The sequence below is a fragment of the Salvia splendens genome, chromosome 6, assembly GCF_004379255.2.
Source record: "Salvia splendens isolate huo1 chromosome 6, SspV2, whole genome shotgun sequence".
NCBI classification, from domain to species: Eukaryota; Viridiplantae; Streptophyta; class Magnoliopsida; order Lamiales; family Lamiaceae; genus Salvia; species Salvia splendens.
In genome coordinates, this window is record NC_056037.1 from 30,128,261 (window position 1) to 30,200,349 (window position 72,089).

Below are 72,089 nucleotides of genomic sequence, written 5' to 3' on the forward strand. Positions count from 1 at the left end.
CTTAAGCGGCTGATTATTAATAATAGTTTGAAGCTATAACATTGCATATTTGTTGCTAACTTCGTCATCTCCACAGTTTGATGCAGAGAAAACACCATGCAGAGAAAACACCTAAAGTCAACGAATTGGCGAGAGGAAGCAAAAAAGACGAAGATCATAAACTATCACATTTGTTTTCGCGCATATGCACAAATCATTAATTTGGAGATAAATGAAGAAAATAAGACATGAGGAGACAACAGGGGGATTGGAGTTTGTGTTTCATTAGTATTTATTTTTTCTTTATTTTGCTATTCTTATTATTGTAAAATTAAGATTTGTTTACAAATAAATTTTTTCATGGCTTTTGAACTACTATTATTGTATTTTTCTAATGTTTATATGTGTGTTTTTTTTTAAGTTCCATCATTTTATACATGTATGGCTATGTCATTGTCCTCATTATATTTTTTAGTTGTATATTAAGTATTTTATATCAGTCTAATATTAATAGTATTTTAATATTAAGTATGTAGTATGTTGTAAAAGATGATTTTTTTTCTTTGCTATAGAGATCTATAAGTATAGTAATTAATAAATATTTTCATGTTGATTTAATTTATATTTAATTTAATTTATATTTAATTTAATTTAATTTTATATTTATAATTATTTAACATATTGTTTGAAATCTTATGTAATGAGTTTTGAGAATAATTACATGAATGTCATTGATAATATAAAAAGATTTTTCTAATATACTTACTATATTATTAAATTTAAGTATCGAGTTATGTAACCTAAATGAAATATTAATGACTCTTCATCTTTTTCATGATTAACTACCCACTAATGACATTCATTGCCACTTACCCACTAACCTATTAACTTTGGGATTTATATAGTCGTCAATGTTGGGTTACAGTGGAAGTACCGAGGTATTCTTTCAGACTTCTGACCTATGAAATTATAATTATTATAATAAATGTACAATCATGAGCACTATTGAAAAAAAAAAGTACTATAGTAATTTTTGAATAAAATTCCAACGTGATTAGATTATAAATGACATTAATTTACAATTGCCAACTCATTAATTAGGTTGTGTATTATATTTGACTTGTAATATAACTGCCGTTACTTTATAGTATTTTCCATTAATTTATAACCGTGATTAGATTATGAATGACATTAATTTACAATTGCCAACTCATTAATTAGGTTGTGTATTATATTTGACTCGTAATATAACTGCTGTTACTTTATAGTATTTTCCATTAATTTATAACTGTCAATAGAGTGGATAATTATGATAATTAATTCATAATCATTTTTTATATTTGTATAGAAACTGCCGCATGTATTTAAATTGTGCTTACGAAATTTTATGAGTTCAAAGTGAAAGATAATTTAATAGTTTCACTTAATTGCGTTTACCTCCTTTACACAACATTATTATTCAAAATGTCCCAAAACTCGTCTTTTACATATCTATAGATAGATTGTATTCGTGGATTCTGTTAACCATGATTGAGTTACAAAATTGTATCAGTGGATTCTATTAAGATTTGAAAATTAATTCTACAATAATTACTTGAACTAATTTATTTTTGAATATAATATTGATGTTAATTGACTATGTATTATTTTAATTTCTTTATTTTGCTATTCTTATTATTGTACTTTTGGGGTTGTTTACCATACTTTTTTTCATAATTTACGAATTAGTATTATTTTATTTACTAATGTTAAGTTTTATTAATATTTATTTTAAAGTTTTTTTTTTCTTCTCCGGACATACATATTTAGGAGTTCGAGATACATTCGGCAAGCTAACCCAGCCCTTCCCCAGCCCCTTGTGGTTCGTAGACAGGCCGCCAACCAGCCGGGCACCTACGGCGGGTCTACGCCCGTGAACAGCCGCCATCTGAGACGGGTTCCAGGCCCATCAACTTGCCAAGCCCCAAGTCAACCAGCCTTGTAAAGGCCCACAGGGGAAATTAATCCCAAGTTGCGCCATCCAGGATTCGAACTCAAGACCTCCTGGATGGTGCGGTATCCTTGCCACCCTCCTCAACCACTTGAGTTAGGGGGCTTGGATTTATTTTAAAGTTTTTTTTTCTTTTTTTCAAAATTAACTCCTATATAAGGGAGGAAATTACAAATAAACTCCTATACTATAGATAGGAGGAAATTACAACTGATGTCAAGAGGGCTCGAACTCAGCACCTCATGCAATAATGTCTAAGCTCCTTGCCGCTAGGACAAAGGCTCTGGACTTTATTTTAAAGTTAAGGGTTTAGGATTTAAGTTTCATGGTTTGGGTTTTTACTGTATAAGGTCACTATATTGCAATGAAATGAAGCTCGACTAGGAAGTGTCTCACCAGTGCAATCTTAAATTATAGCTTTTGATAAGCAATATCTTAGAACTCATTCGGAGAAGTGGTAATTATACAGTCTTTAGTTTTTTTTGTTTTGTGTGATGTAAATTTGCTTTATTTTTTAGTCTCACGGTCAGAGTCATTTTTTTATTTTATAAAAATAATGTACAGTATTATTTTCCACGTGTTTATATTTTAGCTGAATCTTAACTTCATTCGTTTGTTTTTACTAAGCAGGCCATATTAAAACTTAAGCTAAAAACAAACGTTTTTACAAAAAAATGGAGTAATACATAGAGAGTTTAAATGATTCATTTTTCAATTTTAAATGCAAAACGGTTAATTCATAATTTCATAGAACTAAATGTATCATTTTCAAATTCGTTATTGGGTTCAGTTTCAAATTGGTTATTGTTTGTGCTGTCTCTATGCTGAATTAATTGCTTAGTTTTGCTTGTTTTGTGTGCATTCATCTTGATGATAATTAAAATTGTGATTTATTAATGAATTTGTATCTTTAACAACGGCAATTTCATATATATGTATAAATGTAATTTACAAGAAAATAATAAATGTACACATCCATTTAGAATTCTTTTACTACAGTTGATTGCATATTAATTAGAGAAAATAAGTTTCCATCATTATGGTGCAATTGTACACAAACCGGCCGCATCAATACAAATCAATTGATTTAAATTCTTTTTTATTACTAATAGATTATAATGTGAAAGGTCAAACAATTTGTAACTCATTTATTAATAATTTAATTTATAACAAATAATTTTAAAATTATTTACATTCTAAAATTAATATTTTAGTTAATTAATTACTTTCTAAAATAAATATTTTAAAATTATTTTAGTTCGTGCAGCACGGGTGTAATACTAGTTGTGAGTAAATAATTGAGATTATTTGTGACTATGTATATGAAAATGATGCATAATTAAATTATTAGATGCAAAATCAAGGTAATTTAATGCCACATCCTAATAGGCGGTTACATCATTTGGTGCATTTGTTAAATGTGCCATTTGTTTTGAATATTAAGTAACTGCCGGATCATATTAGTAATTGAGAATGGCAATTCCAAAAGAACATTGTTTTACTGCCAAATGAAATGAATTAAAAGTAATCAATGGGAATAATGATCGTAACTGCTACATTAAAATTTTCCACAGCTAAAGTTATTTAATTAAAATCTATTTTTATTTTCAAATTAGTAGTTTTTGTTTATTGCATTTACATCCCTTGCACAAAATAGTTATTCAAAACCTCCAAAAACTCAACTTTTATATATATAGAGACATTTATACTAAAATAAGTTTGAGTTTAGTATAAACTAGTATCACGCCCGTGCGATGCACGGGTCATTTTAATTTCTTCATATCTATTTCATTATGCGAAATAAAATTTGTAAAATGATAAACAAAAGAATATTCGACATCCTCTTACTTTGGATTATACTTTTTCAATCACATTAACGCCACATGGCCACAAGAGTGCGTTTAAATGCTAACTTTTCTTAAAAATATCAATACGATCACATTAAAATTTCAACACATATTTGTGTTGACATTTTAATAAACTGTCTTGACATTTAAATACCAGACTTAAAATTAAAAAGTATTTTAATTTTGTGAAAATATGAATTAACTGTTGGTTATAACTGCAGGAGAAAGTTTACGTTGCAATAATTTAAGATTGCGCTGGTGAGACACTTCCTAGTCGAACTTTATTTCATTGCAATATAGTGACCATATACACTAAAAATCCAAACCTTGAACCCTAAACCCTTAACTTTAAAATATATTCATCATGACCAATAAATGAGCCAAATATCAATAAAATTCTCCCTCCGCCCCAGTTCAATTTTACTTTGTTGATCACTTATTCAAAATATACTCATCATAACCGACAAATGAGTCAAATATCAATAAAAGTCTCCCTTCGTCCTAGTTCAATTTTACTTTGTTGATCATTTATTCTATTTTGGGGGTTTTAGATCTGTATTCAATATTTTACATTGGGTCGGCCTACTTGATAATCCTTACTGATAGTGGAGGTTTTTTACCCGAATCATGTCTATGAATCTGTTTATCTGCTAATATCAAGAAAGTGCTTTACAATAGGGCTATGTGAACGGTAAACAAAAAAAATCTTGCTTGCATTCAACCAAGCATTAAAATGAAAAGGTTTTTGAATCAAATAACATAAATGGCTATTGAAATAACAAACGTTAAATATTAGAAGTGATAGTAAATTTATTTAAAATGAAAGGCATAAGTTTTTAATATAGTCCCCTTTGAGAGAGAGAGGTGAAGAGCCGAAGACATGAGTTAAAAGCTATGGAGTCTTATAAAAAAGTTGAAATGAAAATAGCACTTTTATCTCCTAGTCAATATTCTTTGTTTGGGTGATGTTAGTTCATATTTAAGCTTTTTCTTAATGTTATTTTTTGTCATTTTTCTTTTAATTTTTTCTGGTTTTAGATATAATAATTCTTTTTTTTTTTACAAATTAAGGAATCACATAAGTTGTCTACCTAAAATATACTGAAATAATGCTTTGCATATTCGTCACCCAAAGTCAACGAAAAGACAAAGAGCAAAAAATACACATTGTTTTTGTGCACATTATATATTGCGACTATTTTTTATTGTTCTTATTGTTTTAATGTTACGGTTGTTTACAAATAAGTTTTTTCATGACTTGCAAACTATTATTTTATTGTTCTAATTTTAAGTTTTATTAGTAATATTTATATGCGTGTTTTTTCAACATACAGTTAGTATATAAATTTTTTAATTTTTTAATCTTACGAGATGTTGTTATTTATTTTATTAAATTTAATTTTATACTTTGTTCAAATTTTAAAAAGTAAGTATCATCTACATTATCTTTTTCTAATGTCCATTTATTAATACATCTTTAATTTAATCGATGCGCATGCAATTATGGACAAAAGTTATAAAACTGCACTATTTTGACTTAGCTTTTTTTTTTGTTCTTTTATTTTTTCATATCTTGATTATAGTGTATATTTATTAAAAAAACAGTAGAAGTATTATAGTACTTAGAAAAAAGCAAAATAGAAAAGGAAAATATAAAAATTGGAGTATGAAATAATAATATGGTTGAAGAAAACATTTAGCTATCACAGGCCAATACTAACAAAATTGATTTAGTTTTAATTAATTCATGAATAAAAAAAAATATAAAAACTATATAGTGTTGTTAAAAACTCAACCAGGACTTTTAAAAAGTGTTCCAAAAATTATTGCTCTTTACAACAAAAATTTATCAGCACCCGTTAGTTTATTTTTATTTGATTGAAATATTATTTCAAAGATTGCTTATTTAATAAACTTTGTATTACAGTTTATCATTTTTAATTTTTTTCAATTTATCGTATAAATATTCCACCCAATACAACATACGGTAAATAAATTAATACTCTATATATACATTCAAGTATTCAACCATAGTTGCTCATTTTATTTTATAATGTGCACCATTCAGGAGTCTTCGTCTTCTTGTTTTTTCTCAAGCAGGTAAAATATTATTTTCAAATTATTTATCCTAGAGGTTTGCTCCCCTCTTCCATCATCTCGTAAAATGACATGCATAATTAAGCGAAATGATGATTTGTTGATCATTGTGATATTTGACAGCGATTTTTAGTCAAGAATATGTCAAAGTAGGAAACAAATCACAGAAAAAAGGAAATCAAATAATTCGAAATTAGATTTACATTGCAACCGAAAATAGTTCTCCTCCTTCGCCAGATTACAAGATCCATCTCCAGGCTGACATGCTCTCGAAGCTTGAAACCGTCCATGTCTAGTATGTTAACGTCACTGATCACAATACCGAATCCATTATTGTGCTCGGATAGCAATTCGACACTCGAGAGCCTTTCTCGGCAGATTATAAGAGATTTTGCAAATTGCAAGCGGTCATCCATATCCATTATCATCAACTATACCAGAATTTATAGGAGAAAAGAAGTTGAAAGAAGTATAGAAAATTAATGGCATAAACGTGTGGGAAGAAGAAGAGGCTGGTAATTCATGGAGTTTTTGAAACGGAAAAACTCTCTCTATCTCAATAAACGTGATGTAATACTACAGTATTTATTTGTATCCATTAACTCCATTAAATTCATTAACAAAGAATAATTTTAATTAGATTATAATTTTTAAATTAAAATGGCAGTTTTGTAAATATTTCCAAAACTCTCCGTGCGATGCACGATCTAATTGATTGTCTATTCATAATAATTAATTTTAAATTGTGAATGCACTAATTAATCTCAATTTTTTTACACAAATTATACTGAACTCATAATTTTTTTAAAGGTTAATACATCACAATAAAAACCATCCAGATCAAATTAAAGAAAAGTTAGAAACCAAATGTTGTTGAGTTGTTAAAATATTTTTCCTAGACTCAAAAGGTTGTCATAAAAAAATTATAGTGTTCATTAACGATCCGCTTTACAATTTGAGTTTCTATTAATTAATGCAATAAATTGAAGAGTTTTTAGATGTTGATTTTAAGTTATCATATAGATAATAGTAAGCGTTGCTCTACCTCTTTTAAAATGTCGATGTTACACATATACGTTGCTTTGTCAAATGCAATTCCAATTTTAGTGTTATTTCACATTTTCACATTTTTAAATAAGGAATATTCATTGTATTAGTACACACATTTTGTTAGCCTTAACTATTAAATGCGCAAAAATATAGCAATTTACAAACATAAATAAATCAACAGCTCAAAAAATCAATAGCTTTTTTTATAGAAATAAAATATATGACAAATATAATTGATAAAAAAAATGTCAAAATACTAATTATTGGAATAAAACATATTACAAATCAAGAAATTGATTTTTTTTTTGTTATTACAACCAATTATAATTATCTATTTTTAAAGCAAATATAAATACTAAAAAACACTTAATAATTATAGCTTGGAAATTTACACTGAGAGAAAATAAAATACAACAATACAAGTGTAACAACTAACACATAGCTAGCATGCAATCTCACGGATTATTCTGCAAAATCAAATCTATACTAATCAAATCCTTAAATCTATATTAATTAAATCAATAAGGGTAAGTCATTAGTGTGAAAACTAATCAATCACAATTTCCTATGTAGTGGGGTTATCAATTACCCACGCTAATTAATCAATCACAATACTTTTTTTAGTGTCACTTACCACATTTAATACCTTATAGTATATATAAAAGTGGAAAATTTTTGAATGCCCTATTTGCCACGGCACCACCTCTCAGCCCTTCTACATGTGACGTTCTATAACGGCACGCCGCTTGTTCTATGCAAGATATTTTTCCAAACATTTCATCGCCATTTTGAGTCGTACTTCCAGGTTCGATCTAATCTCGACTCTAGTTTTCTTGCCAAAATCATGGCGGATGATGCTAGCACAACGATCATTAATTCGAGAAAGCTCTTGTGTTTTTCTCTAGATATTTTTAGTCACGAAAGTAGAAATGTTTGATGAGGTATGATGATTCAACAAATGAGAATATTTATAGGGAGAAAAAAGGTAAGAGCAGTATATAAAATTAATAGGGTAAATAAATGTTTAAGAAGAAATGGTTGAGAATTTAGAGAGTTTTGTAACTGCTATATTTTAATGCCTAATTTAATTCCAATTACATTTAATTCTTAGTATCAAATTGTCATTATGGATTTCAAATACAATAACAAATTGTCAATATGTGTATCAATTACACTTTTTTTGGACAAAGTATATTATTATTATTAAGAAATTTAGGTTAAATTTATAATTGAATGTTAAAAGGAAATAAATTATATGGAGCCCATTTTCCATTGTCAAAGGAATTGAAACCATTCCTTCCACATCAACATAAATTTTATGATTTCCATATTAATATGGTAATGAATTTAAACATGTGAGGAAGCTAAAGCGTGCAAAAGTAAAAAATTTAAATTGAGTTATCATTACATTTATGAGCAATATGGCAGTTACAATTTCATGATTGAATTCAACATTTATCTGTAAACAAATTAAATAAAAAATTACATTCAAAGTTCAGAACTTATAACTATTTAACATTTTGCCCAAAATTCATGAATATTTAAAATATGGCCAAAACTCACCTTTTATATATGTATAGATAATTGGAAATGCTTTAATTACACATTATATTTTTTTAGTTTTAAACGTACGTCGTGCACATTTTAATTCGAACTATAAAATTAATTTTCATGGAAATAGTTTAATAAGTCAAATCATAGGCCTCCTAAGGGCATCCACAGTGGTGAAGATGTCCCAGCGGACATCTCCACGAACATCCTAAAATCACCTCCTGCCACGTCATAAGGACTTCCCACTGCACTTCCATCTCCAAGGACATCCCACTGCACAGTGGCGGACATCCCCAAGGACATCCCGACAGACTTCCCACAATAATAAAAATTCACAAATTCACCAAATTAAACAATTTACGGAATTAAAATTTCGACACAAATACGGAGAAATTGCAACCACTTTATTTATAAAAAAACATACATAGTACAAAAAAAAATTAAAATTAAAAAAAGGAAGTCCGCGCGTCGCCGCAATGGCGGACGTCGGCACAGACGTCCCGCGATGACCACGCCCCTCCCGTGTCCGCAAGCCACGGGCGTGTCCGCCCCTCTCCGCCCCAATGTTGGACGACCCGCGCGCCCTTCCCTGAAGCCTCTCCGACGTCCACCGGGAAGGGCGGCATTGCGGATGCTCTAAACTATCACATTAATTTACGATTCCAATCTCACATTCGTTAACGCTTTTTTTCGCCTATGACTAACCTGGCAATGTAGTATTCCATCCATTCCTTGTTAATTGAGGTGTATTTTTTTAGCACAGACTTTAAGAACATCGTATTAAGTGGATGTTAAATAAAGTAATAGAGATGACGAGAAAATAAAATAAGAGATACTTTGTATTATTTTTTGCAAAAATAAAAATGACTCAATTAATATGGAAAAGATGAAGTAATTTTTTACTATTAAAATTAATTGTTCACAATTAAATTGTATTTTATAAATAAAATCAAAATAATTATTCTTAATAAAATTTGATGTTTAATGTATACAATTTTGTAATGTTTCACTTTGTCAGTGGAGTGTTATATTGCTAATTCAATACTTAATTGTTAATGACAATTAAATAATAGCTCTTAGATATTCAAATTAAGGGTCTAGAAGCTCCGAAATGTCAATACGATCAAAGAAAACATCAATAAGATTAGTAAGGTCAATTTACAATTGTAATTAACTTTTGAAAAATATCACATAACTTTAAAATGATATAACTTTGTCGATTTAAATTATTTTTTCGCACAACATATATCAAATTAAAGATAATTTCATAAGGATTCTAACGAGATCTCAGTTGCATATGTTCCGATGTCAAAATTTGAAAAAAAATTAAAAAATTTTTAATTTTTTCGTACAGCAACAAACGTCAACATATTATATAAAATATGTCAATATAATACATGTATAATATCATTCTTAAAGCAATGTGTTGACATTCTCAAAGCATTGTACTGGTATTTTCAAAACACTATATTGACATTTTCATCCAAAACTCTAATTTGGTAGTTTTTTTTATCTTTTTCGATTTAATTAATAAAAATAAAAATTACACGTGGCAAATTTTAGACCACTAGATTTCTAAAATCCTATGATGTTAAATTAGTTATAGTTAGCAACTAGAAAGTGAGTTAGCTATTGATCACCCCCACTTTGTCATGTTACGAAGAAAATACTCCCTCCGTTCCAAGGAAGATGACCCCTTCCTTGGGCGGCACAGAGTTTTATGCGGTTTTACTTTATGTGTTAAATGGAGAGAGTAAAGTAAGAGAGAGAGAATAAAGTAGAGATAAATGTGTTTCCATTTATAGTAATGAGTCATCTTGGATGAGACAAACCAATAAGGAAATTGTGTCATCTTTAATGAGACAGAGGGAGTATATGAATATGAATATATAAGTTATTTTATATCTTTAAAATTACTAAGTGATCAAATTCTGGTTCATTTCACATCTTTTCAATTTAATGACAAATCATAAAGTTTCAAAAAATTTAGGAAAATTGGTCCCTAAAACCATAAACTTTGCCTAAAATTTAGTATTTTCCACGAATTTTAAAATTGGTATATAATATCACAAACTTTGCACTTTGTTTGGTATTTCCCATTGCATATCTATTACTATATTTGACTAATTTACGAGGTTTTTTTTATCATACTTGACACAATTAAATCAAAATGATTTTTTAAAGTGACTTTTTATCATACATGTTATGAACTTAAAAAGTGGTTTAAAATATTATAAAACGTATCACGGTTGCCTACGTAGAATAAGATTTTGATGAAAATATGTTATTTGAGTGAGTTTGGGAAATACCAAACAAAATGCAAAGTTTATGATATTATAGACCAATTTCAAAGTTCATGGGAAATACCAAATTTTAAGCAAAGTACATAGTTTTAGAGACAAATATCCCAAAATTTTACTGTCATTAGATCAAATTTGTGCTATTATTCTAGATTCACTCAAAATTATACCGTTTAGTCATCTATGTTGTCACATTAATATACACGTACACTTGACAACACAAAAAAATTAAATATGTACACTAATGTAACATCGAATTTGATTTGAAGAAAGGTATTATGGGCTGATTGAAAAAATTTGAAATGCATGGGATAAATCAAAATTCAATCATGAAAAGATTATTTGGTAAGCATTAGGGCACCCGCAACGCGGGCCGTGGCCGTCGCGGGTTCCGTTCCGGCGGAACGGTTCGCCGGCGCGACGCGTTGCGGCTCGCCAATCCGTTCCCAGGCTGTCCCCATTCCGTGCCGTGAGCCGTGCCGGCGAGACGCGGCACGGCTTGTTCCTCCACGCGCGCCGCCGCTGCCTGCGAGACGTGGCCGCCCCTGCGTCGTGCGTGACGCCCACTCGCCGACCCGCGAGTGGGCGTCGTTAATTATGACGCAATAAATCATTTTTTTTTTAAAAATTCGAATTTTGTAAAAAAAAAAAATTAAAAAATGTGTAAACGGTCATATGACCGTTTTTTATATCCGTTTAACATTTTTTTTTTATTTTTTTTTTATTTTCTTATTCTATAAATACACCTAATTTCATCTTCATTTCACACAACTACACATCTATTCTTCCTACATCAACATCAATTCCTCTCCAATTTTCATATTCAATCTCTTCACAAAATGTCCGGCGACGGCAATTACGGTGGTGGCGGCGCCGGTGGGTGGGATCTCAACGCGTTCGGCGATTGGGAGACCATGTACAACACACTTGGTGGTTCTGGGTCGTCGACGCCGGGCACCCAGGGGTCGGCGACGCCGGGTGGGTACCAACCACCCACTTTCGATGTGGATGCCTACGCTCGACCCTCCGGCTCGCGGCTTTCCCAGAGTTTGTCCCAGATTCGGGAGGATATCCCCGTTGAACCCACCCAGGGAGGAGGCCGAGGCGGTGGAAGCTCCAGGGCTGCGTCTGAGGCACCCGAGGAGGAGGAGGAGGAGGAACCGGAGGATCTGGGCCGGCATCCCTACACCAACGAAGAAACAAAGGCGGTGTACACCGCCTGGCTCACCGTCTCGTACGATCCCATCGTCGGGAATCAACAAGCCGCCAAGTGCTTCTGGGAAAAGGTCCGTGATGTCTACCACCAGACTAAGCCGAAAGGGGCCCGGAAGCGCAAATATACAATGCTCCGTGCTCACTTTGGCCGAGTCGACCTACAGGTCAAAAAATTTTGCGGCATCTACACGGCCGAAGCGGCGAACTACCAAAGCGGAGCTTCGGGCGCCGACATTCTGAGGGCGGCTTTGCGCGTCTTCTACCAGGACACCGGTGTACAGTTCAAATATGTTGATATTTGGCAGCTCGTCAAGGACGAGGAAAGGTGGGCCGGAGGTGTCCGCTCGAGCTCGGGCTCAACCTCAAAGCGCACGAAGCACACGGCGACCGGCAACTACTCGTCTGGTGACACCGGTGAGGCCGGCGAGGGTGAACCGCAGGTGTTTGGGGGTACGGGGGATCCAACGCCCGGCGAATACGGGGGATCCAGCGTTGGGCGCCGTCGGCCGCAAGGGACGAAGGCGGCGAAGGCGGCTAGAGCGAGGAAGGGCCGAGGCGAATCAAGCCAGTCGGCCTCGGGATCGGGCTCGCGGGGACGCTCGGACACACTTATGGTGGCGTACATGACCGCCACAATGGCGGACACTTCCCGCTTCTCGTACGCCCAATTCACGGCCTGGTGGAACGGAATTGTTGCTATGGCAGCACAACTTGACCTTCCGACTCCCCCTAAACCTCGACCGCCTCCGGAGGATGATTCGCCGGCGGAGTAGTTTTTTAATTTTCCCACGTTTAATTGTGTGTTTTTTATTGTGTGTTTTTTATTTTTTTAGGATTTTAATTGTGTGGTTTTTATTTTTTTAAGTTTTAGTTGTAATTTTTTTTAATGTTGTGTGTTTTTTAATAAAGTGTGTTTGTTATTTAATAAATCGTGTTTGTTTTAATTGAATTGAGTTGGAAATAAAAATAAAAAATGAAATTGAATGAATAGTAATTTAAGGAACGGTTAAGGAACGGTTAAGGAACGGAGGGTTGCAGGTTCCGTTCCTTAGTTAAGGAATGGAGTAAAATAGTACAGTGGGGCCCTCAAATAGTAATTTAAGGAACGGTTTAGGAACGGTATAGGAACAGCGTTGTGGATGGCCTTAGCCCCTTTTTTATACTGCTATGGAGTAGTATAGGATAAGATATTAGAAGGCAATTTTCCCGCCCCTATACTGTAACCAACAACTACTCCCTTCGCCTACTCATTACCCGCCATTAATACCCACTCCTACACCACACCTTACCTCCACAACATGGAGAAAACCCGCGGCGGCGCTGTGCTGGTGCGGCCGGAGCCTAAAACCGGCCTTATTTCCTCGGCAATTGACTGGTTGGAATGGGCATTTGTCAAGCTCATGCACGATTCCAACCACCACTCTCCCTGTCTCTCCGGTAACTTCGCCCCCGTCGATGAGACTCATCCTCTCTCCGACCTTGCCGTCAAAGGAGATCTTCCGGTGAGCGCCTTCGATTTTTCCTTTATCCGACCGGAATTTCGAATTATTGAGGAAATCAATTGGTTGCTGCAGGAATGCCTAAACGGTGAGATCGTCAGGGTAGGTCCAAACCCGAGGTTTGCTCCGGTTGCTGGATATCATTGGTAATCGTTTTGCTGTATTTATTGTCACTGATACATCTCGAATTTGGCAACCTAATTTGATTGAGTTTGTAATTGTTCGTTTAATTTTCTGCAGGTTTGATGGAGACGGGTGTGTAGTTTCGAGCAGTCACATCTTGAGCATTCTTAATGTCATGATCGATTCTTATGTTTTGATTTTTGTTTAACTGGCTGCAGAATGGTTCATGGTGTGCGCATTAAAAATGGGAAAGCATCCTATGTCTCCCGCTTTGTGAAGACGTCACGACTCAAACAAGAAGAGATTTATGGTCGAGCAAAATTTGTGAAAGTATTATGTGCTTCTCTATCTTAAACTTATTTTTATCTTTTCTATCCAAATGTCACTCATAAAATGGTGAAGCAAAGTGATTTTATCCAATTCCTGCCATTAGAGCAAATAAAAATTGCAGTTGCTTTACATAAATGCAAAAATACATGGAACCGTACATTGAACTGGGGATCCCTAAATTACTTAAATGGTTTTCTTTATCTACAAGGTTACACTGATGTACCATTAAAATAGTAGGTTTAGGTGCTTCACTTGATGTCGATAGTTTGAGCCATAATTCATTTGACTTCAAAAGACTACTTAGGAAAAAGGACGAACTTGTGTTTTCATCAACGAAATGTGTTCATGTGTAGTCACGTTACTTTTCATGAGCAAATAAGTGTTTGCTTCAAAATATGCTATGTATTTCATGTCTTATTCTTTGGCCCCTTACCATTCCAACTTGACAAGCAGCTTGGTGACTTGAGAGGGATTTTTGGACTTATCATGGGTACTATGCATATGCTAAGGACAAAACTCAAAGTACTGGATGCTTCCTATGGAAATGGCACAGGTGGGAATTATGGTTCTTTATTGCCATATAATTCTATATCTATCGCTAACAGCAGCTAGCTGAACACAATAATTTCAGTTTTAGTTATACTTGCATTAAATTTTTAGATTATGTAAGAGGTCAGTCAGATAATTATATGAATGCGATGGCATAGCACAGTCCTAATCTTTTGTTGGTTGCATTTCGAATGTTAGCATTTCTTGGTAGTTGGTAATAAGTTTATTAATCCATGACAAAAAACTTCAGCTGGTTGTTCATCTATTACATGGGCCATGATTGACTTGACTATAATGGGGTTGTGTATTCAGCTAATACAGCTCTAGTATATCATCATGGGAAGCTTTTGGTGCTTGGTGAGGCAGATAAACCATGTAAGTTAGCTCTTTCTTTCTCTCTCATGTTAATTCTAGAACTAGAACTATGTTTCTTGTTGTGGATTATATATTGTTCAATGAAACCCATGTTTGCACCTTGTCTCCTTACCTATCTCCATTGACTTCCTTTGGTGGGTATTTAGCTTACAAAATTGTCCAATTTTTACCAAAGCAATTATAATACTCATGTAATATCTTTATCTTTTATCTGACAAGTAAGGTCCACCTGCTTTGCATGAGGATGTACTATGGCTTCACTATTTCCACGAAACAGGGCCCTCTAAATACAGTTCTAGTTGTTTGTGTGTATGCGATTGCGTGCGCGTGTGTAGAATTCAGATGGATCTAATGCAGCACATGTTTTCTATTTGTCGAATAGATGTTATGAGAGTTTTGGAAGATGGAGACCTGCAGACCATTGGCATGATGGATTACGACAAAAGACTGTCACATTCTTTTACTGCCCATCCTAAGGTGGATCCCCTCACCGGTATGATTAATGAATGTCAATATAAACACGGCAGTAAAATTAATACTTTACAAGATATATTTCTTTCTTCAGTGATTTGTGATTTGTTTTGTGGTTGATTTATCACCTTTTCACTTGTCCTTGTTCTGTTGACACTACTACCTTGTTATTTTCTATCTAGCTGCAAAACATACTTCTGCTGTAACTATGAAGTAGCTAAAGTTGTCACCGGTATGAAATACATGCACATAACAGAATAGCTGGAACTATGAAAAAGCATATGCTGATGAGCAATTAATACTTGATGTTAATGATGTCAATTTACATACTCTAGTATGCCTGCACCTAGACTTCCTCACCCAATAGCAAGTAAACTTTGAGGTTATGATAATAAGGCAAGTGTTAGTCATACAGCAGTATAAATTGAATTATTTTTTATGACTATCTTTGCAACCTTACAACAAATATGCCTTTTTTCCATTAGTAGTAGTTTATTTTTTTTATTATTATATCAACTTGGCGTTGCATGTTATCAATGACAACTTGATAATTTCATTCATATAGGATAAGCTTCTATTAGCTAGCAATAAGTTTTATTCTGGAACCTGGACAATCCTGAATCCTTATTGATTCCTTTTGTCATGACTATCTTAATAAGCTAAAAAGGACTAGGATATGCCAACTAATCGAACTATAACAATTAGCAAAGATATTATGAACCAAGGAAGTAGCATACACAACTCTCGGCAGCAGCCTCGTTTGAGTTGACACTAATGTTTCTGTTCATTTCTTTCATCTTGAGAACAAAGTTAAAAATTTCTTTCTTGTTGGCGAAAGTAAGTTTTCTTAGAAAAACTTTTTGTACAGGGGAAATGTTTACCTTTGGATATTCTCAGACACCACCATATATCACATACCGAGTCATATCAAAGGAAGGTGTGATGCAGGAACCAGTGCCGATAACTATACCAAAATCAATCATGATGCATGATTTTGCCATCACCGAAAATTATGCAATTTTTATGGATTTACCATTATACTTCATACCAAAGGTGCGGCTCTTAAACAATGTTATCCCTGTTCGTACTTTGACAAGAAACATGGTGTAGTAATTGCTTCCAGAGTCTGTTATCAGAAAGAGTGCATATTTGGGTCCAGTACCTCTCTTTATTTTATTTAAAAGCAATCCTGTAAGGCGGATATAGTTTAAATTTTTGTAACATGTTAGTATTGAATGTGGACTAGTAATATGTTAATGAATATTTGTTAGAACGATATTTGTTTCCTAATTACTGAAGCAGTCATGGTTATCAATTTTTTTCCAGGAGATGGTAAAGGAAAACAAATTTATTTACACTTATGATCATACTAAGGAAGCTCGTTTTGGGATTCTTCCACGATATGCTGAAAATGAGATGCTAATAAAGTGGTTTGAGCTTCCAAATTGCTTCATATTCCACACCTGTGAGCTATTTCATTATTTTTTTGTTAGAAGAAGGCTTTTCTGCATGTTATTACAAGAGTCTGAGCTCGTAGGTAGTCAAACATACTTTTTACCTCATAAGGTGATGCATGATCCAAAAATGTTGATTTAATTGATGTTCCTGTTATTTAAAATGGTGGAGAGTTTCGTATAGATCAAACTGAATCTTTTCATATGTAAATTTCATTGTTTTCCGAAAAGCCAATGACTATTCGGAGCTCTTACAAAAATAACTAACTTTTTACCTTTTGTGTGAAGAAGAGGTAAAGATGCCTTTTTAAAATTGAAGAAGGTATATTACAAATGCCTCTTCCCTTGGAGAATGAATTTTTGTAAAGAACATGTAAATATGGTAGTTAATTCACTTTACCTCTCCATTTACACCTTCCCTTGGAGATGCTCTATGCACAACCTGAAACCAAACTAGGTTAGACTGGCTCTTGAATCTCAATCATAATAATCTTGAGTAAGAAAATAACAAGCAGTTCAATGTTTTAACACGAACTGTTATTACTCATAATCATCATAGGATATTTCTAGATATTTCCTGTATTGAACATTAATGTACTCAATTGATTGTCAGCAAATGCTTGGGAGGAAGGAGACGAAGTAGTTCTTATCAGCTGTCGGATTGAGAATGCTGATCTTGACGTTTTCAACGGCTCTGTAAAAGAAAAGTTTGAGAATTTTAAAAGTGAACTGTAAGAGACCAACATGCTAATCCATTTGTACTTATATATCCTATCTAAAAGGTGATACTCTGTTTGTGTAAGGTATGAGATGAGATTCAACCTTAAAAGTGGTCAGGCTTCACAGAAAAGATTATCTGCATCAGCAGTAGATTTTCCCATAGTGAATGAACGCTACACAGGCAGGTAAGCTCTATCAAGTTCATCAATCATGTGGCTCAACTTAAGGCTGGATAAATTCAAAAAAACTAGTTTCAAATAACTCATAGACAATCAGGAATCTCAGGGTCATGCGTGTTTTTGTGCATTCAGGAAACAGCGATACTTATATGGCACAATATTGGACCATTATCCTAAGGTAACTGGAATTATAAAATTTGATTTACAAGCAGAACCAGACACAAAAAAGGAAAAGCTTGAAGTGGGAGGAAATGTTAGTGGCATCTTTGATCTCGGACCTGGGAGATTCGGATCAGAGGCAATCTTTGTTCCCCAGAATCCTGATAATACATGTGAAGAAGATGATGGCTACTTAATTTTCTTTGTCCATGATGAGAGCAGTGGGTATGTTCTCCATCTACTATACTCCCTTGTTAATTATTTCTTGTCTTTCTCTGTGAATTAGGCCACTCGATTTTCCAGATGAAGGATGCGTTGCAATGTGAGAGGAGAGACAACTAGAGTATCTTAGTTTTGATTGAGTAAATAGTGTATTGTTTGAGATATGCAGGAAGTCGGAAGTGAATATAATCGATGCAAAAACGATGTCGGCTGATCCTGTTGCTATAGTGGAACTCCCCAGAAGAGTCCCATATGGTTTCCATGCCTTCTTTGTAACTGAGGTTGGTATTTCTTCGTCTTTCGCTGCAGTGTTCGGTTATTTTAAGCCAATGCATAACCAACGTTGTTTGGTAGTACTACATACAAAATGTTATTTTGTCTAAAAATTAAATGGGATATAAATTATTAATAGTAGTCATTTAACTTGATTATCCTTTGCCACAGGAGCAACTTCAGAAACAGGCTTAGCACTGACAAGGTTTCGAGGATATTATTATGGAATAATAGCAATGCCTTTCCCACTAAAAAGAGGCATGGTGGTGTATAATAATTCATAAATTATAGATATGTGTGCATCATGCATGTGTTAGTGTTAAACTAATAATTCATAAATTAGCTAGTGTTAAACTAATAATTCATAAATTAGTTAGCACACTAGCGCTACCCTGTATATTAGTATATTTCACCATAAGTTGTATTTGTACGATCATAACGTTAATTTTTATGAGTTTCTAAAATCAAATTTGGTCCTTAAAAATAGGATTTGCATTGAGTTCTTGAAGTAGTAAAAATCATGTTTCAACTTTCTCATTATGGAAAAAAATCACGTTTAAAGTGTCTCGATCTAAATGACTATTTTGCCTTCGAAGGCATGAAAAATATATAAGCCATGTATCTATCTCATTATTACTTTTTTATCCAAGTATAACCTTTTTTACCCATTTATCTATGAAGTTAAGAAATGACAACTTTTTTTATTACTCTATTACATTTTAACTTAAAACAAGATAACTTACTTTCATAGTATTTGATGGAGTACTTCGCTCGTTCCTTGTTTTAATTATATTAGAAAAATGATATTCTCTTGTCCGGAGAAGATAATTCTCTTGTCCGGAGAAGATATAGTTTTAATGTGAAATTCATAAAATAGTAGAAAAACTGTTACTTTGTTAGTAGAGGATGGAGATTATCTTTAAAAGTTAAAAAAAAACTTACTAAATAGAAATGGATTAATTTTATGAGATGCAAAAAATGACTATTTTCATATGGGATGTAGTGAGTATTCTAATGTATTTGGGGATATGATTATTTTTTATTCTACATATAAATTTGCTAAATACCAAGACCAATCAATTTCTAAAGATTTCACCAAATCTAGTTCGGTTTTGGCCAAATTACCTAAACAGCATAGTTAACGAGAATAGAGAATTTTTTATTATGCTACTTTCATACTCGTATCCAATTACCTAAAATTGTATTGATAAAATAGATAATTAACTTATAAAGACCATAAATAAATTAACCGGGCGTCATGTCACTAAACATAATTGGGCACCGGCAAACCCAACACGAAAATTCATATGCCCACCTCTTAAATTAATTTCAATCAAATCATTGTGTCATCCTCTAGTTTTAAATGAGAAATTAGATTACAATCTTGAATAAATTCGTTCGCGAAAAAGGGGCTAATTTATCGTTATTATTAAAAATGTAAAGACAGACGATTAGGGTGTCGACTATAGGGGCGGCGCGCCGGCCGCCCGCATTCCGATACCGCCCCGCCGGCCTATAGTGGAGGGAGCGTCCGCCCCGGGGCAGACGGCACTCCGGCGAATTATGTGCGAGGACGCGCCGGTCCCCGATCGCCGCGCCTATAGGCGCGCCGGCAGCCCCCATTAATATATTTTTTTTCAAAAATTCTACTATAAATACCACTCCACCACCACCCATTTTACACCATTTTCAAACAATCTCAATTCATTCACTCTCTACACTTTCACTCTCTAAAAATGCACGGTGGAGACAACGAATCACCCGGCAATGACGAATCGGGATATGACGGCTATCCTTCCCAGCCGTCGGGATATGTCGGCTATCCTTCCCAGCCTTCGGGTTGGAGTCAAACTCCCCCTCCTTGGGGATCGAGTCCAACTCCTCCTCCATCTCAGCCGTGGAGGTTGGTCCTACGCCCCAACCTTTTCAGAGGAATTTGAGTCGGTCGGCATTTGGAGATTATAGACCCAACCTCGACGCGGTTAACCATCCGCGGTCGGAGACCCCTTTCCAATCCAGCCAATCTCCTTTCACCGATGCAGATCGAGACGCAATGGAGAGACGATGATGGGTCTGCTCAGTCCGGGCGTACCGGAAACGCCGGCAGCACACGTGGATACGCCCGTTCTGATGAGAGTCGGCGGGTTCGATGGGGCGGGTGGAAGCAGTGGCGGCGGGGCGGCGGAAGAGGCGGCAGCGGCAGCGGCGGTGGTGGTGAGGGCAGCGGCGGCAGCAGCCGGCGGTGGACGAGCCACGCACTACACCAAAGCGGAGTCCATTGTTGTGGCGCGGGCGTGGGATGCCGTTACATCGGACCCCATAGTGGGCACCGATCAGATCGAGGAGAGCTTTTGGAAGCGCGTCCTGTTGGCATACAACGAGTTCAAACCTCGAGGCGGGGAACAGCTCCGCAAAAAGTGGTCTAGGATTCTGCATGCCACCAAGCGGTTCAGCTCCATATACGAGAACAACCTGCTCAGTGCTGAGAGTGGCCGAAGCGAAGCCGACGTGAAGGCGTTGTCTATGGCCCAATTCAACACGGAAGGCTGGCCGAAGTTCACCATGTGGGAGGAGTATCTTGTTCTCGAGCACTGTCCGAAATTCCGGGCCATCTGTGCGCAAGAGCGGGCAGGAGCTCCTGAGGTGAAGCGTACTAGACATAACATAACCGGGGACTACAACAGCGGCAACGGCTTGCAATCATTCGACCTCAACGACGAGTAAACCGAAGAGCCCTCGCTACACACTCTAGGCGCCCACGCCCTCCGGGACAACAGACCTCTATCCGAAGCGCTAGAGTGGCTGGAAGTTCCTCCCGCCTATCGTCGGCCGCGTCGGGATCGCGCATCCCGCAGCTCGCCCCTATACCGCAACCCATGGCCCCTGGTCCCCACGAGGTCTTGAGGGAGAACCTAGATGTGCAGTTGTTGAAACAACTGCAGGACAACTGCCGTTTCGGCGAGACCGCAACCGACCCGATCATCACGGGTATATACTGGAAACTCATAGGGGAGATCCAGCGCCGGCTAGGCTTGTTTGATGAGGATTGTACTGGGGCGGCCGGCGGTAGCGGGGGAGGCGGCGGAGAAGAGGAGGATGAATCCGATTCCGCCACCGAGTATACGGTGGCGGTTTTTTTATTTGTATTGTTTTAAAATGTTCGTTGTATAATTTTACCGTTTCCAATACAATGAATATTCGGTCCCAATTACCTCGTTTTCTAATTATTTATATTCCGATAATTTTAATTGATTTAATATAGACGAAATAAAATAAAATAATAAGTGACTAAAAATTTTAGGACTATTGAAAGTGTCCATCTTATAGTTGCGGATAATTTTTTTTTTGTAGACACGGATAAATAAACTGAGACTGTAGATAAAAATGAGGCAATGCTATTGGGGCTGTCCACAAATAGTGGACACTCTCTCGAGCATGTCGCCACCACTAATCACTATCTTTCTCAAATTGCTCATCTTTTCTTTACTTCCACTTGAACTAATTAAGTCTTTACATTTAATCATAAAAAACTCATCCAAACTGTAAAGCTGCCCCATTAATTGGATGCAGATAATCCAACTAATTATATTATCCTATCAATACGTTATTTTTAAGCAAAATCCCATAAAAAGGTGAATGAAATCTGTAAGAATCATATTTTACTTCAAATCCGAAATAATACTATTATCTTTGTTACTTTTCAATATTTTCTCATAAAAGTACATTTTCTCTATTTTCAAAGAGTGTAATCACAGTCGACAATGATGCATTTGATTTTAAATAACTCCAATTTTTATTTTAAATAATAATGTATAAATTGAAAAAGAAGGGGATTAAAAGTCAAAGACATCCCTTTCCATTGAATATGAAAACTTAAAATATTTTAATAAAATGAAAAGAAGACAGGTGAAGTCTCGTCTAATCATAGTAATTATTTATTAAATTTATTTGATGAGTATTCTTAGGGCACCCGCAACGCTGTGCCGTTGCGGTTCCATCGTAACCGGGAGGAAGCCGCCGCAAGGTTAGTACGCGACTACTTCTGCGATAACCCGGTTTGGGGAGATACGTACTTCCGTCGCCGTTTCCGCATGGGGAAACCGTTATTTCTCCACATCGCGAATACTTTGGCAGCCCGGGAAGAGTTCTTCCAGGAAGGGTTCGACGCGGTCGGCCGTCCGAGCCACACGACGCTGCAGAAATGTACTGCAGCAATCCGCCAGCTTGCGACTGAACAAACGGCCGACATGTTCGACGAATACCTCCACATCGGAGACAGCACTGGGCGAATGTGCTTGCTCAAATTCTGCCAAGGCGTCCGGGCAGCCTTCACCGACGAATTTCTCCGAAGGCCAAGCACGACCGATTGTCAGTTCCTGCTCAACCTTCACGAAACAGTGCACGGATTCCCCGGGATGCTCGGCAGCGTCGATTGCATGCACTGGCAATGGAAGAATTGCCCGGTGGCGTGGAAGGGGTCCTACACGAGCGGCCACAATGGCACCCACCCAACCGTTATACTTGAGGCCGTTGCCGACTACCGCCTTTGGATCTGGCACGCGTACTTCGGGGTCCCTGGGTCGAACAACGACGTAAACGTGCTCCACCAGTCCGACCTATTGACCGAAGTTTTGGATGGTAAAGCGCCGGCCATCAACTTCGTCGCCAACAACCGGCTTTATAAAATGGGGTACTATCTCGCCGATGGCATCTACCCGAAGTGGCCTACCTTCGTGAAGACGTGCAGTGGGTCTGCGAACCCAAAGCAGACTCTTTTTGCGCAAAAGCAGGAGGCTGCTCGCAAGGATGTGGAGAGGGCGTTCGGGGTTCTCCAAGCGCGCTTCAACATCATCAAAGCCCCGGCTCGTACGTGGTTCATGGAAAACATGGTCGACATCATGTATACGTGCATAATCTTGCACAACATGATTGTCCAAGACGAAGGACCCGAGGCGGGAAATTGGTTCGACGACGAATCCCCCGGAAGCTGAACCGCAAGTAGTCCGCCTCGAAGTGGAGCGCATCCGTCTATACAAGAACGGTTATCTATTCGTGCAAGGACACGCGACTCTAGTGCCCACACCCAACTCCAACATGATCTAATTGAGCACATTTGGGCAAATTTTGGCGGATGAAATTATTAAAATTGTGTACTTTTATTTTTTTAGGATTTTAATTGTGTGCTTTTTATTTTTTTACGTTTAAGTTGTAATTTTTTTTAATGTTGTGTGTTTTTTAATAAAGTATGTTTGTTTTTTAAAGTGTGTTTATTTAAATTGAATTGGGTTGGAAATAAAAAAAAATGAAATTGAATGAATAGTAATTTAAGGAACGGTTAAGGAACGGAGGGTTGCAGGTTCCATTCCTTAGTTAAGGAATGAAGTAAAAAAGTACAGTGGAGCCCTCAAATAGTGGTTTAAGGAACGGTATAGGAACGATATAGGAACAGCGTTGTGGATGGCCTTAGCAATCTTAAATCAAATTTAAATTGTATGCCCAAAAAAGAGTCTTAATTGACTCTTTATATTTTAATCATAATATTAGAAAATGGTATAAATAGAAAGTGGAAATAGACCGAAGCAGAACACGTCACACACCGTCCAAAACCTCTTTTATCTTTCTCCATATGGGTCCCACTCCCAGACTTACTCCAATTTCCACATAATTTCGCGTGCATTTCAAAGTAATTTCATTTGCATTCGCATCTGCATCTGACTTTCATCTTCATTTCAATTTCAAAATCGCTCCCAACCCCCACACACTCTCTCTCTCTCTCTCTACACCGCGCAGAACATACAAAGCTTTCACTTCATTTCGCTATCTCTCGATTTTTCTTCTCTCCACTCCAAATTCAATACACATATATACACCCACCGTATGTATTCATTCATGAAACCTCCTCTTTCTCCTCCGATTTTGTTTATCTAGTTGTTCTGTGCGATGAAGATCGCCTTTTTCGCTTCAGATTTTTTCAGTTGTTTCTGCTTGTTGATTCGTTTGGATCGTTAGATCGATTTATGAGCGTGTGACATGATCTATTTGCAGATCTTCGGTGGAAGCTCTGGTTTTTTGCGATCGTAGGTGAGTTGATTATAATTTGTCTTATTTCTTAAAATGTTTGGCTACTGGACTTCAGTAGTCTTTGACTTCATTCTCGTAACTGATCTGCGCATCGTTGAAGTGAGATCTTGTTAGTTTTATCAGCAGTTTTGTTTGTTGTCGAATTGAAATCATATTATTGGGTTTTTTCTTCTTTTGTTCTAGAACACACTTAACATTCCTCGGGTGTATTGGATTTTTTTTTTATTCCGTCTTTGTTAGAGACACATGACCCTCATGCGTCTCCTTTTAATGAAACGCATGACGGAGATGTCTCTTTAATAGAGACGCATGAGGGACATGCGTCGTTAAATTTTTAATTTTTTTTCATTATTTTTTTTGAAAGACGCATAAACGTCATGAGGGTCATGCGTCTTTCATTTTTTTATTTATTTTTATTTTATTTATTTTATTTTATTTTATTTTATTTATTTTTAATAGTAAAATAAAATAAAAATAAAAATAAAAAATGAAAGACACATGATGCTTATGCGTCTTTGCGTCTTTGCCTGTGACGCATGACGATTATGCGTCTTTCAAAAAAATAAAGAAAAAAAAAATAAAAATTTAACGACGCATGTCCCTCATGCGTCTCTATAAAAGACGCACGTTTCATTAAAAGGAGACGCATGAGGGTCATGCGTCTCTCCCAAACCCGGAACAAAAAAAAAGTTCAGTACAAACACGGAATCTAAGTTCTATTCTAGAAAAAAAAAGAAAAAACCCCATATTATTCATGAGTTTTTGGACTTGATTCGCTATAACTTAGTTATTGAACCAAATATTTGTATTTTAGGTTATTATTATGAGTATATTGCTACATGATTTGTAGTCATTATCTTCTGTATGGATACTTGCAATCGCGTGAGGTTTATGTGGATAGTAATCATGGATGCAGGTATATGTATCTGATTTCTGTAATGTTTATTCGGGGATAAAGATTCGTTTTTCACTAGGTATAGCTATCATTTTTGAACATACAAGAATTATTCGTTTTTCTGAATATATTGCAAAAGTAGATTCTATTCCCGACTACTATAGTATTTACTATGTGGCATAACAGTTGGGTGGCTAGCTTAATATGTACTTCTTGCTGCTTTATGGATTTCCCTTGATTGTCTTATTCTCCACTTTTTATTAAAGATAGTATCATACTCCATATGAATCGAAGTCTTTGGATCTTCTGTCTGAAGTTGCGTTAAAGGTAGTTGCTCTAGTTGTCCTACTATACTGTATATTTGGTTGCTTCTGTAACTCTGACTAGTTGGAGCATTACAGACATATAATTGGACGAACAGAGATATGAAATTGGTTGTCCTTCAATTTTGTAAAGATAATTGTATCATGGTCTACTTTGTGGATAGGGTATTTTGTTCGTTTTCCCTTTGTGGTATATAATGATTTGTGCTGAACGTCATGCTAGCTGCTCTTGTGGGTTTTGTTGATCCTTATTTCATTTTTACTGATCTTCTGATAAGTTCATGGTAAAATTGTGAACAGTTTGATGCCAAAACCTTTTCATATCGTTAATGATATTGGCTGTCTTGCAGTTGATAGAAGCATGTGCACTGGGCTTGAGAAATCAAATTCCAATTCTTGCACAGCCCAAATGAAGGATTTGAACAACTTATCTGTGGAGACTGAGGGTTCCCTTTCCAGTTTGCTTGAATTTGCCGCCAACAATGATATTGAATCTTTCAAGAGATTGATAGAGGTGGATCTGTCTGTGGTTGACGAGGCTGGACTTTGATATGTTCGCAAGAAAGGTTCAAAGCAAATCAGCCTGGAAGAAAGAACTCCGTTGATGGTAGCCGCTACTTATGGTAGTGTTGATGTCTTGAAGCTACTAGTGGCTTTGCCTGAAGTTGATTTAAATAAATCATGTGGTGGCAACAAGTGGACTGCGCTACATTGTGCAGCTTTTGGAGGTTCTGTCCGCGCATTTGATGTTGTAAAGTTGCTGTTATCTGCTGGTGCTGATCCCAATATTGAGGATGCCTGTGCCCTGCGCCCAGTTGACGTGATTGTAGTTCCTCCAAAACTTCCTGGAGCTAAAGCTGCTCTTGAGGACTTGCTCATGAACAACATTTCTGATGGGTCTGTTGGTGAGTGCAATTTACGGGTCACCATATCTGGTTCAAATGCATCTTCCCCTGTACTGTCATCATCACCAGAAAGTAGGTCCATGTGTTCGCTCTCTGATTCTGTATCTTCTCCCACAGCTCCTAAGTTTGTTGATCCTGCTGTTAATTCTGTGTCAGAGAAGAAACAATATCCTGTGGATCCATCTCTACCGGACATAAGAAATAGTATCTACTCAACTGATGAATTCTGCATGTTCTCATTCAAGGTCAGGCCGTGTTCAAGGGCATATTCTCATGATTGGGCTGAATTTCCTTTTGTACACCCTGGAGAAAATGCTCGCAGAAGAGACCCGCGGAAGTACCACTACAGCTGTGTCCCTTGCCCTGATCTCCGAAAGGGCGCATGTAGGCGTGGGGATATGTGTGAGTATGGTCATGGTGTGTTTGAATGCTGGTTGCACCCTGCTCAGTATCAGACAAAGCTGTGCAAAGATGGCACAGGCTGTGCCAGGCAGGTGTACTTTTTTGCTCACACCCAGGAAGAGCTTCGCCCTCTCTACGTCTCTACTGGATCTGGTGTGCCTTCTCCAAGATCTGTGGCTTCTGCATCAAGCTTCATGGACATGGCTGCAGCCTTAAGCCTTTTGCCTGTCTCCTTCTGCATTCAATCAAACCATGTCGCCTACTGCAAATGGAATGTCTCATCCATCTTCTGGGGCTTGGACTCAACAGAATGTCCCCACTCTCAATCTACCTGGCAGCAATCTACAATCCAGTCGACTGAGATCTTCCCTAAGTGCTCGCGATATTCCATCCGAGGATCTGAACATGTTGCAGGATTATGATTCCCAGCAACTCATTTTAAATGACATGGCTTGCTTTTCACAACAAGGCAATTCTGCTAGGCTGGGTTCTGACCGGTACCAGACAATGTTGACTGCTTCCAATCTTGAAGAGCTTTTTTCTGCTGAGATTGCATCATATCCAAGACTTACTGACCAGGCAGCGGGCTTTGGCGTTTTTTCTCCTTCACATAAATCAGCTGCTCTTAATCAGTTCCCACCGCAGCAAAACATTTTATCACCCATAAATACTAATGTTTTTTCTCCAAGAAATGTTGAACATCCTTTGTTGCAAGCTTCTTTTGGTGTGTCATCTCCAAGGATGTCACCAAGAAGCTTGGAGCCAGTGTCCCCCATGAATGCCCGTCTCTCAGCTTTTGCTCAGCTTGAGAGGCAGCAGCAGCAGCAGATGCGCAGCCTCAGCTCCCGGGAACTTGGGTCCAACCGTGCCCCTGTTGTGGGATCTCCCACAAGTGCATGGGCCAAGAGGGGACCGGCCAACGGGAAAGTAGATTGGTCTGTTGGCGCAGACCATGAAGGTGGTCTGAAAAGATCATCCTCGTTTGATTGCAGAGCTGATGGCGAAGAAGCCGACTTATCGTGGGTGCAATCTCTTGTCAAAGAATCACCACCTGAGATGATGGACAAGGCCGCAGCCCCAAGTTCTGGTGCTGCACCATCCGGTGAGTGTTTGAAACCAAATCCTCTAACTGACTCCGTCGATCACACTGTTTTAGGGGCTTGGCTTGATCAAATGCGACTTGATCAGCTCGTAGTCTAGCTGAACAGACGATGAATTCTCTCTCACTTAGACAAGAAAATGGTAGGAAGTATATAAAAATTTTTGTGCTCTTTTTTGGCTCGCGAAAAAAGGTGCAAGTCGAAGGTAGCAACAGCAACAGCAACGATGAGCTTCCGGAGTTCTTATTGGTAAACTGATATTTTTTTTTCTTATACAAAAAGATGTACTAAAAACTCACCTCATTTATTGATTATTACTACCTGAGCTTTCATTTGTTATCTTGGGGGCTGTACTAAAGAAAACCAGCCCAATTTGGGCACCTGTGTCCTTGTGTTCTGCTAAATCCGAATATTATATTTCCAATGTATCATGCTTACTTGAAGCAAAATATGATTAGTTCATGAATGTTATGTACTCCTTTCGTTTTTTTTTATAGTTGAGTCATTTTTTTCATTTTGGGAAGTTTCTTTATAGTTGAGTCATTTCCATATATAGTAATTATTTTCTCTCTCTTACTTTATTCACTTTCTACTTTATTCTCTTTATTTATTCAACAAACTCAACATTCCTTTCTTAAATTCTGTGCCGAAGAGGAAGTATCTTGTTTTTAATTGTTTTGCGACAAAGGAGTGTGAATGGATGCCACATGTATTGATTGTGATTGGTTGCATAGGATTAGTAAGGTTAGAAGTGGAGAGGGACGTAATGTGCACTAATTTTAATGTGTTGGAATTTTGGGAGAGTGGTATGGTGGGTGGTGGGGATCAATTGATGTTGATTACATTATCTTTGATGGCGATTTGTGGGGTCCCAAATTTAATATCGTGTTGAAATATCAGTCCCTCTCTATCTAAGGCGAAGTCCTGTTTATTTCGGATAAAACAATAAAGTTTTTTTGTCTTGGCTTCTTCTAGAATATTGGTTAAAGTTCTTTCCTTTTACTTATCTCCTAGTATTACAAAATCATTAAATACAAGGATGAAACTGTTACACACGATAAGACGAGTTTGTTGTATGAAGAAAATACTGCCTTGAAAAAACAATGAAAAAAACAGGTGAAGGAACAAAGACATTTTATTAGTATTATTCCATTATAAGGTTCATATTTTCTATGATGAAGATCTCCCCTTGAGAAAGCGCCAGGGTCCTGTTCCTGTTCCCATCCTGGATTCAATTTTTGGTTATCAGTCAAGAAAAAAGAAAATTTTATGATATTCATGCTGAAAAACAGAGATTTTTCACCTCCAAAACCCAGCAAATGTTCTTAGTCCCATGTAGATGGTCAAAGCAAACCAGATCCCGATGTAACCGTTAGTTTTCGACAGAAGAAACAATGATCCGATGCTTACTATCGATACAAGCACCTGGCAAATTGATAAAAGAAAGAGTATAATGCAATAAAAAGTTGCTGATCTTGATCTTAGGCGGTTAGTGTTACCATGGAGTACGCAGAGTATGCAAAGTCGGACGCTCCAAAATTGACACCATCGAAAACGAATGCTAGCGAGTTTATAGGTTGTGTAGCTGCCACAAACTGATGGATATAACAGCAGTCAGAATCCGAAGCTATAACACTAGTAGTATTAGATTAGGAAGGTTTGAGTTACCGGGATGCCTATGGCGATCATATGAATAACACTTTTGTCCTTGGAGAATATTCCTGATCCGAACTGCAGCCCCATTCCAACGAACACAGCAAGGCCGAGCCCAAGCACGAATCCCATCTGCAAAAACCATAGTGTATTGGTGTGTCGTTACTTTGAGATTCGTATAGTGAAAAAAAGTTACCTGCAGCACTCGAGTTGCAGCAGCTGTTGCTTTCTGATAGTCTTTCTCAGCAAATGCACAAGCAAGGATTGCCTAAAAATCATTATATACTGTTAATTCCAAATCCTTTGAAACGGGAGGATTCGTTTGATCAGTCTAAGTAAGAAACCTGTCCAGCAACTGCCAAGCCGTCAGCAAGAAGTGAAGAAGTGAGCCAGACCTGCAGGCATATCTGGAATGCAGCCATGGGAGTGGGGCCGAACCGTGCAGCCAGTGAGGCAGCCAAAGTCACACAGATAGTCACAGCTATCACTCTTGTAAGCAAGAGGGAACCTGCAGGGGGATGAGCTGCTGTTAAAAGGCGCCTTTTCACAATAAGGAATATATGGGGAGTAGTTCTTGCCATTCTTGAGGAATTTTTTCAGCTGCAGATTTTTGAGAGTTGGAGTTAACAACATAATCTGTGTAGATAGCTTGAAAAACAGAATCAGAGTGATCAAGTACCTGACCAAATATAAATAAGAAAAATGTTTTCTTGTTAGAAAAAAAACAAGACTCGTCCTAGTTAGTGCAGAGTGAGTGAAACTGACTGTGAAAGGACATGAGCAATGGCAGCACCGGAGACGCCCCAACGACACATGAATATGAAAATGGGGTCCAAGATTATGTTTGTTAGATCACCTACAACTGTTGACAGTAAAGAAGAGGAAGAGTTAATTAAGACATGATAATATATCCACCAAAACAAATAGAGAAATGAATGATTACCAATAGCATAAAGAGGAGTTTTCGTATCCTTAAATCCGCGAAAGATGCCTTGCATGGCTAGAGACAAGAGAACTGCTGGAGCCCCAAGTGACCTTATGGTTAGGTACCTCTCTGCAGGGGCCAGCATTGGAGATCCCTATTTGTTCCACACAACAAATCATTCATCTTTAACTTTGTATGATTAATAGTACTAACTAACTAACTAACTAACTAACTAACTAACCGTTTTCACGCCCATCAAGCCCAACAGGGGTTTTGCTAGGAAGACAAGGAATGTGGTCTGGATGAGGCCCAGCACTACACCAAGAATCAGAGCTGTGGATGCTGAGGGGATGTGGCGGCGCTTGCTATTCTCTGGCTTGGACTTGGCTTCTGCCAAAACAGCATCATCAGGCTTGGACTTGGGCTCTGCTGATAAAGCATCATGAGGCTTGGATTTGGCATCGGGTGCCTTCTCCAAGTCGAGGTGGCCTTGCTGCTCATCGGTGATTCTGCTGATGGTATCTTCCTGAGCAACGAACGAGGTGGTGATGCTGACAAGTGGGAATATGGCCACTTTAGAGGCTTGGTTGAAGATGGCAATGGACACTCCAACAGCTGCGATTTCCACGGGACCTAGGTGGCCTATGAAGGCCGTGTCGATGAGAGATGCAATGGGATCGGCTGCCAGTGCTAGGGCGGCCGGGAAGGCGATGCGCAGTATCTCCAATCCTAGCTCATCCCTCTTGAAAACATTCCTACACTCCCAAACAAATTAACATAATAAATTATGCTATATGCATATATATTACTACTACTTAATAAGTATATATGAAGAGAGTGAGTGAAAATAAAAGGAAACCTAGCATCTTGGAAGAAGACAAACACCGGGAACTTCCACTTTCCGGCCGGAGACACATCAGCATTCTGATCAGCCATCTCCACTTCTTCCAACTGCTAGTGTTCAATCATGATCATACATATAGAGACATCACTAGATTTATGAATTTATAGGAGTACTATTATAGTATATGGTTTAGTTAATTTATATATTGATCAAATTTAAAATGTAGTTAAAATTATGCAGCTAGTAAGAGTTAATTAAGACATTGAAAATGAGAGAAGTAGTGAATGCACAACACAGCCAATCAAATGAAAAATCAATCAATTTTGATCACATAATTAAAGACTAAAGTGTGCCTCAAAAATAAAGAATCTTGCTCCTTTATTTTATCTTCGACGACTCATGCATATATTGGTAGTACTTTTGAGTGGTGATATACACACTCATATACTCTAGTAATTAAAAGCTAATTAATTTTATATATATATATATTGCATGCTCCTTTTATGAAATGGACTAGCCTAGGAAAATTTCTCTTGCCTACGTGTACTCAAATAATTCCTTGTGTGTGCATGGAGAAAGAGAGTGTTGTGAAGATGGGCTACCGTGAGAAATTACTCATCCTCCATTAGTAGCCGAATCAATTATATTCACCACATCTATAATTAATATCATGATTCCATAAGCTAGGTCTTTGATTTTATTAAATAGCTAGGTTATGAATTCAATTTTTTTATGAATTCATTAATAAATTACCATCTATACTTCATACTATTTCTAGAAAATAAACTAAATTTCATTATACATTAATAAAATAATTATGTACTCACAGTTGTAGCAGTCGGTTGAATTTGCTGAGACGATTAAATTAGGTATCTGAATGATGCAGATCACCTAGCAAGAGAGGGAAATATAAGTAAGACTGAAGATATAATGCAAAATAGGTTTGAAAAAAAATACTAATTGGGATCAAAGTTGGAGTTAAAAAAATGAAGTAGATATGCCTTCTCACCTCTCTATCTCTCCTATTGTTTCCCACGAATTAAGGTGATGAGTTTTTCTCAGTTGAAGCAGTATTTGGTTTTGCTATGAGTTTGTTAACTATGAACACATAAAGGCTAAAGCCACCACTACGGCCTTTATATACACGTTTCTACACACTTTTTTTTTCTCCTTACTATTTTAATCAATTCACGTCATTTATCACTCTCTAATATTTGTATTTCACAGAGAAGTTGAATCAATATATATACAGGCATGCATATATGATATATCTCCGACGTGTGTGTGTGTGAGCTACTAGCTAGTATGCAGTAATTATTTTAGTCATGTTTTATTTACAAATAAGTACTCCCTCTGTCCCGTTATGATTAACCCATTTCTTTTTTCACACTTGATTTAAAAAAATGACAATAAATAGTTAAAGTGTAAATGTATTAAAGTAAAAGAGAGAATAATGTGGAAGAGACTCTGTTCTATATTATTCTCTTTATTACTTTACTTTCTATTCACTTTAATTATTTATTATCATTTTCCCGAATATATAATGCATGGTAAAAACTAGAACTACAATTTGATTGCTAACCACACCCACATATAATGTAAGAAAATTCTAAATTTAATTTATTTAATTAAACATAAAATCATAGTTGTATTACCTTAAAAGAAAGTGATTAATCATGAGTACATCAAATTATTATTATATACTCCCCGTGTTTTCGGAAGAACTAGATCGAATCGAGTGGTAAGAAAACAATTTCACATATCTAAAATTGTAATCTTTCTCAAAATAAATTTTTTTCAATTGAATCAAATTTAATTCAGTGTAATAAAAGGAATTCTTTCACCAGGTTAATTATATCAAAGAGGTGGAATTCCACCAGTTATACATCGGGAATAAAGACAAAAAATACTCCATAAATTAAATGCAACCATTTGCTTATATGGAGCACGTATGATTCCCACCACTTTCCTTCAGCTACACTTACCTAATTTTTATTGGTTAACTCGCAATTTTCTTTACTGCAAGATGTAGTATATGAGTACACTACTCTACTTTGTAATTTATAATTATTTTATATTTGTACATGAGGAGTAGTTTTATGTATATTAATAATAATAGTAATTAATAACAAAGATTAATGTTTTTTTCCTGGACAGAAATTGTACATTATGTGATCGATTTCAATATCTTTAGTAACTTTAATAGTTATTGAAGTATTTCATTCATCAATATATACCTTTTTATTAATTTTTTCTGTATATGGACTAGCATATATTCGAGCAACATCTACACTACATGAGCAAGAGTAGAGTAACACTGTCAGCGACGAAGCCAGAATTTTACGGTTGGGGGTCCAAATAAAAAATTCAAATAATAAAATAAAACATAAATAATATTACATAATATAAATATAATGTTGTAAACACATAGTTCCATACAATGATATTATAACACTCCTCTTCTACTTTTCATCTTCTGAAACCGCTACATAATAGCTTCATTAGTTACATTAACAAACACATCATTCTCAATATAAGGAACTAAGCAATCATTCAATAGCCGGTCTCTCATACGATTCCGTAGAGAAGTCTTAACGAGCTTCATTGCTGAAAAAACTCTTTCTACTGAAGCAGTGGCAACGGGTAAGAGCAATGACAATTTAATTAACAAATAAACCAACGGAAAATTCTCATGTTTCCTTGTAGAAACCATATTCTGAGCAAGACCTGCAATTCCCGATACTTTTGAAAACCTTTCATCTGTGCGCACATCAAAAATAAAGTTATCAAGCTGACTTTCAAGCTCATACAAAGTAACTTCAGAAAATTCAGATGGATAATACTTGGCAAGGCGAAGCAGCTTCTCAGAATCAAATGCAGAAAATGAGTCTCTAGGATCAAAACATGTCATACACAGAAGTAAATCTGTGTTGACTTCATTAAAACAGTGATTCAACTCTTGAGCTTGCATATCAATGACTGAACAAAACAACTCAACTCGATAATGGTGGAGATTTTTTATTTTCTCAATTTTACGCATTCCTCTTCCTCTAACTACACAATCATCTTCCATATCAAGCACATCAATCTCATTTGTTCTACAAAACTTTGTAACTTCAGTAAGTAAAACCTCCCAACCTTTTCCCTCATTACTTGTAAACGTGTTTTTGCTACTTTGACAAGATTCATAGCTGTTAGGTTCCCGGTGGTGTACACCCGAACTCCACATTAGTATGATATTGTCCGCTTTGGGCAAAGCCCTCACGGTTTTGCTCTTGGGGTACTCCCAAAAGGCCTCATACTAATGGAGTTAGGGTAGCCCATTTATATGCTTGCAACTCTTGTCCATTCTCCGATGTGGGATATGGTTTGCTTCACCACAATCCTCCCCTCAAACCAAGACTACGAGACCAAGATCACACACAGGTCACCCCTGGTCTTGGTTGAGCTCACACACCACATCGGAGAACTTGCAAGCGCAACCCACCGAACCCCGAGCCACACAGGCCCAGTCCCTGAACCAGGGCTCTGATACCACTGTTGGGTATCGGTGGTGCACACCCAAACTCCATATTAGTATGATATTATCCGCTTTGGGCAAAGCCCTCACGGTTTTGCTCTTGGGGTACTCCCCAAAAGGCCTCACACTAATGGAGTTGGGGTAGCCCATTTATATGCTTGCAACTCTTGTCCATTCTCCGATGTGGGATATGGTTTGCTTCACCACAATCCTCCCCTCAAACCAAGACCACTAGACCAAGACCAGGATCTCACACAGGTCACAGGCCAAACCCAAGGCCACCGGACCAAGATCACACACAGGTCACACAGCTTACCTCAGGTCTTGGTCGAGCTCACACACCACATCGGAGAACTTGCAAGCACAACCCACCGAACCCCGAGCCACACAGGCCCAGCCCCTGAACCAGGGCTCTGATACCACTGTTGGGTCCCCGGTGGTGTGCACCCGAACTCCACATTAGTATGATATTGTCCGCTTTGGGCAAAGCCCTCACGGTTTTGCTCTTGGGGTACTCCCCAAAAGGCCTCACACTAATGGAGTTGGGTAGCCCATTTATATGCTTGCAACTCTTGTCCATTCTCCGATGTGGGATATAGTTTGCTTCACCACAATTCTGCGTGTCATCTTGGTCTGGTGGTCTTGGTTTGTGGGGAGGATTGTGGTGAAGCAAACCATATCCCACATCGGAGAATGGACAAGAGTGAGCTACCACAACTCCATTAGTATGAGGCCTTTTGGAGAGTACCCCAAGAGCAAAACCGTGAGGGCTCTGCCCAAAGCGGACAATATCATACTAATGTGGAGTTCGGGTGTGCACCACCGGGAACCCAACAGTGGTATCAGAGCCCTGGTTCAGGGGCTGGGCCTATGTGGCTCGGGGTTCGGTGGGTTGCGCTTGCAAGTTCTCCGTTGTGGTGTGTGAGCTCGACCAAGACCTGAGGTGACCTGTGTGTGATCTTGGTCCGGTGGCCTTGGGTTGGGCCTGTGACCTGTGTGAGATCCTGGTCTTGGTCTAGTGGTCTTGGTTTGAGGGGAGGATTGTGGTGAAGCAAACCGTATCCCACATCGGAGAATGGACAAGAGTTGCAAGCATATATATGGGCTACCCAACTCCATTAGTGTGAGGACTTTTGGGGAGTACCCCAAGAGCAAAACCGTGAGGGATTTGCCCAAAGCGGACAATATTATACTAATGTAGAGTTAGGGTGCACACCACCGGGGACCCAACAATAACATTAACAATGTCTTGATCCTTCTTTTGTAGAACTTGAGAGAGATCATGTGTAATTCCCAAGAGTTTCCTCATAAGATGCAACACAAAGATAAACTCAAAATGATTTAGAATTTCTTATTAATAGAAAATAATGAACGAAAGAAAATAGAAAATAATTGATATTTTTTATTAATTAAAATTAATAATTATGAAATTACTTAAATATCCCTGTGATTTTTCAGAATCGTTGAGGGGCCCCTGGCCCCCAGGCCCCATTATCCCTTCGTCCTTGAACACTGTACCTTTTAATTGTAAGGTAAATACCTTACTAAGATAGGTGCTCTTCATTATCAGTATAGTAACATCGTAAAAATCCATCCTTTGCATAAATTAAATTTAAAATGATGTATTGTTGACGAACATTTTAAGTGTAACAATGGGCCTTCTTAAAGAATTTATATTGTTATATTGTTGGAGAAAAAGCATGATGTAAGAGACTATAATGAGTGCTAACCAACTAGTGCAATAAAGGTGCTTTTCTTCCCATATCTTGATAACTAGTGTGAATTATCACGCTCTATCACTTTTATTGTATTCAATTCTAGGATAAATTGTAATACACCCTCCATCCATCAAGTCACATTTTATCATTTAGGGCGGTCTGCCATTAAATTAATTTTTTTTAAGTAATCAGATTACTATATAAAAATGAGATCCACATTTCTTAAAACTTGTGTCAAGTTAAAATGTGTTTTTAAATAGCTAACGAAGGGAGTGATATACCAAATATGAGCCCCACATGCAGGACTGATAATTTTCGACACGGTATGATAATCCGACACAAACACACGGAATTAATGAGTTTAAGTCAAACTTTATTGGGTTTCTGTCCTTATCAGGTTGGCTTGTTAGGAACTAGATACTTTTAGGTTGGGTTCAGTTTAGATTTGGGTAATCTGTTAAAAAATAACTACTTAATTGCTTTAATTATTTGTATTCTTTAAAAAATGCATTAGTTTTATTCTCTAGGTTCTTGTAAATCAGGTTCAAGAGGAAATCAGATTTAATCGTGTAATATTAGGTTTTAATGATGTAATATCAGGTTCGGGTTGTTATTGTGTTGTTATCGTGTCGTGCCAATTCATATTATATCGCGACATTAGTATGGTTGTGTTGTATGCGGGTCGTGTTCGGGTTCGAAGGTAGTAGGTCAGGTTCTTGTTCAGATTTATAATTTTCTTAACAAGCCGGATTCATGTATTATGTCTAATTTATTAGATACCCAATAACAACATAAATCACACGATTTGCCACCTCTACCCATATTATATACACATGAGTTCTTAGAATGTGCCATATTAATTTTTTATATTTATTATTTTAATTTATTAAAAGGTAAAACTGTCATGCTCCAATCATGTGTCTCTTTTAGAGCATCCCCATCGCTGCTCGATGGGGTGGACAGCATCCGTGCCGACGGCGCGACACACTCGTGTCCGCCGCTGTGCTAGCGCCGACGGCATGACGCTGCTCGATATTAAGAGCATGTTCGTGCCGCTGAGCAGGTCGACGTGGCAGCCTCCTATTGGCCAACGGCAATGCCGTTGGCTTTTTCTATTTTTTTTAAATTCAAATTTAATTTAAAAAATCGTTTTTAAATAAAAAAAATAGTTTCCCACTTCCCAATAACTTATATCCATTTTCTCTCCACTTTTACTTTATTTTTCATTTCCCCCCCAAAAATTCACATTTTTCATCTATAAATACCCTCATTTCCACACAAAAAATTTCACACCACACTATACAATTATCATCTAAATTCTCTCATCAATTCTCAATCTTTTCACTCTTGCAAAAAAAATGTTCAGCTCTGGCGATCACTCCTCCGACTTCCACGGATGGAACCACGAATGGTTCAACGCAACACCATTCCCTCATCCGGATACGGAATTCTCAGCCCCTCCTCAAATCCAAGGTTCTCAAATTTTTAGGACTTTAATTTTGTAATTTTTAATTTTTAGGATTTTAATTATGTACTTTTTAAAATTTTTTGTAATTTGTAATAGTATTCATGGTATTTTTAATGCATTTTAATATTATGGAAATGTTTTTACTTAAATTGAATAATAGAATGGTGGGACCCTTGAACATGTCCTTGCGGAAGAGCATGGGTGGGTGTTGTGCTCTTGGGATGAGCATGGAGTAAAAAATGAATAAAAGTGGGTCCGGGCCCACTTCCAAGCTCTTGCCTAAGAGCATGGATAGGGATGCTCTTGTTCTCATTCATCTAGCCATTGCCACCATTTCGCCAGTCGCCTTCCTCAAGTTCTCTCAAATACTGCTTAAACTCGTCTATTTCTCAATATCACATCAAAATTCTAAATAAATCATTGCTATGTCATTCTCAAAGATTCTATATCTTGGGAACGGAGAGTGTTATTATCTTTATTGAACTCACAACTTTCTCCCTTTTTTTGATACAAGAGAAATGCTCAAGCTGAAGACGTAGCGAGTAAAACAGTCGATAACAAACAAACGAACGAAGCAAAAAAAGACAACAAAAAACAATGCAAAACCCCCCACATACATGCCACTGAAACAAAAAACCATAAGCTAAGCAAAGAAACACTACAAGTCAGCAGCAACCCGACCATGAGCCATCCCTCAATAAAAAGCCACACCACTAGCTCAACCAAGACCACGACACCCACAACAGAAAGTAGGCACCGGAGTAAATTAAAGAAAGAAAGACAAAGCAACAAAACCATAAAAGAGCACACCTCAAATGCCTTCTTCCATCTAGTTCCTTTTACTTTCAAAGCCTCGCCAGCCTCTAACATCGTTCATGTTTTCTGCCATTTGTGTAGGGGAAAAAGGGAATCCTACCCCTCACCCATGTGCCAAGTCGCCACAAAAAGTCTTTTCTTTTCGAACTCTCAGTTTGGTGTGAAGTCTTGAAAAATTATTTTATTCCGGATGTCCCAAATCGTCCACGAGACAACATAGAACATGGAGATCCATATTTTCTTGTCAAACCTCTTGAAAGGGGCACCAAGCCATGAGAGAAAGCATGCTTCTGGTCACAATTTTCTCCCTATCTTATAATTAAGGTCAATCATCGAAATACTTTGATAATTTATAAATTCTTGACACATTTCTTCTACGTTATAAATTCAACTGCCAACATATCATTGAATGATACTCCATTTAAATTTAATTTATGCAATTCATATACTAGTATTTACTTACCTAGATTACATATAGCTAGGTAAAACAACAAAGCAGATAAACTTAATTCCAATGCATGCTTTAAGATTTTGAGTTATAGCAGTTCGTACAATATTCTCTTTGACATATTCAACATTCACTGCATCACAACAATTCCACCTCAAACTATTGACATATTCTTTGTCACACCTTAAATATTGTGTGGGCAATAAATCGATATGCTTAATAGCTTGAATTGAGAACAAAAATAGAGACTACTATACGAAAAAAATACTTTATTCTCATTAATTAGCAAAATATCTACATACAAAGCAACTTCAATCCCATTTTTCAAGTATACAAGTCTACAATACTACTTACTTCAATAACCTGTTTGATTAATCAAGAATTAGTTCATATTAAAAAAATAAATTTAAGCCACTTATAATTAGTGGTGGAGAAATTAATAAGTTTTACAAAATATGTTTAAATAATATAAGGCTCATGTTGAATATTGTATTACTACAACAAATTTAAATTAAAATGTCGACATTCTTAGCACATGGTAAGTGGTGCGCCAACGTTTATCAATAATTAATACAAGGATCACAAAAACATTAGGTAAAAATTTCTTATTAAGCAGCAACTAACTTGTTTTTATCAACCTTAAGCGCATATTTAGTAGGATAAATAACTTATCTAGGGACGAAAAACAACAACTAACTTATTTTATCAAGCTTAAGCACATGTTTCGTAGTATAGATAACTTATCTAAAGATGAAATTCTATGAACAAAAATGTTCAAAAATGACATTTTTGTTCATAGAATTTCATCCCTGAATGAATTATCTAGCCTACGAAACATATCTTTTAAGAATATTCCAACAGAAGCTGTAGTTAATCACACTCAGAGAGAGATCATTATAACATATAATTATATTGACTACTTTACCTTATTTCATTCTTAATTAAACTTTTGTTGGGTTTAATGATGGTTGTTTTCAACTTATAATCGCTTTCTTTTGCATCTTGATTAATTATACTACTACTAGTTATTTTTCAAAATTTCTGAATGCAAACAATTGTGTCTATTTTGTGCTTAAAAAGGTAAGTTTTTTTTGCAATATACGATCATACCACTACAAAAAAACCGCTAGATAGTGACGGAAAGTAGTGACGGCGGCTGCTAGCTCAAAAATTAGTGACGGAAAAAGCGTCAGTCACGAAATAGTGACAAATTATTCCGTCAGTAAGCGAAGCAACCATCTATATTTTCTGTCATTTGGTAGGATTAATAACTTTAGTGACGGACAAATCCGTCACTAATATTTTTTATTGACAAGTTTTTTAGTGACACAGTAAGTCTGGGTATCCGTCCTTAAAAAACTTGTCAATAAAAAATATTAGTGACGGATTTGTCCTTCACTAAAGCTATTAATCCCACCAAATGACAGAAAATATACATGGCTGCTTCGCTTAGTGACGGAATAATCTGTCACTATTTCGTGACTGACGTTTTTTTCGTCACTAATTGTTGAGCTAGCAGCCACCGTCACTATCCAATGCTTTTTTTTTGTAGTGTACTGTATTTTTTTTGCTCGCCAAAATTAATTATTATGAATTTATAAAACAGAGTTTATGAGTTATCTAAGTGTAGGGGGTCGTATAATTTGGTAAACTTTCGTTACACAGTTATCAATATATATATTTCAAACCCATTTCACACTAGCTTGCATATAATGATAATGATCGATGTGTCTTTTTCTTCAAGTGGTTGAATTTTTTACATATGTGCGTGTGGCATCCACATGCCTCATGCATAAAGCTTTTTATCTTGGTGGTTTTATAATATATGTATGCAATGCAACTTTATGATTGCTCCATACACTTGGTAGTGGCTATAGCACCAAACAACAAACTTCCTTAATTAATCTTAACCATTTTTACTTCTACGTTTGGTTTGGAGAATGTAGTCATAAAATATTTTCACAATTCTGTCTTTTATTGGGTGAGATTAGAAATACAAGTATGGTGATTTTTTTAATCTTTAGTGAAAATATATTTTAATCATTCAATTTGTGTGCCGCATAATGCACATAAAGTCATAAAATATATAACAATAAGAAAACTCACGTCACGCGTCTTAATTCATGCCGTGGTGATTGATATATATACTAAAGAGAAATGTGTGGTTGGATATATTCTTTACGAATGTCATTCTTGTGGAATGAGCCACATAACTATATTTGCATAAATTATAGTATTAAGTATTAATGGGACCTATTATATTTCCTTTGAGGTATTTTTATATTTTCCTATCTTCCAAAAATAAAACATTTAAAATAATAAAGTTTTAATGTAAAATGAATTTACTAATTGATTTCTTTCTCCTCTTAACTCCACACATAATCCACACATAAAAAGAGAGATAATATTTGATCTCACTATTTGCTGAGTGTTGCGCATATTTCATTCCCTTTGTGCATGCAATGGAGATAACGGCGACATGTTCAACTCCGACTTACTACGAAGATAATGACATTGTTACGGACTCAATTTTTTTTCACATCGGTTATGAGAACAACTAGCGTGGTGTATATAGATTAAATGAGATTTATCTCTTAACAAACTAGTGTTTTGGGATGAGGTCTCTTGTTTGGTCTGTATCAATTGATGCTTTCATTGAGAGCGCAAACGGCTTGGAGTGATGGCCAGACAACGAACTCGCCCTGACTAGCGAGTACGTTTGGGGCCGACTTGGAGTGGTGGCCGGGCAAAAGAATCTGCCATGACCAACGTGGCTATGACCAACGAGAACTCGGAGTGGTGGCCCTTAAAGGAGAATCGAATGTTACGGACTCAATTCTCATATCGGTTGTGAAAACAACCGGTGTGAGGTATATAGACGAAATGAGCTCTTTCTCCTAATAGGCTAGTCTTTTGGGATGAGTTCACAGAGACGTTGGCCCTTAAAGGAGGGTCGAATGTTACAGACCCAATTCTCATATCGGTTGTGAAAACAACTGGTGTAGGGTATATAAACTAAATGAGCTCTTTCTCCTAACAGACTAAACTTTTGGGATGAATTCTCATGTTTCATTCAAACATGTTAAAGAGAAAATGGATCTTGTTGAATGCAAACCGTCAATATTTATTGATTTATTTAGAATTTTTATGATTTTGGTTTGTTGGAATCGTTGCCCGGTCAAAGGACTTTGATCAATAATATTTCCAATGAGACATTTAATTTTTTAAAATTAAATGATATAGCGCGATCTAAGTTCGGAGTAGATGACCGTGATATATTCATTTTCTCATATCCGATTCCCGGTGAGTGAGAAATAATGGATTAAAGTCGCGCAAAATTGCGAGCTAATTAAATGAGCTATGAGAGAACTCATGGGATTAATTAGGAGTTAATTATTCCACATTGAAAGTAACAAGCTTATTAAATAAGTATTTAATAAATTGGAATTACTATATTTACAAACATTACTAAGATTTAAAAAGGCCAGAAGAATTGAACACCCCTAACTCACCAATTATGTAACTCATCTTATTCTTTTTTTAACATTTCGAATGCCAATTTATTGTATCAGTTATTCTCATTTAAATTTCAATTCAAGACATATTTCATTAATTTTCGTTTCGTACTTAAAAATGAAAGGGATTTCATTGACGGGAAATTTATTCCGATCTGAATGCTTCTGAGTTGATTACAATCGTTGTTACGAGAATATGAAAAAATAAATTGCGATTAAAAACTTATTTTTGGGAAGCTTATAAGATCTAATAACTTATATATACAGCCTATAAACTATTTAGAAACTAATTTTATTATACACTTCTTAAATTCTCTATATTATTCTCTATCTTACTTTACCATTTTTCCATTTTAACTATTTATTAGTATCATTTTTATAAAATGAATGCAGAAACAAAAGTGTGACTCCTAATGTGGGACGGAAGGAATAATGAAGATTTATAATAAAAATGTATTCAAACATCTTCCAAGATCAACTAATTGTATAATATTTACAGCAATTTTGGATTTTTTATTTGAAGGTGTTTCTCTCGCTTATTATTTCTTTTACGAACCTCATCATGATTCAAAACATGACTTCTTCATAACTATAAAATTCTTAATTTCTTTTAATGTAACGAGTGAGGATATGTATTTGGACATTTTTCAAAACCTACTAATCATAACAAAAATAATTTATCCAATCATTTAATTTATATTCAAGTAATGAGGAGTATAATTTTTCGATGAGTTATATTTATATGCAATGCATGTTTATATTTTATTTATAGCTATTTAAATTGTCATATACTAATATTCCGCCTCATACGCTAGCTAGTGTTATTTAACAATATGAATATATTGTTAAAATTATATTTAATTATTAAATATTTATTTCGCCCCTTCCATTTTCTGTTTGCACTGATTATAGTTATTAACTCTGAACCCCTCTCGATTGTAAATGCCAATTTTTTTCTTATGCAAAAGCTTCATACAAAATCATTCATTTCAGACATTCATGCTATGAGCTTTGCATTATTAAATAAATTTCGTAATTCATGTGGGAGAGAGTCTACCAAACGGAAGTTAAAATTATGATATTCTACTCGAAAATTTGAAGTACTGTATGGTTATTCACTTTTATGGTTATTTTTCAAATACAAAATTTGGGACAATGATGGTGGAAGTCATGATATCGTGGTATAAAAGCTAAAGCAGGCCTCTTAGTTGATGATTTATGGTAACTTGATACTGTTTGCCTTCATCATTACGATCTATTATAACGATTTATAATTAGCCCAATCTTATATTCCAATTCACCCCCAACTATCTTCCTTCAATACCACGAATTAATGCTTTTGGACCACTACTATTTTTACATTTTTTCAGTAATTAACATTATTTTTTCATGTATCTTTTTATTTTAATTTTATATATTTCAATTGAATTTTATGCATATTATCAATTTTGTTATCATATTTATATTAGGATACATACAAATATTTTATTAGATAAGAAAAGGAAAATAGGGCTGACAATTTCAAATTTTAATAATATTTTCTTGAAATTCATTTTTTGAAATAAATTTTAATTATATAATTTATTTTTACAATATACTATATAACTATTATAATTAATATAATAGTGAAGCATAATATGGTAGTACTAGAATGGACGTGTACTTTAAGAGGAAAAATAACAATATCAATGCTATCATAAAAAAACATGCCATGTACACAAGAAGGACAATGGAGCTGGCACTTGAAGTGGAGAAAAAAACTTTTTTATCCGGGAAGATGAACTCCTTGTCCTTGGGAATCTATACCTAGACGTGAATCGAATCGAGCTGAGGGAAAGCACGAGAGATGGGAGAGTGTGGTCGTTTCATAAGTATGCGATATTCTCTGTTTCTAACTTTATCTTGCAAGTCAACCAGAATTTAAAGGATGTGGACCCTAGAATTTTTCAAGGGCGCCTCACTTAGAGAAATCTCGTGCCACCAAGAGTTCAATTGCATGTATGGTTAGTATTGCAAGGACAACTCAATACCATGGATAGATTGTTCAGACATGGCATACTTATTATATTCAGCTGCAGAATCTCAAATCAATTGTGGTTTTATTGTTGTAATAGATGGAACATATCCATATGCCTCCCTAAGGATCCGATGGTGTGTTTCCTCTCTTGGTTGGACACCCCTCTCTAAAAGGGTGATAAAAAGACGTGGATCTCTATGTTTTGTATCAAATCTTGGTCGATTTAAAACATACAAAATAAAATGATTTTTCAAAAGGTTTGAGTCGAACCGGGAGACTGAAAAAAGAAGCTCCTTTTAGCAAATTACGTTATAGAATATAAGTGGGTGTCCAAACCTCCAAAAATGTCGATTGATCAAGTTATAGATTAATAAAATATAGTACTACTAATGTAGTGCGTGCTTTACTGTTGTATGATAACTGGTGTTAAGCAAAACATGCTTTGCTCAACACCTTCCCAAGGATCGACCAGAATTTATCAACTTCGGATTTTGTGCTTCGCTTTATTAATTTGTAATCGGTTGCATGTGTTCAATCTTTTAAGTTGCAACACTTTAGAAATCTAAAAATATTGATTTTGGCGTACAACTTGTGAAACGTTCCGAGAGATCAAAGTCATCAAACTCTCATGCATGACAAATTTTGTTCATATTTTCTGAATTTTTTTTATTTTTTAAAATTTTAATTTAGGTCCTTAATGATTTCTGGGAAGTTTGTACGATCTCTACTTTAGATGTCATTTTTACTAGTTTAATGCAGATTTAATCACAATCATATATATCTACTTTAATAAAATTAATTATTATTATTATTATTATTATTATTATTATTATGACATACCTCCCTTTTAAGTGGGCAGTCTTATTCCACATTTTTAGCTAATTAAATCATCACCTGAAATTTAAGCTTATTTAAGATCCTTTAATTTTACTTAAACCCCTTTCTATTACTATAATCTTAATTAAGGCCCTTTTAAATTACACTTATTTATGACTCTTCAAATTTATTTAAGACCCTTTCAATTCTTTTAATCTTATTTAAGGCCCTCTAAAATACTTTAACAGTATCTAAAGGCCTTTTGATTTAATACAAGTATGGGAATATTTTTAAAGTAAATATTGTAATTTTTTTATTGTACTTATATAATTACTTTTAGATGATTAAAACATCAAATGATTTATAGATGCTTTATTTTAAAAAAAAGAGATAGTTGCAGCTAAATTTACAAACTTTTAAGCAATTCTGATTTATTTCAGATATGTTTCATTTCAATATGTGAATAGAAATTTAATGAGGTATGAGGCCATATATTATTATTGTGGAGAGAGGGAGCATGATTTACACGCTTAATAAATAGAAACACAATGATGATGCTTCTCATCTCATATCATTTCATCTGGTGGCTGGTGCTTTATATTCTGATGAGCATATATAAAAGGCCTCTCTAGTTGGGTAGAAATGGGTGAATACAAAATGGAAGAGAGTGAAGAAGAAGCGTTGTGTCGATCTTATCCTAGCTCTTTCTACTTCGTGCAAAGCCCATCCACCGTTTCTCATGCGAATAGCAATAATCACCCGCCTCGTCTAACTTACTCCTCCTCTCGAGGATCCAACAACACCACCTCCTCCTCACATTTCAACAACAACAACAACAACCAAGATCTACCTCTTCCTCTTAAACTAGCGGAGGACTTGCATTATGAAAACAGTAATCAAGCTGCATGGATTCAGTATTTTTCCTTCAATTATTCCAACTCGGGGACTTGGATTTGTATGCAGCTGAGTTGGAGATTTTTGGTTAGTTTCATCATTGCTCTGCTTGTTTTCTACCTTGCTGCTAAGCCGCCACACCCCACCCTTTCCCTTGAGGTACTTCTACTGCTTCATTCTTTTTTTAATTTTCTTTCCATCACTCACACTTTGTGTCTTTTTTTTAGATTTAATCTCTTTATGTACAATCTTAATTTCTTATGTATACGCATATTTAGATGGTTATTATTTAGTAACTTTTTTTATTAATAATTGATTAGTAAGATTAATCAACCCATGATAAGGGTTATATAAATTGGTAAATACTAGTGCTCCTACTACATTTTTTTATTATATATAGTACATTAAATAGAATTTATCATACTCCTTAAGATTTTGTTTTTTCATATTGGGTACTGTGGAATACCAGAAATCATGGGGTTGATCGGTACAGTACTGAAACTTTGGTACGAGTAAAATTCATATATTTAAGATAATTAGTATGCTGAATTTTTTATATGACCAATTACAATACATATACCATACTGCCTACACAGTATATGAAAATTCATATTGTTTCTAGTTATATTGAAATTCATATCATATAAAAAATCACAATATACCAAAAATTCAATATTTTTAATAATTTTTAAATACAATAAGTCCGGTATATCAGTATTTTGCCCACCCACACTCCAGAGCTCATACAAGAGAAACCTTCCCTCGTTGTTTTGGTGCACCAATTAATTTGTATATACTACCACTCCTATGATTTATGATATTAGTTTTTTTATTCGAGCAATTATAGTTATCACGTGATACGTGCACGCTATTCTGCTTATTAGAACATTTATCTTAGTCGTGCATTCGATACCACACCACACCACACCACGTGACCGTATTTATATGCATGCTATAAGTCTTTGTAACTTTATACAGTGATCTATAATTGATTATTTTCTGGTTAAGTTGCTTTTGTAGATGGAATATAAAGTCACCTCACTGCTCGACTTACTTTATTAGAAATTCCATCTATGTAAATTTGTACATATGATAACAAAAAAGAAAAGAAATGATTTCTTTTCATTTTATTTGAAAACGTTAATCGCTAACTATACTATACTATACTATACTATACTATAGTGATTAGCTGATCTAATTTTGGCAGGTTGCAGGAGTTAGACAATTTAGATTAGGGGAGGGAGTGGATGCCTCTGGTGTGACAACTAAGTTACTAAGCTGCAATTTCTCCATTGATTTTATAATAGACAACCAATCCAAGCTCTTTGCCCTTCACATCCACCCTCCCATCATCAAATTAATATTTGGCCGTCTCACTTTTGCAACCTCACAGGTAAATTATTTACACATTTAACCCAATATATCAATTCAAAAAATAATAATAATTGTGGGAGCAGATACAGGGAAGAGAATTGTATGCTGGGAGTGATGATTTGACAATGCTGAGGTTTAATGTTGGAACAAAAAATAAGGCCATGTATGGTGCTGGGAGAAACATGCAAGATTTTCTGGAATCTGAACAAGGGCTGCCTTTGGTAATAAAAGTGAGCTTGACATCAAGATTCAATGTGATTTGGGGGATTTTTGAACCTAAATATCATCATGAAGCTCAATGTTTGGTGCTCCTAAATGATAATTATGATAAGAAACATAGGACTCAACTCTACAACAGCACTTGTATAATTAATTCCTAGAGTTATTTTTGTTTATTTTCTAGAATAATCTATATATGCTACACTTTATGTGTGCTACGTTTGTTAGTAGCATATGCAAGATAAAGCCATGAGATGCCCCTTGGTGAAGTGTTGTGTAATTGTAATTGTTGTAGTAATTGGGTATTCAATTACTATTCAATATGTAAAATGTTGAGTTATAAAAATCAAATCAAAATCTTGTGGTCTTCATAGTGATTGGAATTTATGTTGCTGTATATAGAACCTAACTATTAGTCTCCGTAGATACGATATCCGTGCTAACTATTGACTACTACTATACTATAGTTGTACTATCCACTTGCACTTAATGTATAGTGCTAATAAAAGTGCATCACTAATCGAGCAGCTACTCGACTCGGTGTGTGTGGTTGTCCGAGATCCCCAAATAATAAAATTTAGAATGGGCCCCAGAACATTTTATATACCATTAGTCCAACCATATTTAATTTACTTGGTGCAGTAAAAGAATTAAATCAACGTAACCCAACACTTCATTAAATAAAATCAAAAGGCCCAAAACTCCTTGGGCCCAAACTAATTTTAAAAATTGGCAGCCCAAATAATATTTAAACTATTTAGAAAAATAAAATAAAAGAACAAGAAAAAAGAACAAATCCCAAATTCCCGTCGCCTTCTTCGGCTAGCTAGGGCTCACCGCTGTGCCCTTCTTCTTCTCTCGCCCTTCTCTTCTCTTATCTCTAATTAGTTTGATCAAAATCAGGGAATGACAAATGAGTATAGTATACTACCGATTTAGTGAGGATGTTGTGTTGTATGCCGTATTTTTGTACGCTATGTGTTCGATAAAATGCCTAGGTGATTGTATGTGTTAAAGTAACGTGGTTATTTGGCCAAACGCTTCCTTAGGTGGTAAATATATCGACTTTCTACTTAATCGGGCTTCATGATCTTGAGAAATCGCTGCCACAATAGGCCATTTTTCAGGTTCTTGTTATTTGGCAGGCTGCATAGTTCAGTGCAAGATTCATCTGATGTAACAAAAAGGGTGTGCAAGATCTTGATGTCCTGCCCCAAACTAGGCCTCGACACGGTTCTTGATCAAAGCGGCATCCGTGTTTCCGAAGAGGTAGCTGAGAAGGTCCTTGAGCGGTTCGAGAATGCCGGGATGCTAGCTCACCGCTTCTTTGAGTGGGCCGGGAAGCAGAGAAACTATGAACACACTGTCCGCGCCTACCACACCATGATTGAATCAATGGCGAAGATAAGGCAGTACGAGATCATGTGGGATCTCGTGAACGCTATGAGGGGCAAAGGGATGCTCAACATCGAGACGTTCTGCATCATCATGAGGAAGTACGCCCGGGCACAGAAGGTGGACGAGGCAGTCTACACATTCAACATCATGAAGAAGTATGACGTGCCTCCCAATCTGGCCGCGTTCAATGGCTTGCTCAGCGCCTTGTGCAAGTCAAAGAATGTGAGGAAAGCTCAGGAGATTTTTGATAAGATGAAGAATGATCAGTTCTGTCCTGATCCGAAGAGCTACAGCATTTTGATTGAAGGATGGGGGAGGGCTCCCAATTTGCCTAAGGCCAGGGAGCTCTTCAATGAGATGGTTGATTCTGGCTGCAAACCGGATATCGTCACGTATGGGATCATGGTCGACATCCTCTGCAAGGCGGGACGCACAGACGAAGCAGTTGGAGTTGTGAATGAGATGGAGTTGAGAGGCTGTCAGCCAACATCTTTTATCTATAGTGTTCTGATACATACATATGGGATTGAGAATAGGATTGAGGATGGCATTGATACATTCCTTCAAATGGAGAGAAACGGGGTGAAGGCCGATGTGGCTGTGTATAATTCCTTGATCAGTGCTTTCTGCAAAGTGAACAAGCTCGAAAATGCCTACAAAGTTGTGGATGAGATGGACAAGAAGGGGGTGAGTCCGAATTCAAGAACCTGCAACATTCTCATCAACAGCTTGATTGGCCGTGGGGAGACGGATGAGGCATTTAAGGTGTTCCGAAAGCTGTCTAGACTCTGTGACCCTGATGCAGACACGTACACGATGATGATCAAGATGTTCTGCGAGAGAGATGAGCTGGAGGTGGCTGACAAGGTGTGGAGGTATATGGAGAGGAAGCAGTTTGCTCCAAGCTTACACACGTTTTCGGCACTGATCAACGGGCTTTGTGACAAGGGTGAGGCCTCTAGGGCTTGCGTCTTGATGGAGGAGATGATGGAACGAGGGATTCGTCCGGGGAGGCACACGTTTGGGAAGCTGAGAAAGCTACTTGTCAAGGAAGAGAGGGAAGATGTAGCTGAGTTTTTGCAGGCAAAGATGAATCTCTTGGTCAAAGAACCGCTATGTGATTAAAATGTATGATTGTTTGCTTAACAAACTTTCAAGAAAATTAGTGTATTACTACTTGTTAAAATTAATTATTGTTTTCTTTTCTTTTTTTTTACTTGACATTTTGGCCCAATTTCAAAATCTAGTAGTAATAATACACATTCAAAATACATGCTTAAATACTTGGTAATGCACACCATTGTATAAGACAGAAACACACACTTTTTAAAGAACCGAAAAAGATAAAAGTAATTAGAATTGAATCGATAATTATGAATAAATCGTTCATTTTTTTATTGACACGACACCACAGTAATATTGACACGACACCACAGTAAAATTAGAGTGTCCACTATAATGTGGACACTCCAATAGCCCCGCCCTAAAATTTGTCCATAGCCCCAAATTTTTTGTCCACGGCCCTAAAATTTTATTTCCGCTACTATGGTGGACACTTCCAATTGCCCCCAAATTTTATAATCAATTTTTATTTTAACATTGTTTTTTATTTCAATCAAGTATAATTAAAATCACCGCAGTGTACATAATTAGAAACCGAGATAATTGGGACCGAATACTCGTTGTATTGAAAAGGGTAAAATTGTACATCGAATATTTAAAATACAATACAAATAAAAATAAAATACAAATAAAAACTCCGCCACCGTCTACTCGGTGTCGGAGTCGGCTTCCTCGTCTTCTTCTCCGCTTCCCTCGCTGCTGCCGGCTGCCGTTGCCCCAGTTGCCTCATCAGCCAACCCTAGACGCCGCTGAAGCCGAGTTATGAGCTTCAAGTATATATTCTTGATGAACGGGTCAGTCTCCGCTCCGTATTTGCCACAGACGTCTTGCAGTTGTTGCATCAACTGCGCATCGAGGTTCTCCCTCAAGACCTCGGCAGGACCAGGAACCATCGGCGGTGGGATTGGGCGGGCTGCGTGAAACGCGATCCAGACGGCGCCGACGATAGGCGGGAGGCACTTCTAGCCCCTCTGGCGCTGCGGATAGTGGCCTGTTGTCCCGGGGGCCGTCCTCGCCTAGTGTGTGTAGGGGCGGGCTCTTCGACTTGCTCGTTGCTCTGCTCGCACAAGTGCTAGCCGCTTCCGCTGCTGTAGTCCCCGGCAAGGTTGTGTCTTGTACGCTTCGGCGTAGGAGCTCCACTGACCTCTTGCTCGCAGATGGCCTTGAATTTCGGACAATCCGCGAGGACTTGATACTCCTCCCACATTGTGAACTTCGGCCAGCCCTCCGTGTTGTATTAGCCCATTGACAGGGCCCTCACGTCTGCTTCGCTTCGGCCACTCTCAGCGTGCATAAGGTTGTTCTGGTATATGCACGCGAACCGCTTGGTAGGCGAGAGAATCCGAGACCACTTTTTGCGGATCTGTTCTGGGTCGCGCTCTCGGGCGCCCCGCGGCTTGAACTCTTCGTACGCCATCAGGACGCGCCTCCAAAAGCTCCCCTCGGTCTGATCGGTGCCTACTATGGGGTCCGATGTGATGGCATCCCAAGCCCTCGCCACGGCAATGGACTCCGCTTTCGTGTAGAGCTTGCCCCGTTTGTTCCCCAAACCACGGCCACTGCCGACACCATTTCCCTCGCCACCGCCGCTGCCGACGCCACTGCCCGAGCCGCCATCGTCGCTTCTTGATCCACCGCTCCTTCCGCCTACGCCCCCTGCGCTGCTTCGGGTCGGAACGGGCGTTGCCACCCGTGCAACCGGCGTATCCAGGATGTCGGAACTGAGCAGCCCCATCATGGTATCAAGTGCGTCTTGATCTGCTTCGGTGTAAGGAGAGTGATTGGATGGGAAAGGGGACTCCGGACGTGGCTGGTTAAGCGCGTCGAAGTTGGGTCTGTAATCTCCAAACGCCGACCGACTCAGATTTCGCTGAAAAGGTGGGGGCCTTGGAGAAGACCTCCACGACTGAGATGGATGAAGGCTTGGACTCGATGCCCACGGCGGGGGGGTTTGACTCGAACTCCACAGCTGGGACGGAGACCCGCCACAGCCTGACGGCTGAGAAGGATAGCCGCCATATCCCGACGGCTGAGTAGGATAGCCGCCATATCCCTGTGAAGGATTGCCGCCATAGCCCGATTCCTGCGAGTCGGGTGATTCTTCGTCTCCACTATGCATTTTTAGAGAGTGAAAGTGTAGATAGTGAATGAAGGGAGAGTGTGTGAAAATGGTAAAAAATGGGAGGTGGAGGAGTGGTATTTATAGAGTGAATTTTGAAAAAAAAAATTCGAGGACCGTCGGCGCCCCTATCGCCGGCGCACTATGGCCGGCGCGCCTATAGGCGCGGCGAAAGGCCGCCCGGCGCGTCCTCGCCCCGGTTTCGCCGAATGCCGGTCCGCCCCAAAATTCTCGTCCGCCCCGGGGCGGACGTCACCTACATATGGTTCGCCCCACGCCCGCCCCAACCCGCGGCTATAGCCACGGCTATCCATAGTGGATACCCTTAGTCTCATTGTATTATATGTTGATCCTTTGCACGTACCGTCTTTCTAAAATAGAAATTATTTCTAGAAGGTGCCGATAATAAAAAATCACGTTATCTTTTTAAAAAATGTAACTCAATTACTCAGAGATAGTTTTGTCCTCATTGACTAGAGGTTACCTAATATAACATGACTAGCTATAGGACATTGTTGCGTCAATACTCAATACCTAACATAATTCATAAAAATAATAAAAACGATAATAATAAAATATACTAACGTAATATCATAATAAATTAACCCATTGTTGTAATAGGGCAACGCAGTTGGCAAAGGAGGGTAAATCTTGCTGCAATTAGCCTGGGTTTGAATCCCACTACTGTCGTGTTGCTGCTTCCATCTCTTAGGCGTTGCTTCCATCTCTTAGGCCGGACTACTGCGTACCCTGATTGAAGTCGGGCCGGAGTGTGGGGACCACCAAGGTGACGGGATCATTTTTTTTGCTACAATAGTAATAGTAAGACTATTGGTGTAACATCACAATAAAACTAGTGCGGTGGTACAACAAGTACTTGCATATCGGTTGTGAGTTGAGTATAAACAATGAGATCAGATGAAGTCACAAATTCCTGCGACTTGATTCATTACCAAAACTTTTTATAAAACAATACGATCCAACTATTAAAAGATTGCTTGAGCGAACTTGTATCGCATTATATAAAGTGTGAACTATAAAAATTGTATATATGATAAATGTCATTTGCATATTTGTGTTTCTTCATTAAAATTATGAATATGATGTCCACTCTATAGAAATTTGGTGAATTTTGTATTTTTCCTCTATAGAAATTTCTTTCACAAAAAATTATGATAAAACTACATTTTAATTTTAGAACATCTAAAAAATATATTGTCATATTCTTTATTAATCTCATATATCTTTTTTTGTATTTTTTTATACACAACAAAACTCGAACCGCTAAGCTAACTAAAGTATCCAAAACAAAAACCATGTTGGTTTCTAGGATTACAAGATATAAACCGTGCGTAATACAACCCAAAAGAAGGAATACAGAATGAAAAACTAAAACTGAATTACAATGTACAAATCGAAATAGAAAACCGTAAGCAGCGTTTAGCCGAGTCGAGGAGTCCTCTTTCCGCAAGACGAGATACACCCCGGTAGTGCCCTCGGATTGGCGTTTCATCCCCAAAGATAAAACGGCTACGTCTCAGGTGAAGCAGCACCGCTATCAACAGAGCTCCGGCGAACTGGATGGAGGAGAGGGTAGAGTTTTTGACAAAAAAACAATGCAGGAGAGGGAGAGAGCTTATGATAGAGAATGCTTGTGAATTGGTGTGGAATGCATGGAATGGCTAGCCTATTTATAGGCTCAGTCCACTGCAGGGGGTCAATAGCCATGATGGTTATCATCATGGTGAGTCAGTAACCGCCGAGCGTTACAAGGCGTTACAAACCGTTACGGAGCTGGAGAGGCTGATCCTGGACGGAAGTATCGGGACACGCTGCGCGTCTGGTTCGTTCACGACGTGGACTTCATCACGTGTCAGCCACGTTGGCTTTACCGCATCATACTAACGAGGTGTCATCCCGCTTGGCTCACTGACTTGGAAGCGGTGGTGGTCTAAAAGGAACTAGACCCGCCTAGGGTCTAACCCAAGCACCGAGCCCCACGACCAAGCCCAAAGAACAGTCCAAGATCCAAGTCCAAGTCCAAGGACACGGACACGAGCACGAGCAAGGGCTCAGGCTCGAAGCTCGAAGCTCGAGGCTCGAGGCTCGCGGCGGGGCGGGCAGCGGCGTGCGCGTGTAGGCTCTACATCCCATCTTAGTCCACTAGAATTATTACATGTAATAATCCTACTTATTAAATACTTGTTAAATACGCTTGTTACTTTCAATGTGGGATAATTAACTTTTAATTGATCTTATGAGTTCTCTCATAGCTCATTTAATTAGCTCACAATTTTGCGCGACTTTAATCCATTATTTATCACTCACCGGAAATCGGATTTGAGAAAATGAATATACCACGGTCATCTACTCTGAACGTAGATCGACGCTATATCATTTAATTTCTCAAAATTAAATGTCTCGTTGGAAATATTATTGGTCAAAGTCCTTTGACTGGGCAACATTTCCAACAATCCCCCACATGAGTGGAAATAGCCAAATGCATATGCATCCAGACACAAGCTCAACCCTCGAGAGGTATATAAGCATAAAGATAGGTAGTTGTTGGCTTTGAACCATCCATAGTCAACACCATTGGATACACAGACGGCCTAGTAGCGATGCTTTGAACTATTCCTCCACGGCTTGCACCGAGACAATGGTGTTAACACTTAAACACCTCAACCTAATCTGTTCTCACGTTTTGATTCCTTTGCGGCCTTGGACACCACTTTGATTTAATAAGTGTGTTATTTGAAGCGGTCACACTTCACACTTACATAAATGATTCATAATCGAGTATCTTGCCCTACTCGGTCTCCTTGAGAACTCATTCTCCTCGAGATCCTTAATAGTCATTAAAAGTCATAGACTTAGCCTCACCACTAGGCAAGTTTTTCAATACTCTATTGCTCTCTAGGGAATAGATATAGATGAGTATTTCACACGAACTCTCATAGCTTAGTTTTCCCATTGAACCAAGTTCTTGGGATCTCCAGTCATTATGGTTGGGTTACCATTATGATAATTCTTTAGTTAGTGGATTTCAAAATCATTCCTTCTAGCAACTTATTCATTTGATCACGGTTTAACCCTTTGGTTAACGGATCCGCTAGATTATCTATTGACTTCACATAGTCAATTGTAATAACCCCTGTTGTCATCAAATGTCTCACGGTATTATGTCGTCGACGTATATGTCGAGACTTACCGTTATAGAAGTCATTGTTTGCCCTTCCAATAGCAGCTTGGCTATCACAGTGAATCAACACTGGTGGCACTGGCTTAGACCAACATGGAATATCTTCAAGGAAGTTCTTAAGCCATTCGACTTCCTCACCATCTTTATCTAAAGCTATGAATTCCGATTTCGTGGTTGATCGGGCTATATATGTCTGTTTCGTGGATTTCCACGAGACAGCGCAACCGTAATAGTAAAGACGTATCCACTTGTTGAAAGTGAGTCTTTATTGTCGGATATCCAATTTTCATCACAGTACCCATCAAGTACCGGGGTTATCTCGAGAATTGTAGCCCATGATTTTGAGTATGTTTTAAATATCTCAAAACCCTTACAAGAGCTCTCCAATGCTCTCTGCTTGGATTGCTCGTGTAACGACTCAACTTGTTCACGGCACAAGCAATGTCAGGCCGAGTGCAATTAGTCAAGTACATAATGTACCCGATGACCAGTGCATACTCTTTTTGTGCAACGGACTCGTCTTTGTTCTTGCTCAAGTGAACGTCGAGTTCAATTGGAGTCTTAACCGGCGCACCATCCTAGGCTTTGAATTTCTTCAATATTTTCTCAACATAATGTGATTGTGTTAAGATGATTCCATCAGATGTTCTTAGAATCTTCATTCCAAGAATTACATCGGCTAGGCCCATGTCTTTCATGTCAAAATTTCTCTTTAGCATGGCCTTTGTATCGTTAATCACTTGAGTGTTACTATCCAAGATTAACATATCATCAACGTATAGAGACACTATAACGTGAGCGTTATTAGTGCTCTTAATTTAGACACATTTATCGCATTCGTTGATTTTAAACCCATTTGATAGCATCACATTATCAAACTTCAAGTGCCATTGCAACGACGCTTGTTTCAATCCATATAGAAACTTTACGAGCTTGCATACCTTTTTCTCTTATCCAAGTACTACAAACCCTTCGGGTTGTTCCATATAGATTTCATCTTCTAATTCACCATTTAGAAACGCAGTCTTTACATCCATTTGATGAATCTCAAGATTTTGCAATGAGGCAATAGTGAGAAGCACTCGGATAGATGTAATTCTTGTTACATGTGAATAGGTATCGAAGAAGTCGTGTCCTTCCTTTTGTTTAAAACCCTCTACCACCAGTCGGGCTTTATATTTATCAATTGTTCCATCGGCCTTAAATTTCCTTATAAGGACTCATTTGCATCCTAAAGGTTTCGCACATTCGGGTAGATCAACTAACACCCAAGTGTGGTTTAGCAAAATTGAATCAATTTCGCTTTGAACAGCTTCTCTCCAATATAGCCCGTCTGGGCCATCAAAGGCTACTTTTATAGATGTTGGTTCTTCATCTAACATAAAAGCAATGTAGTCAGGACCAAATATTTTTTGGTGTTCTGACCCTACTACCACGTCTTAATATTGTATCATTTGGATCGGGCCTTGCACGCTTGCGCGATTCAGGTTCTTTATCTACTGATTTAGAACTAGTGGCTTCCTCTTCAATTCATGTCTCAGAATTGGTTGCGATCTCTCGTTGTCTTTGCAAGGAAATGTATTTTCAAGAAATACTACATTCCTTGACTCGATTGTTGTTCCTACTGTTATAGTCGATATTTAAGACTTGTGAACAACAAATCGATATGCGCTATTGTTAAGTGCATATCCAATGAAGATACAATCAACTGTTTTAGGGCCAATTGTAACTTTTTTGGGCGGGGGAACCATCACCTTTGTCAAACACCCCCACAATTTGAGGTATTTGTAGGATGGTTTCCTTCCTTTCCACAACTCATAAGGAGTGATGTCCTTTCCTTTGAGTGGGATCTTGTTTATGATATAGTTGGCTGTCAAGATAGCCTCCCCCCACATGTTCTAGGGCAATCATGAACTAAGTATCAGCGTATTCATCATATCTTTTAGAGTTTGATATTTGCGTTCTGCAACACCATTAGATTGTGGTGAGTATGGAGCAGTTGTTTGATGAATTATACCACTTGCGTTGCATAACTCCTCAAACGGGGCTACATATTCGTCTCCTCTATCACTTCGAATCGTTTTGATTATACAACCAAGTTGATTCTCAACTTCGTTCTTATAATTTTTGAACGTTTCAATTGCTTAATCTTTACTTCTTAAAAGATAAATGTAGCATTACCTTGTGCAATCATCTATAAAAGTGGTAAAGTACTTTTTATCACATCTAGTTTGCACCATCTTTAAATCACATACATCCGTGTGAATTAATTCAAGGGGTTTTGTGCTCCGTTCAACTGAGTGAAACGATAACTTAGTCATTTTAGCTTCAAGACATATTTCACATTTGTCTTGAGTATCCACTTCATTAACCTTTAGTAAATCTAAATTTACTAACCGTTTAATGCTTTTGAATTTACATGTCCCAATCTACAATGCCACAAATTTGAACACTCAGTCAAGTAAGAGGAAGTAGATGCTTTATTATTATTAGCCAACGGCTTTGGGACAAGGCGTGTAGCCACACTAAGCTAGAAAAGTCCATCGGTTACATAACATTTTCCGAGTGACTTTCCAAACTTGTACAATGCAAACATATCAGACTCAAATACAAGTTTAAATCCCTTATTTACTAGTATTGATCCTGACACTAGGTTCTTGCAGATGTCCGGGACATGCAGCACATCCTTCAAAGTTATCGTGATGCCGGACGTCATCATGAGGACCACATTTCCAATACCGAGGACCCCGGACGATGCTTTATTCCCCATGTTGATCTTCCTCACTTCAATAGCAGTGTAGGAGGCGAACTTGTTTTTTGTCGGAGTAAACATGAGCAGTAGCGCCGGTGTCAATGTACCAGCCACCCTTGTTATCAACAAGGTTCACTTCTTCGGTGACCACAACAATGAGGTCATTCTCATCCCAGTCCTTGAACTCCTTCTCAATGACGTGGGCAGCCGACTTCTTCTTCTTGCTGCGGCAGTCCTTGGCAAAGTGGCCAATTTTGCCACACTTGTAGCACTCGCCTTCAAATTTCTTTGCAGGTTGTTTCCCCTTCCCTTTGTCCTTCTGATTTGGGCGAGGGTGTTTGATGGAAGGACCACCCCGTTCCAACAAGTTGGCTTTGGCTTCAAGTGGGCTAAAGCCCTTAGCCTTTTGGTCACTTTTGCGCACATCAGCTTCAATGCGCAATTTCACGATCAAGTCTTCAAGGGTCATCTTCTTTCGCATGTGTTTGAGATAGCTCTTGAAGTCCTTCCAACTAGGAGGAAGCTTCTCAATGATCGTGCACCTTGTAAAGTTGTCGGGCAAGGTCATCCCTTCAGCCACAAGTGCGTGGATGAGCATTTGGAACTCTTGAACTTGTTCCATGATAGGTCGAGAGTTGACCATTTTGTAGTCCAAGAATTTGGCTACTACAACATTCTCAGTACATGCAACATTGTCGATACTATACTTCTTTTCTAGGCTTTCCCACATCTCTTTTGATGTGGTTACAACGGAGTATACATTGTACAAACTATCATCTAAAGCACTTAGAATGAAATTTTTACAAAGATAATCTCCTTTTTGCCAAGCTTCGTAGTCCGCCATGACTTCGATCCTTGTCTCTTGATCACTTGGCATAGGAGGTTGTCTTCCATGAGGAAATTTGCAATGCCCAATGTCGTTAAATAAAACAACATCTTTTGGTGCCACCTTTTGAAGTTTGATCCTCAAAACTTTGGTGGCTTCTCGGCAGAAGGCATCATTCTTGGTCCCAAAGGTGCCACAGTTGGTCCATGAAATGAACTAATCCCGTTGCCCCCGAAGGAGCCAACAACTTGGTTGGGCATAGAGCCCCCACCATTCATGTTGGGCATAGAGCCCGCCATAGTCGCACCAGCCCTAAAGGAATCGACACCCGTGTTAGACCCGAAGGCCCCAACACTCGATCCAATAAAGGATCCAATGGAACCACTAAAAGTGGAACCAACCGACCCACTCGAGGTGGATCCAACAGTGGGCCTAAAGGGGTTCGAAAACCCCCATCAGAGTGTTGATGAAGAGGTGAACCCAGGGGTTGAGATCATCGTCAGATTCGACGACGTGTTGACCGGTGCATTGGTCGACATGGTAGATAGAGTTGCGACTGCAGCGGTGGCAGCGACAGTGCTTGATTCAGTCGACATCTCCAGCAAAGGTGTTAAGTTTCGAAAGTTTTTAAGTTCGGTTATGTCCAAATTCCTCCAAAGGAAACTTTTATCTCGTCTTGCAATTGTTGGTTTCTGGGATTACAAGATATAAACCGGGCGTAATACAACCCAAAAGAAGGAATACAGAATGAAAAACTGAAACTGAATTACAATGTAAAAATCAAAACAGAAAACCGTGAACAGTGCTTAGCCGAGTCGATGAGTCCTCTTTCCGCAAGACGAATTGGTGTGGAATGCATGGAATGGCTAGCCTATTTATAGGCTTAGTCCACTGCAGGGGGTCAACAGCCATGATGGTTGTCATCATGGTGAGTAAGTAACCTCCGAGCGTTACAAGACGTTAAAAACCGTTACGGAGCTGGAGAGGCTGATCCTAGACGGACGTATCGGGACACGCTGCGCGTCTAGGTTCGTTCACGACGTGGACTTCATCACCCTCAGGTCGAACCCAAGCACCGAGCCCCACGACTAGGCCCAAAGAATAGTCCAAAGACCACCCAAAGACCAATTGCCAAGATCCAAGTCCAAGTCCAAGTCCAAGGACACGAACACGAGCAAAGGCTCGAAGCTCGAGGTCGCGGCGGGGCGGGCGGCGGCGCGCGTGTGGGCTCTACAGCCCATCTTAGTCCACTAGATTTTATTTTTAAGGTATGGATAAAAAAGGATATTATTTCAATTTATTTTAGTCCATCTTAGTCCACTAGATTAGTTAGGGGCGATTATGTTGGGTCACATGACTTCGAGAAAGAAATTTCCTAATATTGAAAACTCTTATTTTTAAGGTATGGATCAAAAATGATATAATTTCTATTTTTACGGAACAAAGGAAATATTATTATGCTAAATCAGTTTGTCCACTTATTACTCATAACATGTTCCATCTCGTGTCATTCCCTTGATATCTTTTTGTTGCCAACTATTCTTCCCTATATAAATTTACACGTTTTTTGGCTTGAATATGCATTATAGCATTTTCAACAATTTACATTAAACTCAATTCTATTTTAGTGTTAATATATCATATTGAACTTTATTTTACTCCAACTACTTAATTATATTAAATTAAAACTAAACATAATATTCTCTATCTACTACCTTTTTACTCACAAATTTTTTAAAAATGATTTGAATTTGTTTTAGTGTTAACCCAAAAATGGGTATATTTTACTCAAAAACTTAAAATGAGATTGGTTTTAGAGTACCAATGTTGGAGCTAATTTGTTACTCCATTTTAGGTTTTATATACCATTTGACATGATCTTAGTAATTCAATACGCTAAATTTGTCACAAATTATATTAGGACTAAACCAACACTACAAAAAAATGCTTGTTTGCAAGCACATATTTTCAAGCACATGTTGTGCTTGCAATTTCTGGAAGAATTTTGACAAAAAAGCGACCAAAATGCAAAATAGATGGTTGCTAATAATTTTGCGACAACTACTTCGAGCAAATTAATTATGTTTGCTAATTTGCGAGCACACGGTGCTAGCAAAAGTATGTTTGGTCGCAATCACTGACATCATGCTAGTAAACTAATTGTGCTTGCAATTTGGTCGCTGTTTTGCTAGCACCAATAAATTGTGCTCGAAAATTTGCTAGCACAAATTATGGTGCTCGCAAATATTAGATCTAATCCAGATTGTACCTGCTGCATCTCTCATTCTTTCTCATTTTAAGTTCTGCTTTCTTCTCTTTTCTTCCTTCTTCCTAGCGAATTTTTAGATTTGAAAGTGTTTCTTTGCTCATGGTTGGGTAAGCTTCCCATTTTCCCATTATTACAAGATGAGAAATGCTAAAAATAAATATTTATTTGCTCTTCTAATTCTATGGTTTAAATAATTTATTATTTTTGTTCAAGATGAGAAATGCTAAAAATAAATATTTTTGTGATTATTTGGTTACATGTATTCGGATATAGATATTTATTTATTAAAAAATGAAAAAGAAAAGTCCAAGCAAAAGTGCATCAGTCAAAATGCCCAAAAACCCTTCCGCTACTATGAATTTTCCATCTACTCAAAGCCCTTCCGCTACTCTTTCTCCGTTCAAAACCCTTCCGCTACTCTTTCTCCGTTCATTCTCGGCCATGAATCCCGCATAGTTGCCAAAATCTAAGGTGCTTTTCTATTCCGGTTTGTTTCGTCTTCGATTTGGTAGATCCACATGTGTTTTCATCGGGAATTCTGTTTAATTTTTTGATTTTGAAGCGCGAGTTCCATGATTTCATCGGCAGATCCGTGAGTTTTTGTGATTCTATGTGTAACTCTGAATTTCAATGCAGAAACATGTTTGCTTTATGATTCTATGTGTAACTCTGAATCTTCAGAGCTCATTCACCTCGCTGAATCTCGGCACCACTTCCTTCCTAAGCTTTTCTTTTCAATTTCCCTCTCTACTATCAATTCATTTCTTCAAATCATCACTTAAATTACTTGTAATTCACTATGTCCAATTAAATTGTGCTATCCCCGTCGTGAATTGCCATATTTTCCCTTAGGATAAATAGCTTGTATGCTTCTTTTCACGCATCAATACACTTGAATTGGAAACATAAAACTCAGATGCTATTGGTCCAAACATAGTTAGGCCAATGCACATATACATATAGCATGCTTTGTAAACTTGAGGAGTTGTTTTTGGTTAAATGTGTGAGGTGTCCTTTTATATTCCTGAAGCCGTGAAGCTCGGTGCATCTCTCTCTCTTTTTGTTTTGTTTTAATAATTCGTGCTTCTGATTGCAGGTTAAGCTACCAGAGCACCCAAGTTCTATTGTCGCCAAGGTACTTTTCTTTTGATCATGTTTACACCCACTTGTTGTTCCTAGTAGGGAAGAAATGAACCTGACTTAGCTTCTCGAGCGACGAGTACAACCTTTGCATCAAGAGATCGAAGAATTGCGGGAGCTAGTAAAAGTCCTCCGTCAGCAAGTTCAAGAGTGTAGAAGAAGTGGCTAGTAGTATTTGAACTAAATTGTGGAAACTAGTAGTATTTGAACTTAATATGTGATTTGATTGAATTGAAGTGTGAAACAATATTTTGTATCTATGTAAAATTTGAATTTTCTTCATTCAATTGAGTTATTTCATACTATGATTTGAAAAAATAAATTTTGATATTAATTTTAAAAAAAATTACAAATATTTAATAGAAAGTTTTTTCAAATAAATGTTGAACAGCGAGCACAGCGGTGCTTGCAAAATGAAGTCAGAAAATGGAATTATTTTTGCGAGCACGAGAATGCTCGCCGAAGTTGAATTTGCGACAACATTGAGAAAGTATTGCGAGCAAAAAATTCTTGCAACGGCCACCAGATTTTGCAAGCCAGTTTGCGAGCACTAGTCAATGTGCTTGCAATTTTTCAGAATGTGCTTGCTATTGTTCTCGCAAATTTTGCGCCAAGCGAAAAGGCTAGCACCCCTTCTACTCGCAAAGTGCTTGCAAAATGATGTTTTTGCGAGCATAAATGCTTATTTGCAAGCACTTTGGTGCTTGCAAATCAACGTTTTTTTTGTGGTGCAAGTACGGAGTATGTGAAAATCACATGAAAAAATTGTTGAAGTGCAATTCTGTGACAAACAAAAAAAAATCAATTTTCTGATTTTCCGGTGGTAAAAACTGGAAATTTGTATTGAAAAAAGATACTATGAAATTATAAATTTGTAGATATGTAGAATTGCCACTCCCAAACGTTATTCAGCCTTTAAGTTTTTATTGTCATTATCGGATCCGAATGATTGGAATAGTATATTAATTCATTATAAATTAATTAATTAATAATCAAAAATTTATTTTAAATATAAATGCCTAAAAATTAACTCCAATTATAGTATATATAATTTATGAGTGATGATTTAGAGACATAATGTCTCCAAGCCATAATACCCCTATGTCAATTTGCCATAAGCCAAATTATAATATGGACTAATATACCCTTATTTTGAATTAAATAATAATTGAATAAATAAATATATATCAATTAATCATAAAAGGAAAGGCAATTCATATCAAATTACTATCTTTTATCTAAATATACATCAATCAAACTATTATCAAAGTCAACTCATATCAAATTACACTATTTTACCTAATACACTCAATCAAAAGAATATATAATTAATTTTTTGATTGGGGTACATTTGTAACGTTTTTTAAATTTAGAATTTAAAGAAATTAATATATTGGAACGTAAAGAATTACTACTATCAAAAGTATGAAATTCTTAAATTTTAATTTGTCGTATGTTACAGTGAACTGGACTAAGAACTTTAATATTGCATAAGAAAAGGAGAAATATTAACTATGTACTTTAAGATATTTAATAGATGAGTTAAAAATGTGTAATAGGTTCAACATAATGTTCTAAAAATTAAGAATTTAAAGAAATAAAAATTTTGAATGTAAAGAGTTAAATTAAAATTATGAAATTCTTAAAATCAAAATTGTAAACTCCATTAGTAACAATGTATCATTTCTATTAAATATAAAATTGTTTAAATTCTTAAAATTTTGAAACTTTACTTTGAATCCAGATAAAAAATAATCAAATACGGAGTACTTTTAATTCATCTAACCAATATTTTAAAAATATAACTACTATTTTATATTTTTTTAATAAATTGAATCTGGAAAGTGAAGGTATATAAATTTTTTCTCATTATAAAAAGATGTATTTTGGAAAGTGAGATATAACCTTTTACAATTTGTATTTTAAAAGTAAATGTATATAGTTAACGTTCCAGAATTAAAACTCTTATAAACAAATAATATGTTTTATAAATGTAGGAGTAATAAGGTATATGAACATCTTATAAATTTAATTACAAATAAAATACGTATAATGTTAAATTAAAAATATCATTTCCCATTTCATTGCTTCAAGATTTTGTTCACAAGATTTGAATAATTGAATTGTTAGTTGTTACAGGTAGATTTTATTTGATTTTAGAGTATATATTTGCTTAAATCATGTCATCCATATAAATGCACACAACTTTCCTAAGCAAGTAATTCTTAAATATAAAAAAATGTTTTTATATGCACAAGGGTATTATGGTATATGTACAAAATATTTATTTAAATAAAAATATAAAACAATCTAAAATGACTACTTTAACCTCATTATGTCTTAGACATTATGTCTCCAAAACATTTTTCATAATTTATATAGTATTATTCTTGAAATTATTATAGCTGAAGTTTTCTTGGAATTATTTCTATTTCTGAAGTAAGTTTTTTTGTAACATAACTCATACTATCATACATCTGGTTTAATTGACCTTAAAAATATCATTTCTTAAGCGCGCAAAATTTTAACAGAGTTGAATTAATTCAACATCGTAATCAATAGACTGATCAAAACCGTAAAAGAAAAGAGAATATAATTAAAGAATTAACAAGATATGAAGTTCGTTGATAAAAGAAAATAAAAATCAAGGAATTAAAACTAATATATATATATATAGTGACAAAGTTTGATGAAATTATGCTAGCATCTAAAAACAATCTCATTATTCTTACTACACTTTTCCATATATGTGTGCTAACAATTTCTTGATCCATCTATACAAAATGCTAATAATACAATTAAATTTGATCCTTTATTTATTTATTTAACGTCTTGACAAATTCATTTTGACTATACACATTTGTTTCGCAGAAAGACGGTTGATCTACCGGAGTGACGTGTCTCAATCCTAGCTACCCACTTTTTGTACACATGAAAATGTACACCCCAACATTGCCTATGACATATTCAAGGGATTTATTGAACTTCAAAAAACAAACAAGAAAAAGGCCAAAATAAAATAGGGGTAGAGAATTGGATGGATTACTTTGTTTGAGAGAGAGAGGGGAGGGTTATTGAAGATGGAAATCAAGGTGAGGTAATGAGGAGACATTAGCCAACAAACCCTCCCAATCCAATTCCTCTAGTTTGATGCTTCCATCATCATCATCATCATCATCATCATCATCATCATCATCATCATCATCATCATCATCATCATCATCATCATCATCATCATCATCATTATTATTATTATTATTATTATTATTATAAGTGGTAAAGTACTTTTTATCACATCTAGTTTGCACCATCTTTAAATCACATACATCCATGTGAATTAATTCAAGGGGTTTTGTGCTCAGTTCAACTGAGTGAAACGATAACTTAGTCATTTTAGCTTCAAGACATATTTCACATTTGTCTTGAGTATCCACTTCATTAACCTTTAGTAAATCTAAATTTACTAACCGTTTAATGCTTTTGAATTTACATGTCCCAATCTACAATGCCATAAATTTGAACACTCAGTCAAGTAAGAGGAAGTAGATGCTTTATTATTATTAGCCAACGGCTTTGGGACAAGGCGTGTAGCCACACTAAGCTAGAAAAGTTCATCGGTTACATAACATTTTCCGAGTGACTTTCCAAACTTGTACAATGCAAACATATCAGACTCAAATACAAGTTTAAATCCCTTATTTACTAGTATTGATCCTGACACTAGGTTCTTGCAGATGTCCGGGACATGCAGCACATCCTTCAAAGTTATCGTGATGCCGGACGTCATCATGAGGACCACATTTCCAATACCGAGGACCCCGGACGATGCTTTATTCCCCATGTTGATCTTCCTCACTTCAATAGCAGTGTAGGAGGCGAACTTGTTTTTTGTCGGAGTAAACATGAGCAGTAGCGCCGGTGTCAATGTACCAGCCACCCTTGTTATCAACAAGGTTCACTTCTTCGGTGACCACAACAATGAGGTCATTCTCATCCCAGTCCTTGAACTCCTTCTCAATGACGTGGGCAGCCGACTTCTTCTTCTTGCTGCGGCAGTCCTTGGCAAAGTGGCCAATTTTGCCACACTTGTAGCACTCGCCTTCAAATTTCTTTGCAGGTTGTTTCCCCTTCCCTTTGTCCTTCTGATTTGGGCGAGGGTGTTTGATGGAGGGACCACCCCGTTCCAACAAGTTGGCTTTGGCTTCAAGTGGGCTAAAGCCCTTAGCCTTTTGGTCACTTTTGCGCACATCAGCTTCAATGCGCAATTTCACGATCAAGTCTTCAAGGGTCATCTTCTTTCGCGTGTGTTTGAGATAGCTCTTGAAGTCCTTCCAACTATGAGAAAGCTTCTCAATGATCGTGCACCTTGTAAAGTTGTCGGGCAAGGTCATCCCTTCAGCCACAAGTGCGTGGATGAGCATTTGGAACTCTTGAACTTGTTCCATGATAGGTCGAGAGTTGACCATTTTGTAGTCCAAGAATTTGGCTACTACAACATTCTCAGTACATGCAACATTGTCGATACTATACTTCTTTTCTAGGCTTTCCCACATCTCTTTTGATGTGGTTACAACAGAGTATACATTGTACAAACTATCATCTAAAGCACTCAGAATGAAATTTTTACAAAGATAATCTCCTTTTTGCCAAGCTTCATAGTCCGCCATGACTTCGATCCTTGTCTCTTGATCACTTGGCGTAGGAGGTTGTCTTCCATGAGGAAATTTGCAATGCCCAATGTCGTTAAATAAAACAACATCTTTTGGTGCCACCTTTTGAAGTTTGATCCTCAAAACTTTGGTGGCTTCTCGGCAGGAGGCATCATTCTTGGTGCCAAAGGTGCCACAGTTGGTCCATGAAAGGAACTAATCCCGTTGCCCCCGAAGGAGCCAACAACTTGGTTGGGCATAGAGCCCCCACCATTCATGTTGGGCATAGAGCCCGCCATAGACGCACCAGCCCTGAAGGAATCGACACCCGTGTTAGACCCGAAGGCCCCAACACTCGATCCAATAAAGGAACCAATGGAACCACTAAAAGTGGAACCAACCGACCCACTCGAGGTGGATCCAACATTGTGCCCAAAGGGGTTCGAAAACCCGCATGAGAGTGTTGATGAAGAGGTAAACCCAGGGGTTGAGATCATCGTCAGATTCGACGACGTGTTGACCGGTGCATTGGTCGACATGGTGGATAGAGTTGCGACTGCGGCGGTGGCAGCGACAGTGCTTGATTCAGTCGACATCTCCAGCAAAGGTGTTAAGTTTCGAAAGTTTTTAAGTTCAGTTATGTCCAAATTCCTTCAAAGGAAACTTTTATCTCGTCTTGCAATTGTTGGTTTCTGGGATTACAAGATATAAACCGGGCGTAATACAACCCAAAAGAAGGAATACAGAATGGAAAACTGAAACTGAATTACAATGTAAAAATCGAAACAGAAAACCGTGAACAATGCTTAGCCGAGTCGAGGAGTCCTCTTTCCGCAAGACGAATTGGTGTGGAATGCATGGAATGGCTAGCCTATTTATAGGCTTAGTCCACTGCAGGGGGCAACATCCATGATGGCTGTCATCATGGTGAGTAAGTAACCTCCGAGCGTTACAAGACGTTACAAACCGTTACGGAGCTGGAGAGGCTGATCCTAGACGGACGTATCGGGACACGCTGCGCGTCTAGGTTCGTTCACGACGTGGACTTCATCACCCTCAGGTCGAACCCAAGCACCGAGCCCCACGACTAGGCCCAAAGAATAGTCCAAAGACCACCCAAAGACCAATTGCCAAGATCCAAGTCAAAGTCCAAGTCCAAGGACACGAACACGAGCACAGGCTCGAAGCTCGAGGTCGCGGCGGGGCGGGCGGCGGCGCGCGTGTGGGCTCTACAGCCCATCTTAGTCCACTAGATTAGTTAGGGGCGATTATGTTGGGTCACATGACTTCGAGAAAGAAATTTCCTAATATTGAAAACTTTTATTTTTAAGGTATGGATCAAATATGATATAATTTCTATTTTTACGGAACAAAGGAAATATTATTATGCTAAATCAGTTTGTCCACTTATTACTCATAACATGTTCCATCTCGTGTCATTCCCTTGATATCTTTTTGTTGCCAACTATTCTTCCCTATATAAATTTACACGTTTTTTGGCTTGAATATGCATTATAGCATTTTCAACAATTTACATTAAACTCAATTCTATTTTAGTGTTAATATATCATATTGAACTTTATTTTACTCCAACTACTTAATTATATTAAATTAAAACTAAACATAATATTCTCTATCTACTACCTTTTTACTCACAAATTTTTTAAAAATGATTTGAATTTGTTTTAGTGTTAACCCAAAAATGGGTATATTTTATTCAAAAACTTAAAATGAGATTGGTTTTAGAGTACCAATGTTGGAGCTAATTTTTTACTCCATTTTAGGTTTTATATACCATTTGACATGATCTTAGTAATTCAATACGCTAAATTTGTCACAAATTATATTAGGACTAAACCAAGTACGGAGTATGTGAAAATCACATGAAAAAATTGTTGAAGTGCAATTCTGTGACAAACAAAAAAAAATCAATTTTCTGATTTTCCGGTGGTAAAAACTGGAAATTTGTATTGAAAAAAGATACTATGAAATTATAAATTTGTAGATATGTAGAATTGTCACTCCCAAACGTTATTCAGCTTTTAAGTTTTTATTGTCATTATCGGATCCGAATGATTGGTATAGTATATTAATTCATTATAAATTAATTAATTAATAATCAAAAATTTATTTAAATGTAAAATGCCTAAAAATTAACTCCAATTATAGTATATATAATTTATATAGTATTATTCTTGAAATTATTATAGCTGAAGTTTTCTTGGAATTATTTCTATTTCTGAAGTAAGTTTTTTTGTAACATAACTCATACTATCATACATCTGGTTTAATTGACCTTAAAAATATCATTTCTTAAGCGCGCAAAATTTTAACAGAGTTGAATTAATTCAACATCGTAATCAATAGACTGATCAAAACCGTAAAAGAAAAGAGAATATAATTAAAGAATTAACAAGATATGAAGTTCGTTGATAAAAGAAAATAAAAATCAAGGAATTAAAACTAATATATATATATATAGTGACAAAGTTTGATGAAATTATGCTAGCATCTAAAAACAATCTCATTATTCTTACTACACTTTTCCATATATGTGTGCTAACAATTTCTTGATCCATCTATACAAAATGCTAATAATACAATTAAATTTGATCCTTTATTTATTTATTTAACGTCTTGACAAATTCATTTTGACTATACACATTTGTTTCGCAGAAAGACGGTTGATCTACCGGAGTGACGTGTCTCAATCCTAGCTACCCACTTTTTGTACACATGAAAATGTACACCCCAACATTGCCTATGACATATTCAAGGGATTTATTGAACTTCAAAAAACAAACAAGAAAAAGGCCAAAATAAAATAGGGGTAGAGAATTGGATGGATTACTTTGTTTGAGAGAGAGAGAGGAGGGTTATTGAAGATGGAAATCAAGGTGAGGTAATGAGGAGACATTAGCCAACAAACCCTCCCAATCCAATTCCTCTAGTTTGATGCTTCCATCATCATTATTATTATTATTTTGATTATAAGTGTTACTAAGATAATGGGCATCGGTGAAACTGTGATAATTGGAAACTTCCAATCCAGGGACAGAAAGGTCATTTAGGGCTGCCATAGTACCAACCTCATGCGGCAAATTGAACATCGGAACGACGCCGTTTAAGTCGAAAATGCTGTTGTTGTGGTGCTGATCCATGAGGTGGTGATTAGGGTTGAAGGGGTTTCCGAATTGGGTGGCCATGGATGAGCACGACGAAGACGAGGAATCCATGCGGACGCCAGCTGCCTCATACTCTTGCATGAACACCGGCCCCCCTCCGACCACGTTGGCCTTGAGATGATGGTGGTCGGAGGAGTCGCTGTTGTTTGGAGACGATGATGTGGTTGTGTTCTTTAACCTCTTTTTGATTGTTGAATTCCAAAAATTCTTGATCTCGTTGTCCGTCCTTCCAGGGAGACGTGCTGCAATTTGAGACCACCTGATGTATATGATTAATTAAGGGTTAATTGCCGATAAAACCATAAAGTTTGATCCCCGCTGGTTATTTATATTTTGTACATTTATTTTGACGTAAAATACAAGTTAGTCTTGCATAATGCATGGGTGTAGTTATATGTATATATAAGGCTTCTCTATGGATGAGTCTATGCTTTGATATTACTACATAAAAAATTATTTAAATAAGTATTGCGTGAAGTAAGGAAGGTCACTCTCCCATTGTTCAGTTTACCTATTTATATGGAGTAGTATCAAACAGATATTCTAGCCAATTTTTGCTAGCTAATTAAATAATACCAGTCGAATTGCATACATGACTATGGTATCAATTAAGAGGATACATTAATGTTTTTTAGCTCTGGGATCAATCCAACTAAAAAACATATTAAAACTAATTTGTGTTCTAAATATACCATCAACGCTTCAACAAGCGTCCTTATTGTTGGTGTTCCAACTAAAATTAGAGGATACAAATGGAAGTAAAAGATTAAGTTAATCTATCCTTAATTTAGAGATGCTTTCTTTTGCGTTGTAAATTATTGTTATTTTCAAAACTTTCCAATGCATATGATTGCGTCTCAATGTTTATGTCCCTAAAAGATACATTTTTGTAGTTGATATAGATCGATTAATAGTTATACTATAGCACATGTGATTTAAGTGTTCCTAAATATTAATGAATACAGTATATGAAATTGTTACTACTTGTTCGGACAAAAAGAACAAAAACCAGCTAGCTGGATAAATTAATAAATTGAACTTGATCGACTTAAAAATAATAGTCATATATTCATACAAAAATAATCACAACAGACAACTTGTATTATTATTA

At 36.9% G+C, this 72,089-nt stretch overlaps 5 protein-coding genes, 2 long non-coding RNA genes and 1 pseudogene across 9 annotated transcripts in view; 5 read left to right on the top strand and 3 right to left on the bottom strand.

Moving 5' to 3' along the window:
* The first annotated feature begins 13,228 nt into the window (after positions 1–13,228).
* On the top strand, positions 13,229–18,882 carry LOC121809921 (carotenoid 9,10(9',10')-cleavage dioxygenase-like). The gene is made up of 14 exons (XM_042210770.1): positions 13,229–13,531; positions 13,604–13,674; positions 13,769–13,783; positions 13,870–13,981; positions 14,435–14,534; positions 14,843–14,905; positions 15,288–15,398; positions 16,245–16,429; positions 16,703–16,841; positions 17,444–17,561; positions 17,634–17,735; positions 17,862–18,113; positions 18,280–18,391; positions 18,555–18,882. The coding sequence occupies exons 1-14, from the start codon at positions 13,328–13,330 to the stop codon at positions 18,576–18,578; spliced, it is 1,608 nt and encodes a 535-aa protein (XP_042066704.1). The 5' UTR covers positions 13,229–13,327; the 3' UTR covers positions 18,579–18,882.
* On the bottom strand, positions 17,012–18,148 carry LOC121809922. The gene is made up of 3 exons (XR_006052328.1): positions 18,008–18,148; positions 17,653–17,778; positions 17,012–17,524 (listed from the first exon to the last, which is right to left on the bottom strand). It is a non-coding gene; the product is annotated as an uncharacterized LOC121809922 (long non-coding RNA).
* A 5,221-nt stretch (positions 18,883–24,103) lies between the features above and the next one.
* On the top strand, positions 24,104–28,555 carry LOC121808473 (annotated as a pseudogene).
* A 545-nt stretch (positions 28,556–29,100) lies between these two features.
* LOC121809766 (protein DETOXIFICATION 43-like) lies at positions 29,101–32,688 on the bottom strand. Of its 3 annotated transcripts, none has more exons than XM_042210559.1 (13): positions 32,521–32,688; positions 32,339–32,402; positions 31,527–31,618; positions 30,909–31,422; positions 30,686–30,821; positions 30,508–30,604; positions 30,321–30,421; positions 30,087–30,250; positions 29,939–30,010; positions 29,758–29,874; positions 29,589–29,684; positions 29,393–29,514; positions 29,101–29,314 (listed from the first exon to the last, which is right to left on the bottom strand). In XM_042210559.1, exons 3-13 carry the CDS (start codon positions 31,601–31,603, stop codon positions 29,260–29,262), a joined length of 1,551 nt encoding a protein of 516 aa, XP_042066493.1. In that variant the 5' UTR covers positions 31,604–31,618; positions 32,339–32,402; positions 32,521–32,688; the 3' UTR covers positions 29,101–29,259. The 3 variants fall into 3 exon arrangements, 2 of the variants coding, with proteins under 2 accessions (XP_042066493.1, XP_042066494.1); XM_042210560.1 differs by having other exon boundaries at positions 31,527–31,621; XR_006052301.1 differs by having other exon boundaries at positions 29,207–29,314; positions 29,393–29,498; positions 32,521–32,687.
* Positions 32,689–46,434: 13,746 nt separating this feature from the next.
* On the top strand, positions 46,435–48,687 carry LOC121807101. Its single transcript, XM_042207295.1, has 3 exons — positions 46,435–46,882; positions 47,931–48,116; positions 48,181–48,687. The coding sequence occupies exons 1-3, from the start codon at positions 46,472–46,474 to the stop codon at positions 48,475–48,477; spliced, it is 894 nt and encodes a 297-aa protein (XP_042063229.1). The 5' UTR covers positions 46,435–46,471; the 3' UTR covers positions 48,478–48,687.
* A 427-nt stretch (positions 48,688–49,114) lies between these two features.
* Positions 49,115–50,935, top strand: LOC121806261 (pentatricopeptide repeat-containing protein At1g77360, mitochondrial-like). Its single transcript, XM_042206244.1, has one exon. It carries the CDS (start codon positions 49,403–49,405, stop codon positions 50,837–50,839), a length of 1,437 nt encoding a protein of 478 aa, XP_042062178.1. The 5' UTR covers positions 49,115–49,402; the 3' UTR covers positions 50,840–50,935.
* An 11,375-nt stretch (positions 50,936–62,310) lies between these two features.
* On the top strand, positions 62,311–63,426 carry LOC121807156. The gene is made up of 2 exons (XR_006051760.1): positions 62,311–62,475; positions 63,101–63,426. It is a non-coding gene; the product is annotated as an uncharacterized LOC121807156 (long non-coding RNA).
* Positions 63,427–70,236: 6,810 nt separating this feature from the next.
* LOC121806402 (transcription factor MYB83-like) overlaps positions 70,237–72,089 on the bottom strand; it is a 2,325-nt gene continuing 472 nt past the window's right edge. Inside the window, exon 2 of the mRNA XM_042206424.1 lies at positions 70,237–71,237. Coding sequence (XP_042062358.1) covers positions 70,670–71,237 — 568 coding nt within the window. The 3' untranslated portion in view covers positions 70,237–70,669. The remainder of the gene's footprint in view (positions 71,238–72,089) is intronic.

Coding starts and splice junctions, on each gene's coding strand:
- LOC121809921 (XM_042210770.1), top strand. CDS start 13,328: ATGGAGAAAACCCGCGGCGGCGCTGTGCTGGTGCGGCCGGAGCCTAAA. Junction 14,906..15,287: donor TGGTGAGGCAGATAAACCAT/GTAAGTTAGCTC, acceptor TTTGTCGAATAG/ATGTTATGAGAGTTTTGGAA. Junction 18,114..18,279: donor GTCCATGATGAGAGCAGTGG/GTATGTTCTCCA, acceptor TGAGATATGCAG/GAAGTCGGAAGTGAATATAA.
- LOC121807101 (XM_042207295.1), top strand. CDS start 46,472: ATGGGTGAATACAAAATGGAAGAGAGTGAAGAAGAAGCGTTGTGTCGA. Junction 46,883..47,930: donor ACCCCACCCTTTCCCTTGAG/GTACTTCTACTG, acceptor TAATTTTGGCAG/GTTGCAGGAGTTAGACAATT. Junction 48,117..48,180: donor TCACTTTTGCAACCTCACAG/GTAAATTATTTA, acceptor TTGTGGGAGCAG/ATACAGGGAAGAGAATTGTA.
- LOC121806261 (XM_042206244.1), top strand. CDS start 49,403: ATGATCTTGAGAAATCGCTGCCACAATAGGCCATTTTTCAGGTTCTTG.
- LOC121809766 (XM_042210559.1), bottom strand. CDS start 31,603: ATGGCTGATCAGAATGCTGATGTGTCTCCGGCCGGAAAGTGGAAGTTC. Junction 30,605..30,685: donor AACTCCTCTTTATGCTATTG/GTAATCATTCAT, acceptor TACTGTCAACAG/TTGTAGGTGATCTAACAAAC. Junction 30,422..30,507: donor ATTGCTCATGTCCTTTCACA/GTCAGTTTCACT, acceptor ATATTTGGTCAG/GTACTTGATCACTCTGATTC.